Source organism: Neofelis nebulosa, chromosome 5 (genome assembly GCF_028018385.1).
Source record: "Neofelis nebulosa isolate mNeoNeb1 chromosome 5, mNeoNeb1.pri, whole genome shotgun sequence".
Taxonomy (NCBI): Eukaryota; Metazoa; Chordata; class Mammalia; order Carnivora; family Felidae; genus Neofelis; species Neofelis nebulosa.
In genome coordinates, this window is record NC_080786.1 from 145,174,398 (window position 1) to 145,246,486 (window position 72,089).

General features: G+C 37.5%; 2 protein-coding genes across 2 annotated transcripts; one reads left to right on the forward strand and one right to left on the reverse strand.

Annotated features, from left to right (window-relative positions):
* Positions 1–14,486: 14,486 nt before the first annotated feature.
* Positions 14,487–15,822, reverse strand: LOC131511486 (keratin-associated protein 6-3-like). Its single transcript, XM_058729134.1, has 4 exons — positions 15,751–15,822; positions 15,535–15,636; positions 14,940–15,132; positions 14,487–14,879 (listed from the first exon to the last, which is right to left on the reverse strand). The coding sequence occupies exons 3-4, from the start codon at positions 15,108–15,110 to the stop codon at positions 14,805–14,807; spliced, it is 246 nt and encodes an 81-aa protein (XP_058585117.1). The 5' UTR covers positions 15,111–15,132; positions 15,535–15,636; positions 15,751–15,822; the 3' UTR covers positions 14,487–14,804.
* A 12,926-nt stretch (positions 15,823–28,748) lies between these two features.
* On the forward strand, positions 28,749–29,383 carry LOC131511487 (keratin-associated protein 21-1-like). The gene has a single exon (XM_058729135.1). It carries the CDS (start codon positions 28,786–28,788, stop codon positions 29,065–29,067), a length of 282 nt encoding a protein of 93 aa, XP_058585118.1. The 5' UTR covers positions 28,749–28,785; the 3' UTR covers positions 29,068–29,383.
* The last annotated feature ends 42,706 nt before the right edge of the window (positions 29,384–72,089 follow it).

A 72,089-nucleotide genomic window follows, 5' to 3' on the forward strand; every position in this document is an offset into this window, starting at 1 on the left:
TGATCTATTATCTAGAGTTTCTAACAATTTAAAACAAAAACAAAGAGCCTCAATGTTGTGTTATTCATACATGATTAAATATAAGCAACCTTAACAATTCCATTTGAAAAAATATCCAAATTCATTTTTCACTGAATGTAATCTTATTTTACAAATGCACAGCATATACTATACACGTGTGTTTATATATATATAATATATATATATATATTATATATTATATATATATTCCTGTATGTGTGAAAGAAAGAGAGACAGTTTGCTCACCCTTTGGCAATGTATAGTTGATAATATGGATGTGTTAGCCCTGATCGCTGTATTCAACCAGCACTTTGGCAAAATGTGTTTTCATGGGCTGATCCAAAGGCTACTGTAATATACCTTGGTCTTATCAAAGCCTCATCTTCAGTATCTCCAGTGTTTGGCTAAAATCATTGGTAAAAACTGTGCCCCCTTACTTAATGCTTCATTCAATTTCATTGTTTCTTGATACTCAGCAGTTGAATTTGTGGTTCTGGGCAACTGTAACTGTTTTCCTCTAAATTATATAGGATGCCTGTTTCTTGTCACTCACCGACAAAATATATTCTCAAACTCAATCTATGCATGGTGGTTACACAGGTAGCTATTCTGCCTGCGATTCCAACGTGGGCATAGAGTGAACACAGAATTTAAGTCTGCTTCCCTATATTTTTCACAGAGGTTGATATTTGCCTGCCTTCAAGCCAATGACCTTTTATTATTCATAACAAAGCAGTAATTCAGGTAGACCAAATTCACGAAACACAACTTTGACCCAACTATAGGCTGGAAAGTGCAGCCTTGAGTCTTCTAGTTTGGTTCGTGTTCAGCAAAGATGTTCATAATAACACTTCTTCATTTACCCCATTTATTATTAATGTTAATGATGATGTCAATAATGGTAAAGTATAACATAACAATATCTTCCAAACATTTAATGACTATGTTAGAATTTGGGGCCTTTACAACTAATTTAAGATTCATACAAAATTACTTCCTGAATGGCTATTAAAGTATGAAGTTGGAAAAACTCTTAACCAGCAACAAAATGCATGTTTCCTGAAGGCATCCAGAGGATGTCTGTTTATCCTCCATCAATTGAAAACAGACTACACATAATTGTACCACTCTGACATCTACAAACATTGACAGGCAGTGAAACTAGAGGGAGAAACACTAAGGTAAGTCCCTTTCTAATAAGTTTGGCTTTGGTCCTGCCATAGTGGGCAGAAGTCGTAAAAGGCAGGTCAACAGAGGGCCCTGTCTTAAAGCAGTTGAAAAGGTCAGAGTGGAAGCCATGTGGAAGCTATGGCTTTTGACTCAATCCCACACACTTAAAAAGTGGCCATCGGATATCAGGCCCTCTTCAGATATATTACACGCTTAAAAAAATTCAAGTCTTTCTGAAATTGTCCCAAGGGCACAAAACAGATGAAGAAACATTCATTCAAAAAAATCAACATAATCTAGGTTTAGTGAGAGTCTTGATCTACGTAAGCTACAATCTGTTCCTTCTGTTTCTTCTCCTCCAGGTTAATATGGCAGAAGGTCAACACTGGGCAGAGGAGGCCATAAAAATAGTACCCCCTCTTTGTTGTCAAAGGCTACAGTATCTCTCCTGTGTAGACAGGCCATTAGTATATCTCATGATCTCTTGTTCTATGTTGCAATGACTAAGTTGCAAGTGAACTTGGCCAAGAGGTAGGTGGTTCCCTTCATCTACCCATTCCTACCTGCAGTGCCAAGCTCTACCCATCACCCAACAAGCTAACAGCCATAAGTCCCTATCTTGCTTTCCATCACACCATTCATAGGAAGGAGGTTTCATGACAGGACGGGTACATCAAACCTAAAAACCTAGAGGCTACTGCCCAAGCCCAGTGACTACTAGTAATGCAGATGTGTCTCTATGAGAGAATAAGCAAACAACTGTTTCTATCTCCAGTTCTGGAGTAGTTGCTCAGATATTTTGCACAGAGCAGGAGGCAAGCCATAAAAACAAAGAGCTCTGGGGTGCCTGGGTGGCTCAGTTAGTTAAGTGTCCAACTTTGGCTCAGGTCATGATCTCACAGTTGGTGGGTTTGAGCTCCACGTCGGGCTCTGTGTGGACAGCTCAGAGCCTGGATCCTGCTTCGGATTCTGTGTCTCTGTCTCTCTCTGTCCTCTCCCCCGCTCACGTTCTGTCTCTCTCTCTCTCTCTCTCTCAAAAATAAATTTAAAAATGTTAAAAATAAATAAAAATAAATGAAAAATAAAACAGAGAGCTCTGAACACTTCTTCAAATGAATTAGTTTATTTAGAATAGTGTGTAGGAAATTCAAACTTAAGGGTATGCTTCAAACAATAGAGATTTTGATGATAAGCAATTAAGAGGAAGTTTGTTGCTCTAAGACAACAAGCTAAACCATCAGCTGGCTAGTTTACCAGAGAGAACCAGGAGGAAAGATGGCTAAGAGCCCTCCTGGGTGCAGGGCAAACCTTAAAGACTAGCCTAAAAAACAAACAAACAAGCAAACAAACAAACAACAAAACAAAAACAAAAATTATATATTCTCACTGCTGGGTGAATTCTATATATGAAAAACTCTTTTGACTGATTGTGTTCTTCAGATCATCTGTCTCTTGGGTTATTTTCTGCATACTAGTTCTATCAGTTTGTCAGAAGGGGAGTTGAAAATATCCAAGTGTAATTGTAAATTTCTCTATTTCTATTTTCAACTGGATCACATTTTATTCATATGTTTTGAGACTGTTGTTTGGTGTATACTTAGAATTATTATTTTTCCTGGTGGATTAATCCTCATAAAATATGTAATAGTTCTCTTTGTCTCTGGTAATTTTCTTTGATGTGAGGTCTATTTTATCTGGTCTTAATGTGGCCACTCCTGCTTTAGTTTGTTAACAATTATAGAGCCTAACTTTTTCCATCCTTTTACTTTCAGCCTACCTATGTCAATGAATTTGAAGTCAGTTTCTTATGAACAGAATATAGGTAGGTCATGTTGGATTTTTTTAATGCACTTTTCCAATCTCTGTCTTTTGGCTGTTGTATTTAGACCATGTGCATTCAATGAAATTGTTGATATGTTAGCAATTAAGTCTGCCACTTTATTATTTGTTTTCTATTTGTTTCTTCTAATTCTTGTTACTCTGATTATTTTTCTTGCCTTCTATGTTATTTTTTTTAACATTTTATAGCATTACATCTTAATTTTTTTGTTTTTTTTTAATTTAAATTTTAGTTAGTTAATATACAGTTACATATTGGTTGCAGGAGTAGAATTCAGTGTTGCATACAACACCCAGTGCTCATCACAAGTGCCCTACTTCGTACCCATCATCCATCTAGCCCATCAACCACTGACCTACCTCCATCAACCCATAATTTGTTCTCTATCGTTAAAAGTCTCTTGTGGTTTATTTCTATCTCTCCTCTTTCCCATCCCTTCCCATATGTTCATCTGTTTTGTTTCTTAAATTCCACATATTAATGAAATCATATGGTATTTTTCTTTCTCTAATTGACTTATTTTTCTTATTATAATACATTCTAGCTCCATCCATGTCATTACAAATGACAAGATTTCATTCTTTTTGATGGATGAGTAATATTCCATTATATATGTATATAATGTGGGATGTAGTATATACATACTATATCTTCTTTAACCATTCATCAGTCGATGGACATTTGGGCTCTCTCTATAGTTTGGCTATTGTTGATAAACTACTATAGACATTAAGGTGGATGTACTTCTTTGAATCTGTATTTTTGTATCCTTTGGATAATGCCTAATAGTGCAATTGCTGGATCAGAGGGTAGTTCTATTTTTAGTTTCTTGAGGAACTTCCATACTGTTCTCCAGAGTGGGTGCACCCCTTGTCATTCCCACCAACAGAGCAAGAGGGTTCTCCTTTCTCCTCATCCTCACCATCACCTGTTGTTTCTTGTGTTGTTAATTTTAGCCATTCTGACAGGTGTGAAGTAGCATCTCATTGTGGTTTTGATTTGTATTTTCCTGATGATGAGTGATGTTGAGCATCTTTTCATGTCTGTTAGCCACTGGATGTCTTATTTGGAAAGGTGTCTGTTCATGTTTTCTTCCCATTTTGTAACTGGGTTATTTGTTTTTTGAGAGTTGAGTTTGATAAGTTCTTTATAGATTTTGGATACTAATCTTTTATCAGGTATGCCATTTGCAAATATCATCTCCCATTCCATCGGCTATCTTTTAGTTTTATTGCTTGGTTCCTTCACTGTTCAGAATCTTTTTATCTTGATGTCAACATGATGTTATCATATTTACTTTTTATTTTCCTTGCCTTCAGCAATGTGTCTAGTAAGAAGTTGCTCCAGCCAAGGTCAAAGAAGTTGCCGCCTCTAGGATTTTGATGATTTCCTGTTTCATATTTAGATCTTTCATCCATTTTGAATTTATTTTTATGTATGCTATAGAAAGTGGTCCAGTTGCATTGTTCTGCTTGTCACCATCCAATTTTCCTAACACCATTTGTTAAAGAGACTGTTTTTCCCCCATTGGATATTCTTTACTGCTTTGTCAAAGATTAGTCACCATATATTTGTGGGTCCATTTCTGGGTTTTCTATTCTGTTTCATTGATCCATGTGTCTGTTTTTGTGCCAGTACAGTATTGTCTTGATGACTACAGTTTTCTAATGTAGCTTTAAATCCAGAATTGTGATGCCTCCAGTTTTGTTTTTCTTTTTCAGGATTGCTTTGGCTATTCAGGGTCTTTGGTGGTTCCATACAAATTTTAGGATTGTTTGTTCTAGCTCTGTGAAAATGCTGGTGGTATTTTGATAGGGATTACAATGAATTTGTAGATTGTTTTGGATAGTATAGACATTTTAACAGTGTTTGTTCTTCCAATCCATGAACGTGGAATGTTTTTCCATTTCTTTTTGTCCTCTTCCATTTCTTTCATAAGTGCTCTATAGTTTTCAGAGTATAGATCTTTTACCTCTTTAGTTAGGTGTATTCCTAGGTATCTTACTGTTTTAAGTGCAGTTGTATCTGTATTCCTTGATTTGTTTTTCCCTGCTTCATTCCTGGTATATACAAATCCAACAGGGGTGCCTGAGTGGCTCAGTCAATTAAGCTTCTGACTTTGGCTCAGGTCTTCTTTAATTTCTTGGTTAACTCATTCATTCTTTAATAGGATGTTCTTTAACTTCCATGTATTTGAGGGCTTTCCAAATTTTGTCTTGCGGTTCACTTCAAGTTTCATAGCATTGTGATCTGAAAATATGCATGGTATGACCTCAATCTTTTTGTACTTGTTGAGGGCTGATTTATGACCCAGTATGTGATCTATTCTGGAGAATGTTCTAGTGCACTCAAAAGGAAAGTGTATTCTGCTTCCTTAGAATGAAAAGTTCTGAATATATGTTGAGTCCATCTGGTCCACCGTGTCATTCAAAGCCATTGCTTCCTTGTTGATTTTCTGCTTAGATGATCTGTCCATTGTTGTAATGGGGTGTCAAAGTCCCCTACTATTATTCTATTATTATCAATAAGTTTCTCTATGTTTGTGATTAATTGTATCATGTATTTGGGTGCTTTCAAGTTGGGAGCATAAATATTTACAACTGTTAGATCTTCTTTGTCACAGACCATAAGTCTGGAGTTCTTTCTTGTCCAGCTAGAGAGCAGATGCAGAAATGAAAATGAGGAAGGCTAATGTCTGGGAGAAGACAAGGATCCCAAACAGGGATTTTGTCTTCATGTTCATTGATCTCTCAAGATCTTCTACACATGGTGAATGTGAAGAAAACAATCAGATAGTAATCATTAACTTGTGTGTGTAAGAAGCAAAGGTCTGGGGTGGGGGGCAAGTGGAGTTTGAAGTTGTGATCAAAGTATACAGGTGCCAGATGGAAAGTAGTCTCTTGCAGATAATATACCAGCTACTCTTGACTCCAACATAATACCTCACTAACTAACTCTGGGAAATTTTGCCCTGTGGAAACGGCTTCCCACCCTAAGCTTTTTTCTACTTAACTTTGGGTGCTTTTCCCTGTGGTGGTGGCTTTCTGCCCAAAGCTTTTTTTAACCCATTTATGTACGTATAAGGAATTCTTGAACCAATTTCCCCAAACTTCTTGATGGATAGATCCTTTAATTATGATGTAATGCCTTTCTTCATCTCTTGTTACAGTCTTTGTTTTAAAATATAATTTGTCTGATATAAGTATGGCTACTCCAGCTTTCTTTTTATGTCCTAGGTCTAAAATGAGTCTCTTGTAGGCCACATATAGATGGATATTGTTTTGGGGTTTTTTTTTCAAACATTCCAATACTCTGTGTTTTTGACTGGAGCGTTCACAGTTGACTATTGAAAAATATGAATTTAGTGCCATTGTGTTACCTGTAGAGTTCGTGTTTCTGATGATGTTCTCTGATCCTTTCTAGTCTTTGTTGCTTTTGGTGTTTCGTTTTGTTTTCCTCCACTTATAGAGTCCCCCTTAAAATTTCCCATAGGGCTGGTTTAGTGGTAGCAAGCGCCTTTAGTTTTTGTTTGTCTGGGAAACTCTTTGTCTCTCCTTCTATTTTGAATGACAGCCTTGTTGTAGAGAGTATTCTTGGCTGCATATTTTTATCCACTCAACACATTGAATATATTGTGGAACTCCATTCTGGCCTTTCAAGTTTCTGTGGACAGATCTGCTGCAAACCTGATCTGTCTTCTCTTGTAGGTTAAGGACTTTGCTTCATTTGCTGCTTTCAGGATTCTTTCCTTGTTTGTGTATTTTGGGAATTTGAATTTTTTTTAACGTTTATTTATTTATTTATTTTTACGTTTATTTATTTTTGAGACAGAGAGAGGCAGAGCATGAACGGGGGAGGGGCTGAGAGAGAGGGAGACACAGAATCGGAAGCAGGTTCCAGGCTCCGAGCCATCAGCCCAGAGCCCGACGCGGGGCTCGAACTCACGGACCGCGAGATCGTGACCTGAGTTGAAGTCGGACGCTTAACCGACTGAGCCACCCAGGCGCCCCTAATGTTTATTTATTTTTGAGAGAGGTAGAGACAGAGAGAGAGAGACAGCACATGAATGGGGGAGGGGCAGACAAAGAGGGAGCCACAGAATCCAAAGCAGTTCCAGGCTCTGGGCTATCAGCACAGAGCCCGGCATGGGGCTCAAACCCACAAGCTGTGAGATCATGACCTGAGCTGAAGTCAGATGCTGAACCCACTAAGCCACCCAAAAGCCCCAGTATTTTGTGAATTTGACTATGATATGCCTTGGTGATGGCCAGCTTGGGTTGAATTTGATGAGAGTGCTCTGTGTTTCTTGGATTTTGATGTCTGTGTCCTTCCTCAGATTAGGAAAGTTTCCAGCTATAATTTTGTCACATAAACATTCTGCTCTTTTTCTCTTGCTTCATCTTTTGGGACTCCTATGCTATGAATGTTACTACATTTTGGGGTGCCTGGGTGGCTCAGCTGGTTAAGCGGCCAACTTCAGCTCAGGTCATGATATTGTGGTTCATGAGTTTGAACCCCACATCAGGTTCTGTGCTGACATGTTGGAGCCTGGAGCCTGCTTCAGATTCTGTGTCCCTCTCTCTCTGCCCCTCCCCCACTCATACTCTGTCTCTCTGTCTCTCTCTTTCTCTCAAAAATAAACATTTTTTTAAAAAAAGAAGGTTATTACATTTTAATAAATTGCTGATTTCCATAAGTCTGCTTTAGTGAGCCCTGACCTTTGTTTCCCTCTTCTTTTCAGCTTCATTATTTCCCATAATTCTATATTCTATATTGCTAATCTGTTCCTTTGCCTTGTCCATCCTTGTTTTTATCACCTCTATTTGTGTTTGCATCTTGGTTATAGCATTGTTAACTTCAACCTGACTAGATTTTTGTTCTTTTTTTCTCTGCAGAAAGAGATTCTTTTGTGTCTTCTACACTTTTTTTTCAAGCCCAGATAATATCCTTACAATCATTCTTTTAAATTCTAGTTAAGACATCTTACTTATATCTTCACTGATTAAAAGCCTCGCTGCCAATTCTTCCTGTTCTGTAGTTTGAGGTGAATTCCTCTGTCTTGTCATTTTGGATGAAGAAACACAATAATAATGATAATAATAATAAAATGAAATAAAAATTTTTAAATTTTAAAAAATCAAATAAAGGAAGCTTGATCCTATGCATATTTTGGTCTGATTTTTAAGAGAAGCTTGATAGAAAAAAGAGAAAAGAGACAAAAAGAAAAAAATAAAAATTAAAAAACTAAAAAGCAAAAAAAAATAGTAAAATAAAATAAAACAATTTGCTATTTCTCCATCCAATAAACAAAAGAAAAGAAAAACAACAGCAACAGCATAAAAACAAAAGCAACAACAACAAAATGAATAAACATAAATAACCAAATGAAATTAAATTCAGTTTCCCCTAGAGCCGAAATTTTGTAGGACTCTATGGTCAGTGGACTAAGCAGGTGGAAGGGATTTGTGCTGGTCTTCTGGGGGAGGGGCCTGCTGCTCTGATTCTCAGGCCAACTTCCCCTACTGGAGATGTGCCTGGAGGGCACAGCACAGTAATGGCTCCATTCTCCACTTGGTGGCACTGTTTAGTTCACTGGGGTCTATCAGTGTTGATGGGCTAATGTTAAAATGGCTTCATCTGGTCTTCAAAGCAGGGAGTTTGTGCCTTCACAGATGCACAGTCCCCCTTCCTTTATCCCCCACTTCCATCAGCTCCCCACCTTCCCCCTGTCTGTGTCCAAGCTGTCTGCCCACCAGGTGGTACCTCTCTCCAGAAGTTTATCTTAAGTGCAGCGGTGTTTCAAAACCCACACTTCAGCGACCCCTGAGGTTCGGATCCACAACATCTTCTGGGGGACCGTCTCACCGTGCTGTGGCTGGTGTCAGCTTGTCCCAGGAAACAGTCATGCCACTGCATAGCCACAGCAGCTTAGAGTTTATGATAAATCACTGCACACACCGGCACCAGGATTTGCTGCCCTCAGCTAGACTCTTTCTTTCTATACTGGTGAATGTGAGTCTACGGTCATACCACCCTGAATGCGCCAGATCCCATCTATACTGGTGAACGTGGCAGCTTAATGAAGTCCAGTGGGTCTTTTGCCCACAGAGGCAACTGCATCACCTCTACCAAATGCACTCCAAGCAGGGTACCTGCTTCTCCCCAATCCACCCAGGGTATCCTCAGACCACACTGCCCACTCCCTGGGCTCTGCCCTGCTTTCTCTCCAGAGCACCACCAGAGGCTGACCTCTGAAACTTCAGACTCTGTGCTCTGCTGTTTATAAAAATCTAGTGGTACTAAAACCTGTTCCTTTTTTCTCTGTCAATGGTTTTAGGGAACAGTTTTCTTGTGTAGTCTCCTATGTACGTCTCCCAGCTGCTTTCAGAGGGAATGCTTTCTTATGCAAACTTGATGAACTGCTCTCCCTCTCCCTCTGTCTTTCTCCTCTTGGTAAGAACGACACTGTCTCCTCTCCAGCACTATGGCTCTTCTCCTCCAGTTCACCTCTCCACACTAGGTACCTGCCTGCACAGTTTTATCCCTTAAATTATGCAGCCTATTCTGTTAATCCTTAGATCAATTTCCTAGGTGTTCAAAATGGTTTGATGTTGATCTAGCTGTGTTTGAGTGAGGAGACAAACCCAGGGTCTCCTTACTACTGTGTCATCTTAACTCCCCTCTCCTCTCATCTTAATTTATGGTATTTTTGAATGTATATATTTGCATAGTTTTTTTTTTTTTAATGCTTCCTCTGGGTATTACTGTATGCACATGCAACTTATAACAGTGTACTGGTATATCAATATTTATGGGCACAAGTGAAGTGTTGGGCATTTCCTTTGATTAGATTCCCTCATCATGTCTACTTTTAATATTATTGCCTTCTTCTAGTGTTATAATTTTTATTTCCATCACCAAATATGATTTCTAAAAGTCATGAGGAAGAGATTAGTCTATTGGATATACTCATATTTCTGTTTTTTCCATTGTGCCTGCTTGATGGTTCAAGATCCCCTCCTTTAGCATTTCCTTTTTGTTTGAAGAACTTTTTGAAGTCAATCTTTAAATGTAGGTTTACTAATGACAAATTATTTCTTTTCTCCTGAGGATGTTTTTATTTCCCCTTCATTTTTTAAAAATGTTTACTTATTTATTTTCAGAGAGAGAGAGAAAGAGAGTACAAGCAGGGCAGGGGCAGAGAGAGGAGAGAATCCCGGGTGGACTCTGTGTTGGCAGCCCAGAACCAGCTGAGCCAAAATCAAGAGTGGGATGCTTCAGTTCATGGGTTTCAGCCCCACGTCAGGCTCTGTGCTGACAGCTCAGAGTCTGGATCCTGCTTCAGATTCTGCGTCTCCCTCTCTCTGCCCCTCCCCCTCCTTCTCTCTCAAAAAGAAAAAAATAAACATTAAAAAAAGAGTGGGACGCTTAACCAACTGAGCCACCCAGGGACCCTACCCGTTATTCTTGAAAATAGTTTTGCAAGATGTAAAATACATTGATGACAGTTCTTTTTTTTTTCAGCATTTGAAAAATACTATGCTGTTTTTTATTACTCCATCATTTCAGATGACAAATCAACTGTTATTCAAATTGCTGTTATTTAGATAATGTGTTGTGTGTCTGGTGATTTTCAAGATTTTTTTCTTTGTCTTTACTTTTCAAAATTGTAATTTTGATGCATTTTGGTATTAATTTATTTTGCTTGATCTAAAAATTCTCATTGACAGGTCCTAATTGGAAACAGAGAACATTAATATAAAATTATTAATTATAAATATAAGCTATTAAAATAGTATATTTTAATGATAAAGAAAGCTTACTCAAGGCTTTTAGGCAATCAAATAATTTACATAGAATAAATAATTAGGCTATTAGTCAGAATTTTCAAAAGCTGCATTCAAAAAGAGACAGAAGAGAATCATCTAAAGACTAATAAAAACAAGCATTAACTAAAGACTTTATATCTAAGGAAGCTGCTATTCATATAACAATGTATTAGAACAACAGTTTTCAGCATAGAAGAAATTAGGAAATTCTTCACCCACAAGCCTATACTGAGTAGCAAAACATTGAAGACATATAGATATATGTCTGTGTGTGTATATACATGTCTGTGTGTATACATATATACATATGTGTGACTATGTGCGTGTGCAGTGATATATATTCAGTGTAACATACAGCCAAATCAAAACAAAGACTAGACTTGAGGATTATAATATATTAATTAATAATATATAATTTATATATTAATTATACATAATTATATTAATAATATATAAATATGTTATATAAATGTGTTGTGATGACAACGTAGTAATAATCCAACTAAAAGACAAGGGAGTAGCAGAAGAGGTAAAGAGGAAAATAAATTAAGCTGATGTTGTATAGACAACAGGGCAAGTTACGAATATGAATATAACTAGTATATATATGTGTCAGATAATAAAAGGTTGAATAAGCAAAAAGGAAACTAAGCACATTAAAATTGTTACGGATACAAAGAGACCCAAATAAACACTAGAAAAACCACAGCCATCCAAATACCATTTTTATAATTTATTAAAGTATATTGAATTATGAAACATATCCGTCATATCAACACATATGAATTGGCTTCATTTATCTATTAAAGAAAACATTTTAAATTTGGCTCATGAAACAAAACACGCATATATGTGCTGTACATATACATCTAAAACAAAATATTCAGGAATACAAAAATAAAGACATAGACGAAGGTATCTGGGCAAAATGTCACAAGAAAATATAACAATCCTGATATCAACCAAATAGAATTCAGGCCAAAAAGCATGAACTGCGACAAAGAGGGGAGCTTTCTCATGCAAATACGAAACCAATCACAGGAAATATCTTACACTTCTCAAGATGCATATGAAGCTACAGATATATGATGCCAAGACATAGATAGTAACATATTAGTAATAGGTGACTTTAAAGCAGCACGTTCAGAACAAGACAAATAAAGTGGAAAAATTAGGTAAAAAAAAGCGAAGGCTTAATGTTATCAAGAAGGTAGCTTTTATGGTTACGTATTAACCTTTATATACTAGTAACAGACATGAATCATCTTCTCAAGCTCCCACAAAACATCCACAAAAATTTATTGTGTATTTACAGAAAGCATTAATAAGTTTTGTAAAGTAGAAATACTAGAAAAAAATACTGTCTGATGTCAGACAATAAAACTAATAATTGTTAACAAAACCAAAGAACAGAAAGCCCTTTAAAAATAAAATCAAGCTGTAAAAAAAAAAATAAATAAAAAAAAAATAAAAAAATACCCGTTTACTTGGAAAATATAAAGCCTTCTGTCAAAAAATTCTTGGGTGAGAGAGGTCATACAAGTGAAATTACAGATTTTAAAATAATTAAAATGATGAAAATGGTCCATAACAGGGCCTATGAGAAATATTTAAAGCAGTGTTTTAAAAAGATTATAGCATGAAGACTTTCATCAGTAAAAATGAAATAAAGTAAATTCATATTTCATACTATGCTTTAAAACACTTATAAAGGAAACTTTAAAAAGCAAAAAAAGCACAAAGGTAGAAATAATAAATAGAAACGTAGACATTAATGAGGTAGGGAATCACAAAAAAAGGTGATTTATAATGAGCCAAAATGCTGTTATTTGAGAGAATTCACAGACCTTGTTAATTTGATGAAGAAAAAAAAGAGAGACAGAAACCATATAAAAAAATAAATAACATGAAGGAACATTAAAACAGAAGAAATTTTAAACATCATATGAGGCAGGCTCTATGTATATAATAAATTTGAAAACCTAGATGAAATAGATCATCTCTTAGGAAAATACAGATTACTAAAATGGATGCCATTAGATTTAGAAATCAAAAGCAGACCAATTTCTTTAGAATAAAGAAAATCATTAACAAAATACTTCACAAAATAGCCAAGACACAGACGATTTCTCAGAAGTCTACCAAATTCAAGGATGAGATGATCCTATTATCTAAGTTGTTGAAGAACACTGAAAATGAAGGACAACTTGTTAATTCCTATTATAAAGGATGAATAATATTGAGTCTGTGGTACACAGACTCTCCTCATGCCCCCTTGATTCCTGCCTCCTGATGAAAATGCCCTGGGATGACCTCCTCCCTGTGAGTGTGAGGGAGACCTGTGACTTGCTTTGTAACCAATAAAATATGGCAAATTTAATAGTTATGTGTAAGGGATTATGTTACATGAGATTATGGCATTCATCCATAATGCTGGAGTCTTTCTTCTTCCTTGCTGGCTTTGAGAAAACAAGCAACCGTGTTGGAAATTTACTTGGCAAGGAACCATGGGCAGCCTTTTCCAGCTGAAGGTGACTGCCAGCGGAGGGTTTGCAAGGGACCCTGGCCAACAGCCAGCAAGAAAATGAGCCTTTCATTCCTACAACTCCAATGAACTGAGATCTGCCAACAATAACATGAGTCTGGAAATGAATCCATCCCAGCTAAGCCTCAGATGTGACCACAGTCCTATCCAACATCTGGAATTGGAATCTCATGAGACCCTGAAGCTTCTCAGCCTACATGTGAAACAGAGATTTTATCTAAATATTATGGCCCACCATGCATTCCAAATAGTTTTACAATTTATTACCAGCTTGGGATGTAATAGATCGTTAAACTATTCCTTAGGTTATGTCTCTCATACCTTTAAAATGGATACCTTTAGGGATGCCTGGGTGGCTCAGTCAGTTAAACCTCCACCATGACTCCGGTCATGATCTCACAGTTCACAAGTTCACAAAATAAATAAACATTAAAAAATAATAAAATAAAATAAAATAAAATGGATGACTTTAAAAAATGTGTGCCTATTTAAAAAAAAATTTTTAATGTTTATTTTTGAGAGAGAGAGAGAGTGCAAGCAGGGGAGGGGCAGAGAGAGAGGGAGACACAGAATCGGAAGCAGGCTCTAGCTCTGAGCTATCGGCGAGCCTGATGCGGGGCCCGCACTTAAACTGTGAGATCATGACCTGAGCCAAAGTTGGAGGCTTAACCGAGAGAACCACCCAGGCATCCCTTGAAATAGTACCTTTGAGATGGAAGATTAAAAGTAGAGAAGCATACAGCAACAATGTTCATTTGATATATGGAACACGAATATAAAAGTTTGGGGAAATTAATTTTTTCTTTATTATGTACTATATGCCAGGCAATGCTTAACCTAATGTGTAAGTAGTACTTGATTTACTGTTACCTGTTACCCAGCATAAGAGATAGCATTCCCTCAGTAGCAGAGGAGGAGGAAACTGAACCTTACAAAAACTTTTCTCAGACGACCGACCTAAAGATAATAAAAAATACCTCCCAAAGAAAGCAGTTGTTAGCTTTCTTGAAAACGGAAAACAAAACAAAACAAAAATTGTAAGTAATACTGGGCATTAAATGACCAACATCAAAACCAGGACTGCCATTTGGATTGAACAAGTTTATTAGGTCAACACAGAAACGAACTCCAGCATGGACATCATCAAGGCAGTCGCTGTGACACCATCATCTTGATGAAGGCGGAACTGTGGGGTCACAGGTGAATTTCACCATCTTCCACTCCACCAGGTAAATCCAGGGAATCCGTAGGTTAGGCTGTAGGCAGCAACAGACCTACTAGACTTTCATCCTGCAGGATATCGTCACCCAAGAGAAAGGCTCAGAACGTGTGGGGCTCAGAATTGGTGAATCCCACGTCCAGGTGTAGAGGGTGAGAGTCCCCCATGGTGCCCTCATTACTAGTAGCCGCAGCCAGAGCCACAGCCATGGAGAGAGTGGGAGCGATATCCATAGCCACAGCCATAGCAGGAGCCGTAGCCACAGCCCAGTCTGCGGAAGCCACAGCCATACCAGGAGCCATAGCCACAGCCCAGGCCTCCATGGCCGCAGCCTCCATAGCCGCAGCCTCCATAGCCACAGCCTCCGTAGCCACAGCCTCCATAGCCGCAGCCTCCATAGCCACAGCCTCCATAGCCACAGCCTCCATAGCCACAGCCTCCATAGCCGCAGCCTCCATAAGAGTTTCCGTAGTAGCTTCCACACATGGTGTTGGCTGTTGAGGTTGTGCTTGGCTAGAGAAGGAGAGAAGTGTCACTTCGGTGTGGACGATTCCCCTGCAGAGGGCCTTTTATATGCCCTCAGTGTGAGTGGGACCCACCACACAAGTCAGGCCACTGGATAATTTGCAAGACCTCTCTGAGTAATTTGTTCACTCCTGGTTTTAGGGTAAGGCTTCAGGGGTAATGAAGACATTTGCTGTTGTTGTGCCACAACCTGAATCATTTGTGAATCATTAATAAGAATCAATTGTCTCATCTTCAAAACCTTACTTACACAAGACCTTCAAATTAGCAATTTGTAACCAGCCTTTATGATAAGAAACAACATTTGTAGTAGACATTCTGGGCTCCAAACAACCAATTTTTTTACCATTTTTTGGCTGACATCCAACAGGCCATAATAATCTACCTTCATTTGAGATTCTCCATCTCTTCTGTTCCAAACTCGGTTTGTTTGGTTTTTTTTTTTCTCTTTAGGGATTTTCCCTATTTTCACATGAGTGATGGTTTACTAGGAAAAGCCAAAAGGTATCACTCAATTTCATGAGACCATCGACAAAAAGCCAACAGTTTGAAATTCTGGACCACCAGTCCCGGGAAGACCGGGCTTTTCATTTTCACTTACATTAATATTTCCTTTTAGGATTCTATTTTTAAAACATCATTTTTTTTCACGGTTTCAAATTTATGTCCACATCTATAGCCAGAAAACAGAAATGAGATTTTATTTAATTTATAAAATTGCATTTTCATGAAAGAGTTTTCTTTAAAATCCAACACATTTGTAACGTTTGTGTTTTGACTCAAAGGTGAATATAGGCATTTCTTTCTTTAAAATAACAATACTGGCAGAGATATCGTTCACGGTGCTAATAGCGTTTCAACAACAAGCAATGAAGTCTTGGTAAAATATCTTGGATTATGAGAAACGTTAATAGGTTTCTAATGCCCAGTGCTTTTTAATGCAATGAGGCTCTGAGCTTACTGCAATAATTAAGAGAAATAGCCCTCTGAACTTGTGTTCTTAGTAAGATTAATTCATAAGAGTCAGTAGAGCATAATAGATAAGAATGAAACGTCTGAAATCACCTCTCTGGGTTCAAATCTTACCTCTATCACTTATAGCTTTGTGACTTTAACAGTAGGCTCCGCTTGTATGTGGGATGGTAACAGTAACACCTACCCCACAAGACAATTTTGAAGAGTCAAATTAGCTAGTGTGTGTCAAGCACTTACAACACTGTCTGGCACGTAGTAGGTACTAGAATATCCTTTGCTCTTATTATCATTTATTTCATCCCCAAACTGTTTTCCTGGCTATAAGCTTTAGTGGAGAGCGGATGAGTTGAACAAGAGCGGTCAGACATACTTAAGTCCTCTTGTACGGGTCTTGGGTCATTGCAAAGGAAAGAGAAACCCCTACATTAAGGCTCTGCATCTAAAAGGGGCACCTGGGTGGTTCAGTCGGTTAAGCGTCCGACTTCAGCTCCAGTAATGATCTCATGGTCCATCGGTTTGAGCCCCACATCAGGCTTTGTGCTGACACCTCAGAGCCTGGACCCTGGTTTGGATTCTGTGTCTCCCTCTCTCTCTGCCCCTTCTCTACTCAAGCTCTGTATCTCTCTCTCTCTATCTCTCTCAAAAGTAGGTAAACATTGAAAAAAATTTTAATAAAATAAAATAAAAGTAGAGAAAGGCACACTCTGATTTTCCTGAGAAGGAGCAAGTCCCATGAGTGACCCAAGAAACACAACACCAGCAGGTAGAGAATACACTTGGTGCCTACCGGATGGATTTGAGTGCAGGCTCATTATTTTCCCTCGCACAGCGCAAACCTTTTCTGGCTGTAAAGCCACAAAGATGTAGCGCTGGATGGCAGGTAATGGATCGACCAGAGGAGTTTTTTGGTTAATGGCAATGGAAACTGGCAACCTGCATTATGCAGACACAGATGTCAGCGCAGGACAGATGAAGGCATTCCCTTTCAATCAAAAGCATACCTCCGCACAACAAAGTCAACTCAAGAGGGGCAGGAGAAGTGAAGGCTTTAATTCAAGTGAGCTTTCATTCTGAAGACTAGAATGTCATTGAATTTTGTTGTTGGCCTGGAAGGGACAAGACATGTTGTGCCGTCAGGTGGAAATGGCAATCCAAGATAGAATTTGGTAAAATATGAAAATAAAACATAGGTGTACACTTGTAAAGATTGATCTTATAAAAATGTCACCCGGGTTATGCATTTCAAATAAAATGAATTGTTTTAGCTGAAAAGACGTATTGGGCAATATTATATATCTCATACTTTAAATAAAATTTACCCCTTAGCACTTGTGTTTTTCCAAAGCTAAACTGAGTAGCTTTTTCATCTGCAATGGGCAGATGAACTTGAGGTTATTATTGATAAGCCCGAAACGATTGGAATCAATTGAAGTCTGCACGGTTTTTGTGATTTCGTAGAACTCCATTATGGAATTTAAATTTGAGCCCTCAGTGAGAGAGGGCTTTAAAACCAAGTCAGATATCTGTCATTCAATGCACATGATCTGACCGAAAACCTTGACACAACAGCAGAGCAATTTGGGTTCTGAAGGCTTCACGCTGCCTAACGAAATGAGAGTTTTGCAGTTGGTGTTGTTCGTAGGTAATGCAAAATAATTTGCAATACGCGCAACTTTGCCTGTGACTTGCCTCGCCTCCTACAGAGGAAATATAAAACACCTCACGGAAATAGTGGTATTCGAACTCAGGGAAGTATCTTCCTCTTCTACGCCATCCTCCCTGACACCATGACCTACGACAACAACTGCTATGGGGGCTATGGCCGTGGCTACGGCTGTGGCTGTCACGGGTACGGTGGCTACGGATATGGCTGCTGCAGCCCATCCTGCTATGGTAGATATTGGTCATATGGATTGTACTGAAAAATTCTAGAACCCCTGGACTCACAAGACGTGTCCTGCGAAACATGGATTCCACTTCTGGTCGTATTCATCCCATGCTATCTCTTCAAAGTAGCAAAATCCTCAATCCAGGCTATGGTGAAAGAAAGGTGTCGTCTTTCTCTGGCTCCATCATGCAAGCTCATGCAGAGTATCTTTTAAAATGCAACAAAAGTTTTCTTCTTGATCTCTAAGTACGTCTTTCAGTAAATTGAATCTTTTTTGCAAAGATGCTGTCACATTTATTTATTTTCACTATTATTGCCCATGGGTGATTACAAGATAAAAATGTGTGTGTGGTTACTATTCCAGGTTGACACTACTTTTCTCCATCTGTTTTTTTTTTTCTATCTTTTTTTTTGTCCCTTTAAATATTTTCCATTCTATTTAAAGCTGAGCCTCCATGTGACACGGTTGATTGCTTCCCCCTCAATAAATTTGGCTTCTCTTTAATTTGCAGGCCAAATAGTCCAAAACACACCTGAAGTCTGGTAGCTGCACGAGGCTGGCCGGCTGCCCTGGTTTCCCCAGGACACAGAGGAACACACCCACGCGTTAAGTGGTGCTTCTGTGAGTTTTCCAGGCGTCTGCTTTCTAGTGGCTTCATCACAAGAAAGCTTCTCAGGTGCCTGATGTCATTTGTATAGAACTCATGCCCAGCCTGAAAGTGGACCTAGGGAGTGTTGGACCAGCCCTGAGAACCTGGCTGTCTTTAGTAAATTTCTTTATGTGAGATCATTTCGATTACGAAGTCCATTTCATATACCCACCCGGTCTCTCATTCGTTCAATACTCTGTGTTTAAAGGATGCCAGGCATGCCGCTGTGTTGGAAAGAGAGCATTTTGTAGATGGTCATTTGAGATTGTTTCTGTTGTCATGTTACTGAATTTTATATGGATGTACCATCGATTACACATTGATATCTATGTAATATTAAAATATGGAAGTGGAATATTCTAGTGTTTTAAAATTTTTCCCAAATGAAGAATTGAAGTGTGTTTTCACCCTATGTATATAAAAATAAAGATTCTCAACATTAATTTGTAAAAACAAACTGCTGAAATTAAGAAGGATATAGATTAGCCAAATTTCAAGAATAAAGTATATAACTAAATAATAGGATCCAGGTTGATTTAAAAAATGATTTGGTGAACATAACAAATATTACCTTTTTTCCAATAATTAAAATAAGCTGAATTTAGAGCCAAAACTTCAAATCTATGTATTATAAAATCTTAAAAATTTTTCTAACATGTTAAGGCAGAACCTATAAAAATGTGAGTTCTTACTGTTATAAATAATTTTGTGTGTTTCTTCAAGATTATTTATTTATTTTGAGAGAGGGAAGGCACATGGGCAAGCAGGAGAGGGGCAGAGAGAGAAGGAGAGGGAGAATCCCAAGCAGGCTCATGCTCTCAGTGTGAAGCTGGACACGGGTCTCAAACTCACAAACCACGAAATCATGAACTGAGCTGAAATCAAGGGTTGACTGCTTAACCTTATGAACCACCCAGGTGCCCCAATTTTGTATGTTTTAATATTCAATGATTATTTAATAGTAATTAATGCGTGTAACAAATTGAAAATAAATTCTTATCTTCAAATGTTGGATGCAGCCTCCAAATATTTACTGGTATAGTTTTCTTTTTTTTAAGTTTGAAGAACACTGGGGTGTCTGGGTGGCTCAGTCTGTTAAGTGTCTGACTTCAGTTCAGGTCATGACCTCACGGTACGTGGGTTCAAGCCCTGTGCCAGGCTTTGTGCTGACAGCTCGGAGCCTGGGGCCTGTTTTGGATTCTGTGTCTACCCCTTTCTCTCTGCTCCTCCCTGACTCGTGCTCTGTCTCTCTGTCTCAAAAATAAATAAATGTTAATTTTTTTCTAAGTTTGAAGATCACTGCTCTAGACCAGGGCTTATCAGACTGTGGTCTGTTGCCATTTGTGGGACCCAGAGACCCTTTCAAGGGGTTCGTAAGCCCCCAAAGTATTTTCATAATATATGTATTTACCTATTCCACTCTAATAATAACCCCATGAATATGCCCTAGAGTTTTCCAGATATATGCTTTGCATGACTCACTGCCACAATAGACTGAATGACGAAGCAGATATGAGAAACCCATGGCCCATGTTTCTTCTGCCACTACTTCAAGAAAATCTTCCGGGAAAAATCCAAGAACAACTTTAAAGCCAATGTGAGTATATGGGAATGCAAAAGGTGAAATGAGGGAGGAGAACCAGCACATAGGTTTGGATTGCTGAATAAATGCTTCATTGCATAGTATAATGGTGTAGTCCTATAGAAAGTTACGGTTAACAAATAAGCTGAACTCTCAAGAGGAAAAAATGCAGCTTTGTATTCACTCTTTAATGGAAATATAGTCAGTTCATCGTCAGTAAGTAGTAGAAAATATTATTTGGTGTGAGGAATTGTTTGCCTGAAGGAAAGGAATTATAGAACTTAAAAGATATTTTACTTCAGCTAACCATAGTTTTATCACTTCCTCTCTCAGATAGTCTCTAAATTCCTTGACTGTATATGTAGATACGCAATAGAAATTATTATTGTAAGAAAACAAAACAAAAACAAAGCAAAAAAACAAGGAAAATTGAGTCCAGGCGCTTGAATATCAACAACATTTCAAGGAACCTAAGTACAGACTTTAATAACAAAACGTGAGTGAGAAGATCTCTAAAATACAAAAAGAATCTAAAGACCTGTGACATGATTATTGTATTCCAAAAGAAATAGTTAGTATTTTCTATAAGGACATCTTCTGACTTATTGAAACAAGTGTTTCGTGAAGTTTTATTATTCCAACCTTGCCTGAAGTATGAGGCCACGCTGCCTCATACACCACAGAAGGTGTATAAAATGCCACACGGAGATGGTGACATTCAAACTGAGGAAAATAATTCCCTGCTCCTCAGTGGAAACTTCTATTCCTGACACCATGCACTGTAACCACCACCATGATGGCAGCCTGGGCTATGGCTCTGACTCGGCCATAGGATGGATGTGGGCATGGTGGCTGCTGCCCATCTGGCTGTGGCAGACAGTGACCCCATGAATTCTACTGAGGAATATCCAAGCAGCTCAGCCTACAGTACTCCTTCACCTGTGATTTCCTGACTCAGCTCCCATGGTTTTTCCCAAGAGTAATTCTCTTCTCTATACAGTTGTGACAAGCTCATCCATGATAATCTGAAAAGCACAAAGTTCAGATCTGATGTCCTTCTCAGTTGATGAAGATGGCCAGGACCGTGTCGAAAATTATAGATAAGTCCTACCTTTGAGACTGTGTTACCAAAGTAACTTTGGTACTGTGTTTTCTGGTTTTGATCAATATATTTCATCATGGAAAAGTTTAAGTTAACTTTTGGATGAACTTGTTTTTTTCATTTTTGGTATTATTTCACTTAGATCGATTTGCAGGTCTCTGGGGAACTGTCGTTGGACGTCGCCTTTGTTGTTATTCTGAGATGATCATTTTCAAAAAGGTAAGGATATGGCCATCATTCCTTTATGACAACATCAATATAAAAACTTTGCTTTCATATACACCGATAAGCAGCACTACTATTCATATATAAACAAGTTAAATGTCACTTCACATAATAATAGCACCATTTTCTATTAACCTGGGCTACAGGTGTCTGTCTTTGGCTGTTTTTTTTATAACCCCACAGTTCGGTTGTATCATTCAGATATGTGCCTTTGGGTACCTATAAGCGGTTCATTCTGCCTTTCATACTCCTCCCTCTTCTTCTGAGCTCAACAGCAAAAGACTACAATACATAGCTGCAAACTGGTAGGTCTCTTCCATTTTAGAGATCTATCGGAAAAAGCCACTTGGCTCCCTTCTTAATAAACAGGGTTTTAACAGGCTGGATCATCGCCTTTCATTTGCATTCGGGGTATTAAGCTTCTTATTCCAACTTCTAATTGGAAGGAAACAAAACGTCTTAATTTTTTTTAAAGTTTATTTATTTTGAGAGAGGCAGAGACAGCATGAGTGGGGGAGGGGCAGAGAGTGAGGGAAAGAGAGAGAATCCCAAGAAGGCTGCTCACTGCTGGAGGTCAGCCTCAATCCCACAAACCATGAGATCATGACCTGAACAAAAACCAAGAGTCGGACACTTCACCTACTGAGCCACCCAAGGGTCCCTCTTTTCTTAATTATTCTAGCTTTCTTCCTCAAGCAAATGAGCCAAAGAAATCTCCATAAGACACCAATGAGGAGTAATGTTTCTGAACATCCAGACAGTATTCTCAGCTATCAACACACGTGGCTGAAAGCACTCTAGACATTTCAGAAACATTTCAACATACATTTCAGGAAGTATGTATACTTTATATTATATCACATTATATTTTAAGAAGTCCTCTTCCTTTGTCTCAGCAACTGAAACAACTCAACGAATTCGCCTCCGAATTTTTCTCTGGGACAGTAGATGTTTCTCAAAGGCTCTATATAACTGACACACACTCAAGTAATGAATAATGAAGAAGATATTACTTCACATAATATCACTGCTAAAGGATTGGAGCCTGGCAGTGAGAAGAGTTGCTGGAACATAGTGGTGCCTAATAAATACTTTTAATAAAGAAATTAACGACAGCGAATAGTGTTGGAAAATGTCTCCCTGGAATTTTATATTCTACTTGAGCAAAAAATGGGAATGTAAGGATATAAGCTATCTCTGGGGTCTTAGTGTACTAATAATGTTATTTCTCCCAGAAAGTATTGATTGTGCCTTTATGTGCTCCCTGTGCATCACTCAGAATGGAACATAGTTTTATCTTAAGAGGGACATTCTCAGTCCCTCACCCAACTCTATTATGACTGAGGGACTGAGGACAATGAGAATGACAGATCATTCTTAATACTTAAATTTGTTTAGTGTTTACTTATTTTTGAAAAAGAGACAGACAGAATGCGAGCAGGGGAGGGGCAGAGAGAGAGGGAGACACAGAATCCGAAGCAGGCTCCAGGTTCCGAGCTGTCAGCACAGAGCCCAACGTGGAACTTGAACTCATGAACCACGATATCATGACCTGAGCCGAAGTCGGATGCTTAACCAACTGAGCCACCCAGGCGCCCAGATCACTCTCGATACTTAGATAAAGTCAAAACTGCCTTTTAAAAATAGAATAAGATAACTTTTATTAACTCAGTCATGTTTATGCTGCTTTTCAGGAGAGATTCCACTTGAAGATCATCGCATATAGCTCGGTTTCAGTCAACATCACTGTGTCTTCCTTTTTTCAAACCAATTTCTTTTGCTTCCTTCATCTAGTTTCTGGCCAATGTCAGTAAGAAGCACTTCAAATGCTACATTTAAATGTTCATCTTAAAGTCTAACCTGGCTCAAAGCCTCTCCTAAGAGAGAACCTAGCTGTTTCATGAGTGAGAAATGTTCTCTGTCTGCATCATATACACCTGTCCAGTTGCCTTCAGAACAGAATTCAAAACTCACGCAAGTAATGATGTGTTCCCGATGCTGACACGCAGCTGCTTTGTGAGGATACTTCACTCCAGATACCCTCCCTCCCCCGCTGGGCAACTGTAAGATCAGTGGAACCAACAGATTCAGAAGGTGAATGGTAGAGAAGTCTCCAAATCTCTACTCGGACTGACAAGAGGGGACCACTGCATTGAAACGAATGTGACGCACTATGACAGAGAAAAGCAAAAACTCCTTCTGTTCTGCCCATTCTCTGTAGAAAGATCAACTTTCTTTTTCTTTTTCAACAGTTTGTGGTATAATTGATATGCAAAAAAACCTTCACAGATTTAAAGTATATGTTGTAATGGGTTTCAGCATATTATTACACAGTCACAATCAAGATAATAAATACATCTATCACCTCCAAAAGTTTCCTTCTCTCTTTTGGGTTTTTTTTTTTTGTTATTGAAGTAAAAACACTTAAGATCTACACTCTTGTCAAAATTTTAAGTGCACAATATGAACTGTAGTCACAAAGCTGTACAGCAGGTCTCTCGAACTTATTTATGTTGCATAATTGAAACTTAATACACTTTGAACAGCAACTTCCTGTTTGCCTCTCCCCACAAACCTTGTGTACCACCATGTATACTCCATTTCAATGGGTGTGACTATCTTATAAGATGCCTCACCTAAGAATCATGCACTACTCCCTTCTGTGACTGACTTACTTCACTTATCAGAATGTCCTCCAGGTTCATCGACGTTGTCACAAATGACAGAATTAAAAAAAAACAAAACAAAACATACTTTTTAAAAATTGAATAATATTCTGTTATATGTATTACCATATTTTTTAAACCAATAACATTCTAAGATTTACCACATTTTTTGATCCATTCATCCATCGATAGACATTTAGGTTGTTTCCATATCTTGGTTATTGTGAGTAATGCTGTGATGAACATGTAAATACAGATATCTCTTTGAGATCCTGATTCCAATTATTTTGGATATATACCTGGATATATGCCCAGAAATGGAACTGCTGGATCATATGGTAGTTCTGTTTTTCAGTTTTTGAAGAATTGCCATACTTTTTTTATTCCTATAGTGGCTGCACCATTTCACATTCCCACCAAGAGTTTACAAAGATTCCAATTGTTCCACATCCTTTTAATACATGATATGAAAAACAACTGCGTGAGTCTAGGTTTCACCTTTTTTTTTTAACATTTCACTTTATAACAAAATTGTAAAATTTCCCAGAAATAATAAAAAGTAACATAATTACATATAAAAATACAGGTTCCTTTACAGTGGGACTTGGATAAACATTGTGTCAGTCTATTCATTAAGAAGCATAGAAGGAATATTTTCCTTGGGGAGAGGAATCATACAAAAATAAGATAAAATACACAGGCATTCTGATGGGATTTCTACTTTAGTTAGAATCTGCCCATGAAACTATAAACCCAAGTAAGGAATCAGCATTCTCTAGAAATCCCATAAAACCTGATCAAAGAATTTTCACTAATTTGATGCAGATTTGAAAATATATCAATTATTAATTATTAGAGTCATATGGTTTGATGGGGAGAATTCTGACCTGAAAGAAAAAAAGATCTAGCCTATGAGAGTCTGTTTGCCTAAAAGAAAAACCACGAGCCTAAGGAATTTTTCTAATGTAAATTAGTGTGAATTATGAGTCCAACACTTACCGCGGTTTGCTCTAGCCATCACTGAAGGTACATAAAAGCCCTGGAAGACGGTGGCATTCGGATTGAGGACACTGGTTCCCACCATCAACGGAACCTTCAATTGCTGGCACCTTGTGCTGCTCCTACAGTAACTACTGTGGCGGCCTTGGCTGTGGTTCTGGCTGTGGCTGTGGCTCTGTCTCCGGTGGGTATGGACACAGCTGCTGCCGCCCATCTTATTGTGGCAGATACTGGTCCTGTGGATTTTACCGAGAAATTTCTAGAGATACTCCAGGACTCCTCTTCCTGTGTTTCCTGAATCCACTTTCTGAGTTCTCTCTTTATGAAAGAGTAATTCTCTCATTCTAGAATACTTGGGAAGGAGAGAAGAGTTGAAATTCTATGTCCTTCATCTCCATTGAATAAAATCATCTGGAATGTCCTGCTCTAGAAAAGAAATTTTCTCCTGTTATTGGATTACAATTGCTGCTCGGCTTACATTTTAGTTCAACGTTCTTCAAGTGAGACAAAATTTCTTTCCATTTTCTTTTTTTTTTTTAACACTTATTTATTTTTGAGACAGAGAGAGACAGAGCATGAACGGGGAGGGTCAGAGAGAGGGAGACCCAGAATCTGAAACAGGCTCCAGGCTCTGAGCTGTCAGCACAAAGCCCGACGCGGGGCTCGAACTCAGGGACCGCGAGATCATGACCTGAGCCGAAGTCGGCCGCTTAACCGACTGAGCCACCCAGGCGCCCCTTTACTTCCATTTTCAATAAAATCTGTATTGAAAATACTTTTTTATATTACTTTTGTTATATCTGTTGCATGCACATATGTGTATTTTTGTGACAGAAACATCGTCTTTCTTAATATGCTAAAAAATTAAAGCCTAAAACTAAATTATTTCTAAATGAAATTTGTTTTTGATAAATCTATAATCACTGCAACTACCTGATTATATTTAAACATTAGCCCATATGCTAAGTTTTTAATTAACAGATAAAATCCCACAATGACACTCCTATTTTCAATAACCGTATTCTATGTGACCCTGTCTTTGGCTATTTCCTTATATCCCACATTTGCAAATTTTGAACTGTGCTTCTTGGATTTTCCACTTCATAGCCTTTAAATGACCCTCCATATCCCACATCTAATAGTAGCACACAAAGTAGATATGCACAGTATTTTTGTCTTTGAGAATTTCTAGAAAGTGCCACTCCATTACCACATCAGCCCATCAAGCATAAGATATTAAATCAGTGCTTTCATGGAACAGTGATTTTGAATTTCATATTTCCAACTTCTGTTTTGAGGATATCAAAATTTATTTTTATATTAAATACAAATTTCCACCAGACCCTATTAGAAAAAAAAATAGAATAATGGAATTTTAACATCAGTGTGTTGAAAACTTATTTTAACATTCTGTATCATTTTGATTTTTGTTTGAAATTACAAATTTCACAAATTTTCACCACTTTATCGATATGAAATATCTACATGTTGTTTGTGCATATATTATTCCTTAAGAACAACATAGATGGCCAAGCAACTTTTTGAGAATTTCAAATTTATATTAATTAATTTTTAAAACGGGATCATACGATGAAATAAGGACATTTATGATTTGCTATAGAGTATTAGAAGTCATTTTTCTCAGTATGTAAAATATTTTGATGTATCCATCTTGTATAATAGAATTTTCTCAGCTTTATAAAAATACCACAGCCTATGTTATGAGAGGAAAATCAAATAACACTAAGTAAACAATACCACTGATAGAATCCACATGGTTCCAGCACCTAAGACAGGGCCTGGAGGTATTACAGATTTGAGTTTTGTTTCTGTCTCTGGTTTTTATTTGTTTGTTTCATGAATAAATAAAAAATAAATGAATGAACGAATAAAGCTGATAAATCTTTGTCAATGTTTTATGGGATTTTTAAAATGCTTTCAAATTAAGAGTCTACTACTTGGCAATGAAAAAGAATGAAATCCTGCCATTTGCAACAATGTGGATGGAACTGGAGGGTATTATGCTAAGTGAAATAAGACAGAGAAAGACAGATATCATATGTTTTCACTCATAAGTGGAACCTGAGAAACTTAACAGAAGACCATGGAGGAAGGGAAGAGGAAAAAATAGTTACAAACAGAGAGGGAGGAAGGCAAACCATAAGAGACTCTTTTTTTTTTTTAATTTTTTTTTCAACGTTTTTTATTTATTTTTGGGACAGAGAGAGACAGAGCATGAACGGGGGAGGGGCAGAGAGAGAGGGAGACACAGAATCGGAAGCAGGCTCCAGGCTCCGAGCCATCAGCCCAGAGCCTGACGCGGGGCTCGAACTCACGGACCGCGAGATCGTGACCTGGCTGAAGTCGGACGCTTAACCGACTGCGCCACCCAGGTGCCCCATAAGAGACTCTTAAATACAGAGAACAAACTAAGGGTTGATTGGGGGGGTGTAGCAGGGGAGACGGGAAAATGGGCGATGGGCATTGAGGAGGGCATTTGTTGGAATGAGCACTGGGCATTGTATGTAAGCAAAGAATCACGGGAATCTGCCCCCCACAACCAAGAGCGCACTGTATACATTGTGTGTTAGCCAACTTGACAATAAATTATATTTAAAAAAAAATTGAGTCTACTTTAAAAATTAACAGCATGTGAAAATGCATGGCTGTTCAGATGTGTACACATTTATCTCCCTCCAGAGCCTCAACGCCCAAATGATTCTCTTTTGTCCAATTGATATTCAAATTTTTGTCACATTGGGCTCACAGGGGAAGACGACTATAGTAGCAGGTGCAAAGTAGAGGGCTTGTACCTATGGCCAGGACTACCTGGAACCTCATTTTGTGATCAGGGTACACACTGAAGTACTTGTAAGAAAAATACTACTTGTCTTAGATTTGTTTAAAAATACTCAGCACAAATAACAATAACCACAAAGAGTATACAAGGAGAGAAGACTGATGGTGGAATACTGACAGATATTAGATCCTGAGGATATGTTTATAAAGCTCCAAAATACAGCTCAAGATACTTTTATGCCCACATGAAACTTACTTATTAAAATGAATAATAAACATGAAAAGCTTACCTGACTCTGCTGAGGAAGCTCTATTTTTAAGAAGGTTATTTTCCACATTATGGAAGACCCTCACGTAAAATATTAGAAGTAACGACAGAATTTTAAAAATCAACATTTTAGAACCTTGTCAATGACTCACCTCGATAAAAATTCTTTCAAATATTTTAACCTAAATAAATAAAAGGTGAGCAAGGGTCTTAAAAAGAGAATAAGAAAAACACATCAAAGGCACAGGATTTGATTGCAGGGAAGCTGACTCAACAGCAAAGCCATTCCGCTCGCACAAGGGCCTCACCTTGCCTAATGAGGCAAGGACTCAGGAAGTGTAGTAATGTAAATTAGTAGGAAATATGTGATCAACAAGTCCCGCCCACTGAAGATACATATAAAAAGGACCTGTGTAGACAGTGATGTTCAAACTGACAGAAACGGATTCCCTGCTCCAACAATATCCTCCACTCCTGAAACCATGTCCTACTACGGCAACTACTATGGAGGTCTAGGTTATGGCTATGGTGGCCTGGGCTGTGGCTATGGCGGCTATGGCTATGGCGGCTGTGGCTATGGCGGCTATGGCTATGGCGGCTGTGGCTATGGCGGCTGTGGCTATGGCGGCTATGGATGTGGCTTCGGTGGCCTGGGCTGTGGCTATGGTGGCTATGGATGTGGCTACAATGGCGTGGGCTATGCCTGTGGAGGCTACGGGTATGGCTCCAACCGCCCATCTTGCTGCAGAAGATGTTTCTACTGAGAAGCTTCCAGAGAAACTCAACTTTTTATTCTCCTCCAGCTTCCTGAATCTGCCTCCATGATTCTTCCTATGAATAATTCCATTTTCTCCTCTGAATGTCAACATCATCCTAAGACATCTAAAAAGACAAAATAAAATAGGTTGGATTCTGCAAAACTTATCTGAACTCATTGAAATCACATGGAATGTTTTGTAGTTTTTAAAAGCTTTTCCTTTGATATTGTATTGCCTATCAAATTTCCCTCATTTTTGATCAACAATGATATGTGAGAAAAGTATATAGTAATTTTAATAAACATTTATCTCATTGAAAATACTTGTTGCATTTATGTGTGTGTGTGTGTGTGTGTGTGTGTGTTGAAATAATTCGATTTAATATTGCTTTGGGAAGATTAATGTTTTCAACTGGCTTTGCAACTTGCTACATGTTAATGCTATAAATGGGGGGGGGGGGAAGGTCATATGAGGAGTCATAATCACTATTATAGAAGTAATATAATCCATTTCCTTAAAAGTGACTGGCATATAGGGAATGCTCAATAAATATTCCCTAAGTGATGGAATATCACTGGCTTTAAGGATGGGACATAGCAAACCATGTAATTTCTAACAAATTCTATTACGTTTTGACTGGGAATGTGAGAGAAATTGGAGCTACGCCCATGTATACACATGCCCATTACCAGGCTCTTATTGTCCAGATGATGACATTGCGTATGATGGGAATGCCTTAGGGAATCTGCATGCAGCAGCTGAGAACCACAGGAACTCGAGCAACCATGTTCTTGTGCCCAATCCTCCTAGAGCTCTGATAGACATGATGTACTATTGATCATTTTGTTCAGCCAAGATACTGCCAAGCTGAATTATCTTTAAATAAAATAGATTGCCGTTCCACTTATTGGACTCATTTCTTGTGTTTCCTCACCCAGCTTTTCCTATTCATGTCAGAAATGCCAACCTCATTCCTGACTATTGGGGAAAAAATAATTCACATTCAGCATGCCCATTTCGATCAGCCAGAATCAATGGGATGACTTATAATTTACAGAAAAGTTTTACTTTTATGTTGTATTAGCATCATGCTTCTTCACATCACCCATGGGAGAGATCAAGTTCATGTTTAATAATGACCTATGGCTGTAAATATTGCTGCATTGCATTTACATTAAAATGTCCCATCATGTTTGCTTTTCTCGGTTTATATATGTGCGTACGCATGTGAGAGAAAGGAATAGAGAGAGAGAGAGAAATGAGAGACAAACAGAGCAAAGAAGGCAGAAACAGAGAGGAGAGAACAGACTGTCTTTGGCTGTCTCTGAAGTTTTGATGTGTCTACAAATTCAGGGATCTGAACATGAGCTCTTCTTATCGAAGGACATATGTCATCCAGGCTTCCATGGGATTCGGCAGCTACTACCACATCTGATCAGACTATGAAATTACTCATGCCAGATAAATGATACTTTTGCCTACCGAAGCAGTTCTTCTTCCTATCACTACATTTAACAACCCCTGCCTTTGTCTCTTTCCTGATACCCCGAGTCTTAGCCGAATTACTTAAAACTGTGCTTCAAGAAAGAGATCATTTGCTCCCCACACCATACAGGCTTCTGGTTATATTCTACATGTTATCCATAAAATAGTTCATGAAAAATTCCATGCTTGGTGGCTGCCGACTGCCTGATGTTTGATAGATCCTTCAAGAGGGACCCTCTCACTGCTCACCAGCTCACCACCACAGTTTTCCACGCACTGAGTCCCCACCATCTCCCTTTATACTACTCCCTCTCTTCATTCAGCTCGGCATTTACAATGTCCAAAATGAACGAATACTTCTTTTTTCTTAAGAAGCCTCATGACATCGGGAAATGGTGAAGAGACAACAGAGGTTTATGGAATACGATATCGGTCAGGCAAAGATCATTTTGATTAAATGGATTTTCTACTTTATTTTCAAAAATTGCTACATTTTGCTCAAAAAAAAAAAAAACCCCACCAAAAACGTGCGGCCATCATTGCATTTGAAAAGTGAATCCTACCAATGAAATTCTGCTTGACTAACAGGTGCCACGCGTTATTTTGATACCGGAAAATCTACCTTAATGCTGTGAAGAGATGTGCATTAAGCATAACGCCAAACACATGTTTCACCCAACGAAGAAAAGTAATGATTCCAGAAGAAACTGAACTTATTTTATTTGTTTTTCTTCACAATACTGGAAGTTTCTCTCATGTCTTTTTACCACTTCTGGCATCTCATGCTGTGAATGAGATCAGTGATATGAGGAGACACAGGAACAATAAAAGCTGTCACATGACACAATGTCTTAAAAACGGCCGGCCCATGGTTAGTAACAGATAAGTAACAATTGAATGGTTGAAAGGGGCTGAAAAACCTGTGTGATTTTTTTTTCTCTAAAGTTGTATAGAATCTAAACCAGAAGCCCGAGGGAAAGCTGTGTTCTTCATCCCATCTGTACACCCATCACTACTCTCAGTGTTGGAAGCAGTGTTTGTGGGGTCAGAGAAAAATTGGGCTCGACAACGATAAAGTCAGGAAGCTTCTTAACAAAATCTCCCGATAGCTTTACATACAGTGAAGATATAAAAGTTATATTAATCTTGTTGTCAAAACTCACTTGGGTATGCAGGTAGCTTTTCAAAAGTTTGCATTAGGACCCCTGGCTTTTACCAAGAAATTTAGACTTGCACCTGTTTTCTCTAACCAAAAGAAATCCAAAAGGGGTTCTCGCTTTTGTCAAAAAGGGCAAAAAGTGAAAATAGCATTCAGTGTTGGCTTTGCAGGAAGTCATTATAGAAACAGCGAGCACCCCAAGCTGTGAGAGTGGCGCCCCCCCCACACACACCCTGCCTGCTCCCTTCCCAAGAACTATGCATCGTAGCATCACCCTCAGAGGCCTGAATTGTGTTTGTGAGCATCGTGCTTCCTCCTGATTTATTTTGTGCATCTGTTAGCAAGATGTGTCCTAAAGTATCACCAAAGCCTTACAAGGTTCTTCTTTTTTTAGTCTGGGAATGCTCAATTTTTTTTTTTCATATAAATTAACAGTAACTGTTTCTTCACTTTATGCCATTCCACTCTAGGAAAGGTTTCATAGGAACATTGTTCTATTTTCAGATAGTGGGAGAAACCTGTACTCTTAAATAGATCTAAATTTCTTTTCTGTAAAGCATATTTAAATTAAAATTATATTTTAATTCTCATTAAAATGTTGAAATAAAGAAAGAAAATAAAGGAAAAAAAAAAAAAAAGCCTGGAGCCTAGTGTCTGCTGTGTGGTCAGTTAGTCTTTCCATTGGGGATTTCTATCTCCACCAACTCTTCATCAATCAGCCAAAAACTGAGGGAATGAAGAATGAATGCAAAACTCTTTTCACCTCTCATACTTCCCACACATCATTTAGGACACATCACTACTGCAAATCCAGGGCATTCTGTAAGAGCAAAAATGAGCCCTGTTAGAAAAAAACATTAGCTTAGGATGGAGTACCAAGCTTAACCTTCATGTGGTTTGCAGGTACATCTACAGCACCTCCATATGTGATGACACAAGGAAGCATAAAGCATAGACAGTTTCTGCCCATAAATGGTCATACATTTTCCGGAAAGATCAAGGCAGCACGTACTCAAGGGTAGGTTGATAAATAAATGCCAAATATGTCCATATGTGATAGTACTTGCCAGCATATTGCCAGTAATGTAACCAAAGAGTAGCCATATTGAGTTGGAAGGAAGTGTTTTTTGTAAGAGTAGATTGGATATTTTATAAGGGTAGAATGAATATATATTCTACCATCCTTTATGTGAAAGATTCAGGAAGCGTGTTCCTCCAGACAAGGCTCGTTTTAAAATTCTTAAAGAGGAATGGAATGAAAACCAAACAATGGGATGCCTATTTTCAGGTTTTGCATCATACCACATAATCAGGCCACATTTATGCAACTAAATAAATATACAGTGAAACATAGCCTTGAAAATAGAATAGAGTTTCATTTTAAAGGCCCATAAATTCATGGTGGAGTCCTGACATAAGGGTAAAATTATCTGTTATGAGGGCCATGTTTTGCCAACAAATCAAAATATTCATGATGTTGTAGGAAGCAAATTAGTGAGATGTTGGCCACTCTGCTGCCTGTGGTTTTCTCCACCACCACTGAGGGTGTATAAAAGGCCCTTGGCAGATGGAGGCACTCATATTAAAGACACCTACCTCCTGCTCCTCAACTGAACCTTCCACTCCTGACACCATGTGTTACTACGGCAACTATTATGGTGGCCTGGGCTGTGGCTATGGTGGTCTGGGCTGTGGCTATGGCCGTGGCTATGGTGGCTATGGTTATGGCTGCTGCCGCCCGTTGTGCTACGGAAGATACTGGTCCCATGGCTTCTACTGAGGAATTTTTCGTCTATTGGCTACATCACTCTATTTTACTTGCATTCTTTTCATGTTTCCCTGACATGAAAAATTTTAAAATGTCTTCAAAAATACTGACTCTGTATTAAACTATCTGAGATAAATAAAGGAAATTCAGCATGCCTGTTTTGATTCATCATTATCAATTAGATTCTATCACAGTTTATAGGAAAGGATTTCCTTTGATGTGATATTACCTTTATAATGTGATATAAAATTTAATTGTTGGGTTATCAATTTTACTTGAAAGCATGTATTTTTTTTATTTTTTAACGTTTATTTTTGAGAGAGAGAGAGAGAGAGTGAACGGTGGAGGGGCAGAGAGAGAAGGAGACACAGAATGCAAAGCAGTCTCCAGACTCTCAGCTGTCAGCTCAGAGCCCAATGTGGGGCTCGAAATCACAAACCGTGAGATCATGACCTGAGCTGAAGTCAGACACTTAACTGACCGAGCCATCCAGGTGCCCCTTTAAAACATGTATGCTTAAATAAACTTTATTTCGTTGCAAATATTGCTTTGTTACATTTATACTAAATTATCTCCATCAGTTTAGCTTGTATGTTTGTGTGTTTGTGTATGATTATTCACATGTGTATAAGGTGGGGGTGGGAGTATGGTGAAACAGAGCAAGAGAGAGCCACAGTTCTCTTTTGTGGTCATTATGTGACTGATATTGAAGAGTAAAAATATCAATTCTTTCCAACAGCATTCATATGAAGTCTGTTTTTTATGTAAATCTCGATAATCTCTTTTATCATCTCTGTTGGCTTATGTCCTTATCTAAGCCTTAAAAATAACTAGTTTTTACAAGAGTTGTATTTCACATCAGGACATTAAAACATGTATGTATCTGTATGTTTTGTGGTTTTGGTAACACCTATGGTTGGATTATATCAGCAAAAGCTCTACTTCTGCTAAATGTTTTTCAATTTTTTTAAAAAAACATTTCGCCTAAAGAATGAGTATCAAATTTAAAATATCAGCACTAATAATAAATCCTGCTAGTCATATTACCAACATTGTGTCTGAAAAATACTTCAAAATACACCAATTTATTCTAAGTATGTGGAAAAACTAGATATGTATGGCAAAATAGGCTTATGAAAACCATGAAATATTTTCTCAGTTTCAAATTAATATGAGCTTATTTCATTTTTTACCTAGGGGTCTGGCCTTTATCAAATGTATACCTTATACGTATTAAATTTCCCCAGAATCAAATTTATCTTACACCCTTGAGGCAGTTGTTTTACTAGGGAAACTCAAACTGAAAACATTAAGTACAATGAAGAGCTTATTTAAAAATAAACAAATAAAATAAATGATTCACTCATATGTGGAATTTAAGAAACAAAACAAGTGAGCAAAGGATAAAAGAGACAGAGAGAGAGAGATGCAAACCGAGAAACAGACTCTTTAGACAACAAACTGGTGGTTACCAGAGGGGAGGTGGGTGGAGGGATTGAGGAAACAGGTGATGGGGACTAAGGAGGGCACTTGCTGTGATGAGTACCAGGTGTGGTATGGAAGTCTGACTCACTATATTGTACACCTGAAACTAATATTACACGGTATGTTGGCTAACTGGAATTTTAATACAAACTAAAGTAAAAACTAAACTAAACAAAAATAAAATAAAATAAATAAAATAAAGCAAAATAAAATAAAATAAAATAAAATAAATAAAACAAAACAAAATAAAACAAAATAAAATAAAATACATCTAGGCACGACCCCAGAGCTAAAAATTAAATGTAAAGCTAAAATCAGAGCAGCTAGAGAAAACTAATATTACCTACAAAGAGTAACCGTAAGTAAACTTCTCAACAGAAGCAAAGGAAGCCAAAGGAAAACACAGTAACATTTTAAGGAAGAATAGGTTGCAGATAACTATCAACCTAGAATCTCATATCATCAAATGTTTCTTCCAAAAATAAAAATAAAAGTTTCTGAACGATAAAATAGTGAGACAATTTATTTTTCTCAAGTATTAATTGTAAGTAACAGTAGAGTTGCTTAGGCAGAAAGAAAGAGATCCTGACCGAAATGTGGACATTCACAAAAGCATGAAATGAATACAAAAAATACATGTGAACATTCATTGTGCACAAATAATGATAATGTCTCTGGAGGTTTCAATATATAGACAAGGAGATATGTTACACATATTCCATAGAAGATTGGCTTATAAAAATTGTTAGCTCTAAGGCTCTAGACTTATTAAGAAAGAAGTAAACTATTGCAATAGTTGGTAGTAATTCATTGATGCTGCAAACAAGATGAAGATACAGAGTGTAGTAATAATGGACAAACTGCAAGGGCAAAGGTAGAACTTTGGAAAACTATTTGGTAGCAGCATCTGTAACTCAGCAATTCTGATTCTGAGTATATACCTAATTGGTATGTCTATTTTGATAGATTAATCAGAAGTAGGCAAACTTTTTCTGTAAATAGTAAAATATTTTAGATTTTGTAGGCCATATGGTCTGTGTCTCCACTTCTCAGTTCTGTCACTATAGCATGAAAACAGCCACAGACCATACATAAATGAATGGATATTTTCCAGTAAAACAAATGGTGGGCAGGAATTTATGGATCCCTCGGTTAAATCATTCTTCAGCAGAATATGTTCTCTTCCCTCTTAGTTTTAGGGCAGGAGTATGCATCCCTTCCCCTTTGGGTACAGCAGCCAATGTCATTTGGTCTGGGTCTACTGTGGACAGAGTGTATTTCTCTGATTACTGCCTTTGGGCTTCACCATGTTATTTGCATTGACCAGAGGGATGCTGCCATATAGCCCTGGAGCGTGCATGTCTGAGCTTTCCCTGTTGTACTCTAGCCTTTTCCCCGGGGGAGGATGCCTCCAGTAGCTGCCAGTCCAAGGAAGATACATGAAGAAGGCTCAAAGCCAACCCACAACTTGAACCAAATCTACATTATATTGGCTGAACCCCAGCAGATGCACAAACACATAAGCGAGGCATAAATGTTAATGTCATATGACACTGAGATTTGAGGGCTTTTAAATGCAACATCATTATGGGAACAACTAGCATATCTTAGATACACACATAAATGTACCAAGAGACATGAACAAGATTGTCTGTGGCAACACTATTTGTAAAATCTTGTTAAAAGGTTGAAGCAAGACAAGTGACCGTTAAGAGTATGAATAAAGAAATTGTGCTATATTTGTACATTGAAATTTTATACAGCACTAAGAATTAACACAAAAAAACAAAAAGCATGACTCTAACAACAAAAAATACAGATTGAAAGAAGCCAAATAAAATAATCCTCTTTGTGTGATTCCATTTGTGTAAGGTTCAAAAGTTGGCCACAAATCCATAGTTTTGGATATCAGGAATGGTTACACTTAAAGGCTTGTTCTAAATGGAAATGGACATACGGGGAGTCATCTGGGATATTAGTGATATGTGATTTTTGGATGTAAGTACTGATTAAGCAGCTATGTGCACTTTGAAAATTCATCAAGTTCTACCTTTTTGATTTATTCATAGTATGGATGTTATACAATATACATGAATAAGGTTTTTTTATTAAAAATCATAAAAATATGTTAAGTCAGTCCAGTGAAAGTACTCTGTAGAAAACATGATCTAGTAGACAAGACATATTTTCATCTGAGAACAGATGAAGAAAGTTGGCCGACTTTCAGCATCAAGTAATTTCCCTTTCAAGGTATTCACTCATCCAGCAAATACAATATAAAACTTTAGACTATATAATAGAATTGTGTACATTTAAGGACTCCTGAAATCCACAGTTGAGTAGAACTGATATCCAAAACAAAAAACCACAAATATAGAGGAATGTTCGTGTGCTCTATATCATCCCAAGTAATTTGGTAATATTTATCAACTAGCCAAATCCAGAGTAAGCAAAGTCTTTGAAAAATAAACAACCACATCTTTAAAAAAAAGTAATAGACTGATTTGATCAGTTTTAGATGTACAAAAAAGCTGTGCAGAAAGTACAGAAAGTTCCCATATGTACCCTTACCCTTTTGTCATGAGTGTCTTCCATTATTAATTCTTTTTTTTGCATTAGTGGGATACATTTGTCAGAACTGATGAGTCAATATTGACACATTATTATTAACTAAAGACCATAGTTTAGTGTACATTGTGTTTTATATTCAGTGGGTGTAGATAAATGTGTAATAACCTGCACCCACCATTACAGTATCGAGTAGCTTCACCCTCCTAAAAATCTCCAGTGCTTCACATTTTCATCCCTCTCTCATTCCCCCATTATGCTGGCAACCGCTGATCTTTTCATTGGCTCTGTCATATTTTGCCCTTGTCATATTGTTGGAATCATTCTGTATGTAGCTTATGCAGATTGTCTTTCACTTAGCAATACACATTTAAGGTGGCTCCATGTTTTCCAGTGGTTTGACAGGTCATTTCATTTTTTCACTGAATAATATCCATTGCATGGATGTACCACAGTTTGCTTATCCATTTACCTACTGAAGGACGCCTTAGTTGCTTGCATATTTTGACAATTATGAATAAAGTTGAAATAAACAACTGTCCACAGGGTTTTGTGTGGACACGAGTTTCAATTTACTTGAATAAATGGCAAGGTGCACAGTTACTGGGTAGCATGGTGAGACATCTGTTTAGTTTCGTAAGAAGATGCCAAACTGTCTTCCAAAGTGACTGTAACATTTTGCATTCCCACTAGCAATGAATGAGAGTTCCTGTTGCTCCACATTCTTGCCAACATTTGGTGGTGTCAGTGTTTTGGATTTTAGTCACTCTAAAAGGTGTATAACAGTATCTCAGTGTTTTAATTTGCAATTCTCTAATGACATGTGATGCTGAACATCCTTTTGTGTGCTTCTCTGTCATCTGTCTATCTTCTTTGTGAAGTGTCTGGTCAGGTCCTTTGCCCATTTTTAATTGAATGACTTGTTTTCTTTTGCTGAAAAAAAAAATGCCTCTTCTAAAAGCCACATGATTTGACAACAGGAATTCTAACGTTGTAGCAAAGTAATCTTACTTATGAAGGCTTCATTTTACCTTACGGATTAAGAGACTTTAAAATTTTTCTGAAGAAAATTAGTGTGAAATATGCAGTGAACGCTGCCTGTGGTTCTCTCCACCCACTACTGAGGGCGTATAAAAGGTTGAGGCAGATGTTTACATTCAACCTGAGGCACTGTTTGTTTCACAACTGAACCATCCACTCCTTATACTGTGTGCTTCCACAGCAAGTACTAATGTGGCATGGGTTATGGCTATGGCCACTTGGGCTGTGACTATAATGGACATGGATATAGCTTCTGCCACCCATCTTATTGTGGAAGATTCTGGTCCTGTGGATTCTACTGAGGAACTTCTAGAGCCACTTAGGTTTTTGAACTCCTCCTCCTGTAAATGACTAGGTTTTTATAACTCTTCACATAGAACTCCATTCTCTCTTCAAATAGTGGCCGACCCAATCTCAGCCTACAGGGATGGTGGGAGGGAGGAGTAAGGTTCAAATGTGGCATTTTTCACCTTGGTTGATTAAAATCATTTGAAACATGTTAGGATTTATGGAACTTTTTTCCTCTTAATTTATACTTCCATTTTAGTTCAGTGCACAGCTTATTCCAATAGCTTTCATAGGAAGAAAAAGTTTACCTTCATTTTAAAATCAACATCTTCATTGCCAATATTCCTTTATTTTCTTTCTTAATACAATTTATTGTCAAATTGGTTTCCATACAACACCCAGTGCTCATCCCAACAAGTGCCCTCCTCCCTGTCCATCACCCACTTTCCCCTCTCCCCCACCCCCATCTACTCTTAGTTTCCTTTATCATCATTTACCCGTCTTTGTCTCCATTAGAATTTGGTGATTAGGGCTGAATAAACTGTGTTATTTGCATTTCCAAAGTGATGAAATGTCAGAAAGATATGACTCTCATTTCTTCCTAGGCATCACTAATGTAAATTGTGCATTCAGGTATATCTACAGCCACTTACTATCATCATCACCTTGATCACACTAAGACCTTATCTTTATAAGCTAAAATTGTAACTAACAATTATTTTAATTACTTAATAATACTATCTATAATGGTAACCTAATTTTCCATGATTCTATTATGATGTCTCTGTTCTTAGCCTTTTCCTGACACTACACATTTGGATTGAACCATTTATTGCTGTGCTTTTGTATACACTTCCTATTTTGGTTTGACCAAGCCTAGTCTTTTTCCACTGAGGCTACATTTCCTATAGATCCAACTTCTGGAAACAATTTCATTTGATGCGATGTAAGTGAAATGCATCTTTTGGTCATTAAACAGCATTCATTTTTTATTTCATTTATATTGTATTTCAAAATTTCACACAAAATTATGAATATGTCAAAATAACTTCATTCCATAAATATCCAAGATAGATATTTATCTAATGGTCTTTTGTAATTGTCATGTTCTCATGGTATGACTGTAGAAAAAGATTATATAAAGAGATGAAAGGGTAAATCTTATCACTCAGCACGTAGAAAAATGGTCACCAAGTATATATACACCAAGCATTGTATAAAGTAGTCACTTTATAAACATTTATTAAATGGGGGCGCCTGGGTGGCTCAGTTGGTTGAGCATCCGACTTTGGCTCAGGTCATGATCTCACGGTTTGGAGTTCAAGCCCCATGTCGGGCTTTGCACTGACAGCTCAGAGTCTGCTTCCGATTCTCTGTCTCCCTCTCTCTCTCTGCCCCTTCCCCACTCACACTCCCTCTCTCTCAAAAATAAATAACCATTAAATTTTTTTAATAAAAAATATTAAATATTAAAGGGATGCATTAAAGATGGTAACAATTATGCAAAATTAATCATTCTGTTTCCACACTGTCACTTAAAAACATACGACGGATAAGATCTATTTATTTTTATCAATCTCCAGAATCCTAATTTTTTTATATTATGACATTTTTGTCAATTTATACATTCTCTGCAGAATGTGACATCGAAAAACTGGAGAGCTTCTCAACAGTGGGATCCGTGTTGCTGCTACAGTTTGTCACTCATCAAACCAGCACTGAGATGGTTATGTATACAGATATAATAAGTAAAAACCAGATTACTTGCAGTGACCACAATATCAACAGGGCCCACTGGGTAGTTGGGCTTATATCCCCCACTCAGAGGCAACGAGGCAGAGTGCAATTAAGCACCCCATTTTCACCAGAAGGTGTCAGCAAGACAGAGGTGGATACTAAACATTTACTCCACCCATCTGCATTGTGAGTGAGCAGTTCACATTAGCCAGAATGGTTTCAGTGACCCAAGAGGAAGCTAAATAAACACACACGTCCAACCCTTGCTACCTCACAAGAGAACAACTTGCTTCAGAGAGAGAGAGAGAGAGAGAGAGAGAGAGAGATGGAATAGGATTCAAGTCTTATGCTATCCCAAATATTCAGAACATAATTTAAAAATTATTCACTATACTAAGAAACAGAAAAATCACAATTTGAATGAGAAAAGAGAACAGATGCCAACATCAGCATCAGTCAGATACTGGGATGATCCAACAAGGATTTGTTCACAGTACTGATAAGAATTTTAATACAACCATCATAAAGTTGCTTCAAGAAGCAAATTAAAAATGCTCTTGAAATGAAAAAAAAAGTAGAAAATCTAAGCAAAAAGACATTCTAAAAAGAGCCAAATGAAAATTATAGAACTGAAAAATGCAATAACCAAAATAAAACTCACTGAGTTGAACAGTAAAGTGGAAATGACAAACTATAGAATCAATAAACTTGAGGGAAGAACAATAGAATTTACTTAATCTGAATACGGAGAAAATAGTCCAAAGAAACAAATAAACAGAGCCTCCTGGACTTGTGGGATAATAATAAAAAAGCTACTACTAGTATCATCAGAGTCCCAGAAGATAAGAAAGAGAGTAAAACTAAAAAAGAATTTTAACATATCATTATTTCTCAATGTGAAGACACATTGGAAAAAACCACTTTAAATGAAAGCAAATTTCTTATCTGAAACCATGGAGGCTAAAAGGAAATGACACAAAAATTTTCCAATACTAAAAGAAAAAAGAATCAACTGTCAAATTTACATCTGGCAGAAATATCCTTCTGGCATTCACAATGGAAGGATAGCGAAGACAATTTGTCATTAGCACCTACCTTTAATGATCAGCTAAAGAAAACTCTCCAAAACAGACACGATAACAATAGAAGGTTTGGAACTATAGAAATCAAAGAAAGTTACTAGAATGGGTAAAATTGTGTTAACTGTATTAAACTATTCTTCTTCTCATTATTTTCTTAAGTCGCATTTGATGGTTGAAGCAAAATCTGATGTGGTATCAATAAATGTAGGGGAAATGCTTAAGATAAGTATATTTTAAAAGTAGGGAAGAAACAACAGGTGTTGGTGAAGATGTGGAGAAAGGGGAACCCTCCTGCACTGTTGGTGGGAATGCAAACTGGTGCAGCCACTCTGGAGAACAGTATAGAGTTTCCTCAAAAAACTAAGAATAAAACTACCCCACGATCCAGCAATTGTACTATTAAGTATTTACCCCAAGGATACAAAAATACAGATTCAAAGATACATGCACCCCAATTTTTATAGCAGCATTATCAACAGTAGCCAAACTATGAAACTATGGAAAGAGTCCAAATGTCCATTGACTGATGACATATGACATATACATGTATATATATATATATATATATATATATACACACACACATATATATACACACATATATATCCATATATATATTCATATATATTCATGATATATATATATATATTCATATATATTCAGCCAACAAAAAAAATGAAATCTTGCCATTTGCAAGGACGTGGATGGAGCTAGAATGTATTATGCTAAATGAAATAAGTCAATCAGAGAAAGACAAATACCATATGATTTCATTCATGTGGAATTTAAGAAACAAAACAGGTGAACTTATGGGAAGGGGGGGGGGGAAGAGAAGAGAGGAAAACAAACCACAAGAGACTCTTAATGATAGAGAACAGAGTTGGTGGAGGGAGGTGGGTGGGAGATAGCTAGATGGGTGACAGGTATTAAGGAGGGCACCTGTGATGAGCACTGGGTGTTTTATGTAAGTGATGAATCACTGAATTCTCCTTCTGAAACCTATATTGTATTGTATGTTAATTAATTTAAATTTAAAAAAATATACAAAACATTTTTTTAAAAGTAGGGAAGACAAAGACACCTAAATGGGAATAAGATTACTACATTTCACTTAAAGTCATAAAATGTTGATATAAGTAGACTCAGATAAGTAATAAAGGTAATAGTGTGAAGCCTAAAGCAACCCTAAGAAAAATATAAAACATAGATACATTCAAAAATGGTGCAAGGAAATCAAGGTGGAATCAAGAAAAAGTTCAAGTAACCCACAAGAAAGTAAAGAGAAAGAGAAGACCAATAAACACAGAAAACAAATAGAAAACAAGTAATCAAAGTTCAGACATGATATGTTAGCATATCAATAATTGCTTTAAATATAAATGGCTTAAATACACCAACTAGAAGACAGAGATAAGCAGAGTAGAAGAAAAAATGATCAAACCATACGCTCTCTACAAAAGCTCAATTAAAAAGTGACATAGGTAGTTGCAAGTAAAATGTTGGGGAATGATATACCTTGCAAATATTAATCACATTTTGATCTGTCTATACTTAAAAGCACAATCTTCAGTCACAGAATTAAGTTTAGCTTTCCAAAGAGATTTTTACCAGTTTATAATTCCCATCTGCAGTATATGAATCTTTATCGTATGCATATATGTGTACTTGAGAATTATGTTTTCTTGATGTTGGTTTGGTCTTTTATTTTCATCCACTGGTCAAGTTTACTAATCATGTTGTCTAGGCCATCAATATTCTTCCTTATTTTTATTTCTGTTTCTTTCTTCTCTCCATTATGAAGACACACCTTTTATTTTATGCCATTATGATAAGAAAGGTATTTTGCTTAATATTGAAGCTATGTTATTTAAGTCATATTAAATAAAAGTTGTTATGCCTTCCTTAAGGATTGGCCCCTTTATGGTTATGAAATTCACTTCTCTTGTTCTAGAAATTCTTACTGCATTAATGTTTGATGTTATATAGCTACACTAGCTTTCTTTTGCCTAGTGTTTGCAAGGTAAAAGTTTGTTTATACTTTCAAATATCCTGTAACATGATGCTAGAGATGTGTCTATTTTAAGTAACATGTAGTTAGGTATTATATTTTTTTTCCAGGTTTACAATCTACATTTTCATTGAAATAGTCTATTTACATTATTCATGTATCTGGGTTTTAATTTACTATTCTATTTGTGTATGTTTGTTCTACTGGATTTATGTTCCATTTCCTGTTTTCTTGCCTTCTTGAAACTGGTCAGATATATTATACACTATTTTTCCTCCATTTCTTGATGATTATCTACTCTTTTACTATTCTTGCAGTGATTTACTAGAGAATAAAACATGTATTTTTACTAATTACACTCTCATATAAATTGGCATTCTTTACTACTTGTCATATAGTAGTGGAACCTCAAAACACATTAACTAAATTATATTATCTTTCATCTTTTATATTATGGTTTTCAAGCCTATTGGTTCTACATGTTTTATGTCCCCTCAGAGACAATGATGATGGTGACAATGATGACGATCTGGGCATATAATAGTCATGTATCTTGGCTTTCATATTCATTCATTCCCTGCTCCTCACTCATTTATTTCTGTATTTCCAACTGAAACAATTTTCTTTCTGCTGAAAATTTTCCCTTTAGTATTTCTTTTAGTATTTCACAGGCTTTCAACAAATTCCTTCAGTGTTTGTTTCTCTGAGTATACAATTATTTCTTTTTAACTTCTAAGTATTTTCACCGGTATATATTTTATCAGAGACTTAAATATGCCTTTCTTTTAGAAAAAAATAAAAGACATGTACTTTGCTGCACAATAAAAAAATGTAGGATTAATTTACACAATTTTGCATATTACTTCCTGTTAATATTATGTGTATATCAAGGCATTGTTAAGAATCAGGTCTTGGGAAAAAGAAAACAGAAAATATTCTGGGTAATTTAAGACAAGAAAAGAATCATGTTGTCTAGGCCATCTCAAGTAAGAGAAGTAGTAGGGTACTCAAGCAATGGAAATTGGGGAGGAAAAAAAGGTCAAGAAATGTCTCCCCTACCGCTCAGCTCAGACTTTCTGTTTTGTTTCAGTGAGTCAAGAAAGTGCAAGAACCACAGACGATTCTCGATAGTAGCCAGTATTTCATGTAAAACATCACATATTCCAAAAATCATATATTATTCCACTGCTGTTCTTCAATAATGTAGTTTTCTCCTCTCTTTAACCAATCTTGATCAGTCTTGAACAAAAGCCTGTCATTGGAATAGTTTATTTTGAAGTCCTTTTAGCAAGAGACTCTGAGAAATGTAGCTTCCTGCCCTCTGATAAATGGAAGATGATAGAAAGTAGAGAATAGTTTGGGGTGCTCTCAGAAACAAATAGTACTGTGGGGTTCAATTAGGCATATAATGTGTTCCTCTAGTGTTCCAGAATGTGTGTCCTATTTAGAATCCTGATTTTAGACAAAAGTTTTGCCCCATAATAATATAAAAATGTATAAGGACATACATAGGTTCCACCCATAAGGATCTTCAATTCTACTTCTAGCAGATTAGCTAACACGTTATAAGGAAAATGAATATATAAATAAATTGTTAATTGCTCAGTTGAATTGATAAACTCACATAGACACAAAAGTGATACAAATCTAAATGTGAATGGAAAGATCTATTAATATGGATTTATGAAACAAAGTGCCTATGAAAGAATGAACAGGCAGTGCCATAAGTAGTCACTAGGAATGCATAGCCACAAAAGTGTTTGCATTAAAAATTCTTTTTAAAGCAAAGATTATCCATTTTGTGATTTCATTAACTTATCCCATCCACAAATCCACACTTACACATAAAGGTATTTATAATTCTACATTACACATTTCATAGATAAAAATATTCCCAAAAATGTGATGTAGGAGCTTCCCATGAAAATGACAGGATTTCAACAAAAATAGAATAAGGGCTTTCCAAACAAAGAATTGCTTATCAATTAAACTGATTTGACTGTGAGAATCCTGACATAGTTGCAAATTATTTGTATTTATGGGGACTTCTCTTCCCAACAAACAATAGATTCAAGAAATTTTCAGTGCAAATTAGTCTGAAATAGGAGGCCCAAATTTCCATTGGTTTGCCTTACCTTCTTCTGAGAATATATATAAAAAAGCCCATTTGTAGATGGTGACTTTTGAACTCAGAAAACTGATTCTTATCTTCACAACTAAACCTACCACTCCAGTCATAATGTGCTACCACAGCAACTACTCCGGTGGCCTAGGCTGTGGCTCTGGCTATGGCTCCAGTGGGTATGGATATGCCTGCCATCTTGCTGTGGCAGATACTGGTCCTATGGATTCTGCTGCAAAACTGCAAGATCCACTCACACTACTGGTCTCTTCTACCTGTGTTTTCTGACTTTTTCATTAAAGATTTTTTAAAATATAATTTACTGTCAAATTGGTTTCCATACAACACCCAGAGTTCATCCCAACAAGTGCCCTCCTCCCTGCCCATCTCCCACTTTCCCCTCTCCCCCACCCGCCATCTACCCTTAGTTTGTTCTCAGTCCTTAAGAGTCTCTTATGGTTTGCCTCCTTCCCTCTCTGTAACTTTTTTTTCCCCTCTTCCCCTCCTCCATGGTCTTCTGTTAAGTTTCTCCAGATCCATATATGAGTGAAAACATATGGTATCTGTCACTAAAGATTTTTTATCCTCTCTTCTAGAGTGAAACTTCATCCTAGGCTACCTGAAACAAAACAAATAAAATAGAGAAAATCTTGAACCAATGTGTTTCAACTTAATTAGCCAAAATCCCTTGGACCATCTCACAATGTATAGTAGCTCTTATCTTTGATATCACATTATCATTATACTTCGGTTGTTTACTATAACATCTCTATGTCATGTTTCAAAATATTCTACATCTTATTGTAAATAATGCCTTTTTGCATTTCTTCTCATTTCCATCTTATGTGTGTATGCCATGTATACCCATGTTCAATTATGAGTATGAAAGAAGGAGAAAGAAATCATTGCACAGGGTTTTTCCTGCAAGGATGATGTGACCAAAAGGCAAGAACAGATCAACTGTTTCTTTCTGTACTCATTTAAATCTATGCACTGTGCATTTGGGTGATCTGAAGCCATTATATATATTATTATAATGCCATTATATATATATATATATATATATATATATATATATATATAAGCCATTATCTATATAATATAAGCCATATTATAAGCTATTATATATATATATATATATATATATATACACATATATACACACACACACACACACACACACATACATATGCCATTATATCTGATATATAATAGCATCCACATCCTAGCAGGCTGAAGTCTGAGCCCCATACTTTGTGCGTGGGGTGTGCTTGTGTGCAGAGTAATTAACAACTTGATTCCCATGAGTACCCTTTTTTTTTTTTTTTTGGTTGCTTCTGGTCAGTACCAAGTGGGTAGCATCTGTGGGCTGACACTGGTTTCTTCTACCTACACTTTCAGTTTTTCTTCTTTGGGTCATTGGCACAAGTCCAGATCACATTCCACATGGCTCCTCCTTGTCCAGATGCAATTTAACAACCACTTTTATCATAAGCAATGATGCTTGCAATGTCGTTGACATTTATCACCTCATCGAGGTACCAGGAGAGTAAGACTAGCTGGTCGAACATAAGATTAAATTCTGATGTAGCAGGGGTAAGGGTTTGGTTCATTATTCCTCTTATACAGCTCAATAGTAAACAGAGTTGAGCCAGTACGTCACAAAGAAAGGATACCTAGAAATGGCTGATAATATGTGAGAAAATGTTCAGCTGCATTTGGTATCAGCAAAATGCAAAACGAAATCACTACATGCCCACAAGAAAGGCTAAAGGAAAAGACAGGAAGTGTGACCTGCTGATGGGAATGTAGAGCAACAGCCTGTGGAATTATCAGATGACATGACCACTCTGGAACACCATCTGGAAGCGTATACCCAACAACTGAACAGTTTTATACTCCTAAAAACTGCAATTCCAATTCTAGTTATGCCCCCAACAAACTGCATCGGTGGCAGAACAGATTGCTCTTCATCAACTTTTCACTCCTTCCTGACCTCCACGAGGGGTGTATATTCCCTTTTTCCATTGTTTTTGGCTTAGCTATGGAACTTGTGTGACCTCAGAGTGGCACAGGGTGCACACCGACAAAGGGCGTATCCCCACTCCCTGACTTTCTCTCCACATGGGATTATTGGGTATATGAGCAGGGGTTCGAAATCTGCCTCCGTCACTCGGGCTGGACCACTTGCACTTCTGTTTTCTGTGGTGAGAAGAAGATGAATCCATGAGATGCCGGTTCAAGTTGAAGGAGAGTAACATGGGCCTAACTCTCTGCTTTGTGCCAAGACCCGCCTAGTTCAACCAGACCATAGGTAACAAGTAGACAAGTAATGGTGAAGTATATGTTTACTCTTACATAAAACTTTGTTCTCTGTCCATTTGTTATGCAATATTATTGTGGCAATATCTGACTGAGACATACCTGTTTACCAAGACATATTTACAGGACTATTCATGAAGCAATATTCATCACGATTAAAATTGGAAGCAAGCCAACGCCCCACCAGCAATAAATGGGTAAACAAATTGTGGTATATGGTACCAGAGAATACGGTTCAGCAATGAAAATGAACAATTTCTACACAAAGTGTGTGACTCTCAAAATCACAATGGTGAACAAATGAAACCAGATAAAAACGATACATAGAGTATGAGTCCACTTATGCAAAGTGTAATGATGGTAAAAGATCCATGGTTTCAAAAGGTAGGATCAGATAATTTCTCCTTCATGTGCCCACACACTCAGTGTGTACAATTTGAATTGTCAGATAGCATATCTACCTTAAAATGAAGTTTTTGTTAGCAAAAACAAACATCTGGAACATGACTTTCGTGTTTCATGTGATCCCTCTTAACTTGGACAAGTTTATGCTACCTAATTTAGAATTAAGGAAGATGTTGAAAATAAGACAGAAATCACTTTTTTAAGTATATGACATATTTCTGGCAATCTTGATGCAATAACAAAATAATAGTTTTGTATTATGAATTAAGAGGCTCAAAAATTCTTATGTAAATCGGTCCACCTCAACCTGTGGTTTTCCCACTACAGAGGGGGTCTGGACAGGTGGTGATATTCAATTTAATGAAATGGACGTCCTACTCTTCAGTTGAACCTGGCCCTCACAACACCATGTGCTAGTTGAGAAAGTTCTCAGGTGGCCTGGCCTGTGACTGTGGTTGGTAAGGATACCATGCCACCACCCATGTTATGTGGCAGATCCTGGTCCTACGGATTCTCCTGAGAAACTTTCAGAGCAATTCAGCCCATTGGACGTATCCTCTTAATTTCCTCGCTCTGCCTCCAGAAATTCTAACCTCTTTTCAGACATGGAAAATTCATCCTAATTTCCTGAGTACGAGGTTGGGGAAATCAGGTACAATTTTGTCTTCTTAATTGACAAAAATCATACGGGTTTCTTCCAGTTAATAGGAAATATTTCCTTTTAATGTAGTATTAATCATTTTACTTCTGTGTAAGGTTTAATTCAGTCTTTCTCATGTGCAAAAAGTTTCGACTTCATTTTTAAATAAACTCTCTTTGACAACACAGCTTTTTTTTTCATTTATATTTCTTGTTTTCTGTTAGTTTTCTGCCCATGCAACATATGTATGTGTGATCTGTTTGATGTATATAAGTGAGGGAAGTGTCATCTTTATAAAGCAAACTTTTAAAAAATATCTTTCAGATAACTGAATATAGAAAAGACCTTGTACAAATATGATTCCAGATTGCTATATTCTAGACAGCATGTTCAGAATTGAACATGTATGTTATTCGGAAATATCTATGATACATGTATCAATATCTATTTATTCAAAATTATGATAAAACATGTTTTATAGTTTCAGAAATGTATTAAAAGAATTCTCTTCCATTTTTTTTCCAGAGATAGTTAATGTTACTCTAATGATCTCACAAAGTTGCAATGTCTTCACACAGTAAGTATGAAAATAGATGGTATTAGAAGCCAGAACTAAGTCCTATGATTTAGCACTTAGAAAATTGTCCAGCATACCTTTGGCACTATTTAAATATTTATTAAATGAATGAATTAATAAGGCATGCAAACTCATGGTATTTCCATACTATTTCATTAACAAGTACAGGACAAATTTAGACTACTTAAATATTTCCATTTATAAATATCCCCTATCTTAGTTTCAAAATTAAAATTTTGCAACTTAATAGTATTTTTTGTCTCCTCATAAAATCTCTGAGGTAAAGGCTGTCTGATAGGAGCGTGGTCTCCTCCAGAGAGGGAGGTTATGCTACTGTGAAAATCACTATTGTCCACCCACCTCTGCCGTGCCTATAAATTGACAGAGCAAATGACCAGAAAGCTGACCATTCAAATAGAAGGTTCTCCTTGGTGAGCACCTTTTGCAAATAATAATAAAAATAGGCCTGTTTAATTTCATATTCTTTTAACTAAATGTTTAGAGTGTAAAATCATGCTGAAAAATGCACAAATCATAAGTAAGCAACTGGATTATTTGTTACAAAATATCATCAACATTATCTCAATCCCAAGACAATCAATATCTTTCTTTCTAACATGGTAGATTAGTTGTGCCTGATTTAGAAATTTATACAACTAGAAGCACCATATGTGGTCCTGCTATTTTGTTCATTTTCATGTTCGTGAGATTCAAATATACAAATTCAGGCAGAAATTCTTTCCTCGTTTCTGTAGAGTGCTCCATTGTGTGACTATAACACAATTTATTCAGTTATGGGCAATTGTGTGGTTTTTTACTTTTTAATGATTACATTTCATCTGGCAAATATATGTGCGCATTTCTGTGGGGTAGGAAGTGAAATTGCATGCTTACCTTCAGTAGGTGAAATCAAATGCTTTTCCAAATAATTATTCCAGTTTACATCCTTCCTCCAAAGATGTTTCTAGTTCCTCCTCATCCTTGCTAAAGCTGGATATTTTCAAGCATTTTTATTTGAGACATTCTAAGGAGTGTCCCCTGGTTGTCATTCAAATACAGTTCTTTAATGAAGTACTTATCCAAGTCCTTTACCCACTTACCCCCTGAGTTGTTTCAAGCACACACACTGCAAGTATCTTCTCTAACTCTGTGGCTTGTTTTTCCTTCTTGTATTGTGATGAGCACACGTTCTTAAATCACTGCATTCCAACTTTTCCTGTCCTATTTAAGCAATATTTGTCGTTAATAATTATATCATAATTTTTAAATTTCACATTTAGAGATAAACCTAGCTGAAATAGATTTTTGTATATGGTGTAAGATACAGGCAAATTTTCCAGCATCATTTATTAAAAGATTATCTTGCCTCATTGCACTGAAGGGTACTTTTGGTATCTATCAGGTGACTCCATCTTGTTAATATTTCTTTTGTCCATTGATCTTTTTGTCCATCTTGTGTCAAATAGCACACAGTCTTAATTGCTGAACTTTAATAATAAATCTTGGTATCAGGTAGTGTGAGACTTCTAATTTTGCCCTTTTTCATCATTGTCTTGCCCCTTGGATTTCTATATAACTTGTGGTCACCTGGTCAATTTTTACCTAAAAAGCAGCAACAACTAAAATAATCTTTGGTATTTTGATGATTTTACATCAAGTTATAGATCAGTTTAGAAAAAACTGACATCATAAAATTGGAATTTTCCTCTACTTAAACTTGGTATATTCCTTGACTTATTTAGATCTTCTCCAATCCCTCTCATTAATGTTTTCTGGAATTTAGTTTATCAGTTAAATATATTTCACTATATTTATTCCTAGATATTTAATGTCTTTGTATGCTTTTCTAATTTATTATTATTTAATTTTATGGGTTTATTATTTGTTTCTCATTTTCATAAATAGAATTTCTTTTTATATATTGACCTTGTGTATAGAAACCTTGATATCTTCCCTTCTTAATTCTAATAGCCTATTTATATATTCCTTTTTATTTTTGTCATCTTTAAATCAGAATAATTTTACTTTTTTGTTTGCATAAATGACATTTTTTACTTGTTCTTGCCTAGTTGATCAGTCTGTAACTCCAGGGCAAGATCCTAAAGAGGTAGTATTTTCACTTATCCTCATTTTACCTATCGTCCCAGGAGGAACTCTTCAAATATTTCACCATTCAGTATGAAGTTTGCTGTCAACAGTTTATATACACCTTTTCAGAATAAGAATCTTATCTAAAACATCATTATTATAAATCTATCTTGAGTTTTATTATATGCTTTCTGTGCATCTGTTGAAATAGCCATGTGAATTTCTCTTTTATCCTATTATTTTTGTCAATCCTATTGACTTTTTTTTCCCACTGTCTTTTTTTATTTTAAAATAATTTTAAACTTACAGAGAAGGTGAAAAAACAATACTGTTTTATCCCTCAAACTATTTGAGAGTAATTTGCAAACACAATGCCCCATCACCCTACCTGGAATACTCCAGGTAAGCACGTGTTTCCCACAAACAAGGACAATCCCCCCGCCACTATGAAACAACCGTTAAAGGGAAGAAAGTGACAAGTGAGAATTGCTACCATCTAATATTTAGACCATGTTCTAATTTCATCAACCGTCCCATAAGGTCTTTTATATGAAAAGATTTAATTCAGGATCGTATGTTGCATTTAGTTACCATGTCTCATTCACCTCCTTTAATCTGGATAATTTCTCAGTCTTTCCTATATTTTCACAACCCTGACATTTTTGAGGATTACAGATCAGCTGTTTTGGGGAATGTCCCTCAATTTCAATTTGTTTTCATTCATGGCTAGATTTAGGTTTTGCCTCTTGGGTGGGAATATCACAGAAATGATGTTTTATTCTCCTTGTTACATATTATCGAAGAGTATGTGATTTTGATTTGTCCCATTCCTAGAAAAATGAACCTTAATTATTTGATTATGGTGGTGGCTTCTGGGTTTATCCGCCATAAGGTACTCCTTACTGCTATGTAATTAAGAAGTATTTTGTGGGTGTTTATAGCAGCACTCTCAACAATAGCCAAATTATGGAAAGAGCCTAAATGTCCATCAACTGATGAATGGATAAAGAAATTGTGGTTTATATACACAATGGAGTACTACGGGGCAATGAGAAAGAATGAAATATGGCCCTTTGTAGCAACGTGGATGGAACTGGAGAGTGTGATGCTAAGTGAAATAAGCCATACAGAGAAAGACAGATACCATATGGTTTCACTCTTATGTGGATCCTGAGAAACTTAACAGAAACCCATGGGGGAGGGAAAGGAAAAAAAAAAAAGAGGTTAGAGTGGGAAAGAGCCAAAGCATAAGAGACTCTTAAAAACTGAGAACAAACTGAGGGTTGATGGGGGGTGGGAGGGAGGGGAGGGTGGGTGATGGGTATCGAGGAGGGCACCTTTTGGGATGAGCACTGGGTGTTGTACGGAAACCAATTTGACAATAAATTTCATATATTGAAAAAAAAGGAGTATTTTGTGGGGAATTATTTTGAGGCTATGTAAATATCCCAATTCTCAGCAAGCTTTCACGCACAAGTCTTGGTACCTTTTGGTGTTTTTTAGCTGATAGTTTTTTAAAAAACTATCACTTGATGGTTAGCTATCACCTTGATGGTTATCAAATAGTGATTTCTCAAAGTCTATCATCATTTCTACAGTAATAACTGGCATTTCACTATACAGAAATGCCACTTTTTCCTCTCCTGCTTATTTATACATTTCTTTTATATCCATAAATACACATAATTTTATATTTTACTCAAAGGTTATAATATAATTAAGTCCTATTGTTATTGAATTATTGTTCAAACTATGGTGTATCTGGCCAATAGGAAACCCTTCAAGACTAACTTCTGTGTCCTTTTGACACGTCCTATATGTTCTTCTCCTTTTTTGATGACTTCTTTTGGCACAAAAAGATGATTCAATCTCATTTTTTCCTTTTCTGCCACAACACTACATCGACCAATTTTCCCATAGTGCTTTGGTTCCTTTTTCTTGACAAAACATTTTTAAAAGGGCACCTGGGTGACTCAGTCAGTTAAGCGTCTGAAACCTGATTCCAGCTCAAGTCATCATCTCACAGTCAGGAGACTGAGCCCCACGTCTGGCTCTGCACTGGATGTAGAGCCTCCTTAAAATTCTCTCTCTTCTTCTCTCTCCCCCCTCCCCCCTCCCCCCCTCCCCCCTCAAAACAATTACCATCTGGACAGTAGATCCGCTCCTTGTTATTGGGAGATGGTATTCCCAGTCCTCTCAATAGCCAAGCTAAGGAACATTTACATGTATATACATATGTATATATTTTATATGCAGATACATATCCACATCTGTATTGATGCATGTCTATCTGTATAAACATATTGAAAACCATGCATTCACACTGTCACCTGTGATTCCAGTACAGCATCACAATTCCATAATGTACATCCTAGTTTTTGGTCCACCATAGTTATTCACAGCAGCCATCAATGGTGACAGCCATTACCCTTAACATAGGTACTGATTTCATCACTGTTTCACTATGTAACCAATTTTCAATGCTGATGAAATCCCCTACCACGACATCTATGAAGACACCCTCTTCACCGTATATGTGCTCTAACAACCCACAGAAAACACTAATGTCTCTAATCCATGTGGGTGCCCAATTTATGCTGCTCAGTCTCTGACACCCGTGCAGGACTGGACAAGTTCTCTCCTCACCCAGATCAGACTCCAGCACCCCAAACTGGGCCTCTCTGCTGCCACCATTCTCCTCCATCGTGAGATGCCTTCCCAACCCAACTAGGGCTCCATGACCCTGCTGTGGACAGCTACCACTTCCAGTGTTCCTCTCCTGTGCTCACTCTCCTCAATTACTGCCATCCTGCGATGGGCTGTCCCCACCCCTGCCCTTCTCCCCCCCACAGCCTCCATGCTCCATTCAGGTCCCGTTCCACCACACTAGGACCTATGGATGACAGTGCACTCTGCTCAAGCTCCACAATCCTTTCCAGGCCCTCCGTTTTGTAAACACCCTGCTCCCACAGCTCATTTCTCCAGCCTTCTATATTGAGCTATATATTTAACTTTTCCTTGGTCTTCATAACTTCCTGAATTTCCATGTTTCTATCTGGGATCATTCTTTCTTCTGCAGGAGGAGAACTCTTTAGTACTTCTTAGTGTAGTGCTGCTGGCCACTTTTCTCTGTAAAGAAATCTCTGTATTAAATTTTGAAAAATACTTTCCCTGGAATTATAAGCTGGCAGGATTTTTGTCTCCACGATTAACATGAGAGGGGTTGATCTTTTAAAACCAAGGAGAAGGAATTTACTTTTTGACACAATAAAATTGCATGTTGCAATAATTCACATATATATTGTAGGTTATCTTCCTGAGTGATGCCTTGTACATATGCCTACACTGATAAGGTATATCTTTTTCAGGGTTTGCTTAAGGAAATGGAAACTACATTGTGTAGTTTAAGCATTTTTAGGAAAGAGTCAAGACCTTATGTAAATGAGATGTTACCTCTCTTCTAAGCATCACTGACACATAACTGACTGCCAGTCAGAACTAGTAGGGGGGCGATGATTTACCTCTCATATTGCCTCTCATGGGCAGCTGAAGAGGCAAGGGAAATCCTGGGTCCAGAGAGGGGAGAGTTAGAAAGATCTCATACCTGTACTTATACATGAAGGAGCCTTCATCAGTATCCTAATTTGGGGTTTTGGCAGCGGTACCACTAACATACAAGTTCACTAAGTTGGATATCCCCCCAAAAGATTTAGTTAATGGGAAATTAATAAATAAGTAAACAGCAAATTGCACTGTCCAATGGTAAAATCACCTAGACCAAGGTAAAAATACTGAATAATAACAACTGTCAAGGTGAAAGAAGAGGTGACATTAAAACAACAAAGGAATGTATAAACAGTCATTCTATTGCATACAATCACTGCAAACTTCTATCTAGGGGAAACAGTTGTTTGCTAAAAAGCAAAAAACAAGAAAAAAACAACAAAAACAAAACACTAAAGAGGTAATTCAGCAGTTTTGTGTCTTCATTAAGATCTCCAATTCATGAACCCATATACTCACATAGAGACATTCCTAACTCCTAATCACACGTTTCACCATGAGATGAAAAGTAAAATAATAAAAATAAGAATCATTAAGGACAGGACAAAAATGAGCTTCCCATGCAAATTTGTCCTAGACCTTAAACTAACAAAAACACAGTGAGTAGGCATTCCAAATCTAACAAAGGTTGTTTGTTAAAGGCATCTACTTTGATTGTGGGAATCTTGACACAATAGCAAAGGATTCTCAGCTATGAGGGCTTCTTTCAGAAAGTTTAACATGCAAATTAATGTAAAATATGAGGCTAACTCTTGCCTGTGGTTTACCACACTCACCAAGGAGGGTATATAAAAGGCCCAGGGCAGATGTTAGCACACACACTGAGAAAATCCGTGACCTGCTCCTCAACTGAACCTTCCATTCTCCACACCATGTGCTATTACAGCAACTACTATGGCGGCCTGGGCTGTGGCTACCATGGCCTGGGCTGTGGCTATGGCGGGTATGGATATGGCTGCTACCGCCCATTTTGCTGTGGCAGATACAGGTCCTATGGATTCTACTGAGAAACTTCTAGAGACATTCAGTCTGCAGAATTCTTCCTGTGCTTTCCAATTATCCTTCCAGTGTTCTTCTTATAAGTAATTTGTTTCTCTTTCCAAACAGTGAAAATTTTATCGGACTACTTCAACTTCAGCAGACTACAAATTCAGCATGCTTCAACTTGATTGACCAAAGTCACATGTAATAACCTCACAATCCAAAAAAAAGTTTATGCTTGAAATTGTATTCCTTCTCCCTTCATTTTAACTTAATAACTTTGATGTGGAAAAGTTTTTAAGCTGATGTTCCAATAAACTTTTTCGTTCTTTGCAAAATGTTCCCTGTTTATATCCAATCCTCTACCACGCATATGTGTGCATGTGGGTGTATATATTTCATTTAAGGACACCTGGGGGGGGGGGGCGACAGGGATCTTTACAGATATAATAGCCACACATTTAGAGAACCAGAACAGTAAAAATAATAATGCTATTTAAAACAGCCCCTGGGTGGCTCAGTCGGTTAAGCATCCGACTTCGGCTCAGGTCATGATCTCGCAGTCCATGAGATCGAGCCCCGCGTCGGGCTCTGTGCTGACAGCTCGGAGCCTGGAGCCTGTCTCAGATTCTGTGTCTCCCTCTCTCTCTGGCCCTCCCCGCTTCATGCTCTGTCTCTCTCTGTCTCAAAAGTAAATAAATATTAAAAAAAAATTTTTTTTAATAAATAAATAAAATGGTTTTACTTGTCAGGTAAGAAAGGAAATTGTTCAGCAGCAGTATGAAATGCACGGCTCACACAGGTTTTGTCCCTCATTCAACCATTTGATCAGTCCTAAAAGTAAGGACACATGGTTTATATAGGTTACTTGGCTTGGCAAAACCTCTTCAGTTAAAAATACATTGATGAATAAAATTACTTTTTAGTACCTGCTAAAAATATTAATAAGCCATCAGTATCCATATATAAAACAGACTACTTGGAGGCTGCTCTATATATACTCCTTTGTACCTAGACTTCACTCAATTTAACACCTCCTCTGTTGTTCTTTTTTCCTCACCAACGCCTCTTGTGCCCTCTAACTCCATGCTAAACAATTCCAAACATATAAACTGTTACCTTTTACCTTAAGAAAATCTTAAAGCAGAGTCTCATCTACCTGCTGGTTTAGACTCCCCATAAGTGAAATTTTCTATGTGCACAGAGCAGCTCTGTTTTCATCTGAAAGGTGAGGAAGAATAAAAGTAGTCCCATGCCTTGTGTATGCCCTCTGCGATGATCAGAAAACATCTGCAGCAAGCCCAGGCCAGCTACAGGAGAAAAGGTGACCCCAGAAAATGAGGCAGAATTGTGTTTAGAGGAGCCCCAATCCTGGAATTGAGACGTCAAAGGGATACATCTTCAGTACCACATCTGGGACAGTGGCATTTTACAGGATTGCGATACACAGAAGTAGAAGCCAAAGAGACAGAGACAGAGAAAGAGAGCGAGAAGGAGAGGTGTGTGTGTGTGTGTGTGTGTGTGTGTGTGTGTGTGAAAGAGAGAGAGAGAGAGAGAGAGAGAGAAGGGGATAGAGAGATGTAGAAGCAATGAAATGTTTACAATTGAATTTGAGTGAAGAGGACAGAAATTCTTTCTACTGGTCTTATACTTTTTTGTTTGAACTATTTCAACATAAATGACACCAAACACTTTAAAACAGAAGACAAAAGTTCTAATCACCAGTTTTGTCTAAAATGCTCCTATAAAAGGCTTTCATGTGACTCTTAGTCACTCCAATCATCTACATTTGATCTGGTTAAATTCTTCTCACCCTCATATATTAAGGTTTTAAATGATGTATTGCCTACAAAAACAGCACTATTTGATGGATACATCACCGTTGGCTGTTTCCTGATGCCACCGTGCTCCCTTGTGATGGCGATTTGTTTCTTCCATATCACCTTCTTCAGATTCTTCCTTTATCGTTGAGGGAAAAGAACAGAAAATCTACCTTGCCTCTTGGTTGTTTACTCAGTGTCTGTACCTAACAGTCTTGTGTGTGCACAAAGTCCCTGGCCACCCTCCCTGCACACCAGCTCAGCAACACGGATCATGGCTTTCTTCTTACACCACTGATTCTAGTATTTACGGTTCCAACTTTTCCTCTGAAGTCACAACTACCTGTTTCTCTGCTGACTTAGATTTCCCCACTCACACAAGGAACAATGGGAAAATGGAAATTTCATCTGAAAAAAATGCCATTCAAGTAGCAGAGATAAGAAGAAATAGAAAGTCTGAAAAGTCTGATACCTATGAAAGAAAATCAATCTGTATTTTAAACATTCGAGCAAAGAAGACTCCAGGACTAGATAGCTTCACTGGTGAATTATTTAAGCCACTTAAGAGAAGAATAAATACCAATTATACAGATGCTCCTCCATAGAATAGGAAAAAAGCAGCACTAACAAAATCAAAACCTAATAAGGATATTGTAAGAAAGGAACTATTTCTTGTGAGCGTAGCTATAAAAATCTGAAACAATATATCGTTTCAAAACCAAATCCCATGAGCTATATTCCAAGATTGCAAACTTCTCGATGAGTTTAATATATGAAAACTCAGTGCAATTCATCACATTAACAAAAAAGGAAAGAAAGTCATGTGACTATCTTAAGGGATTCAGGTAAAATATAAAATCCAATATGCATTCATGGACTTTTGAAATCTCAGTAAACTAGGACTACAAAAGATTTTCTTCAATTTGATAAATGGCATCTACATAAAATCAATAACTAATATATCATACTTAATGCTGAAATATGGCATAATTTCTACCTGAGGTTTGGAACAAGACAAGGATAATCACTGCCACAACTTAATTAAAGTTTATACCACTTCGTTAACAACTCTGTACCAGAGTTCAATGGCAATGCAGAAACATGAAAATAAATAAGTATATAAATGAAACAAAGACTGGAAGGGAAAAATGTAGACCTGCTCCTCTCTGCAAATGACATGATCACGTACGTTCCTAACACGTGGTTCAAGAATAAGAACATAGGCCAATGGAAAAAAAAAAAAAAAAGCTTCTATAAACAAACTCAAACATGCAGACTAACTAGATTTATACTACTAAGATACCATAGCAGGAGAGAAGATGAAAGGATTGATTTCACAATAAATAACTTTAGATTTATTTGATAATAATGTGTAAAAGAAAATCAATCTTGATTCATACCTTGCCTGAAAATAAGATGGGAGCATGTCGTGGTTAATTAAAAATAGGCAGTGAGGGGCGCCTGGGTGACTCAGTCAGTTCCACGGCCGATGGGTTCAAGCTGGGTGTCAGGCTCTGTGCTGACAGGTCAGAGCCTGAAACCTGCTTTGGATTCTGTGTCTCCCTCTCTCTATGCCCCTCCCCCACTCATGCTCTGTCTCTCTCCGTCTCTCAAAAATGAATAAACATTTAAAAAAATTAAAAATAGGCAGTGATTTCTTAAACAGGATATAAAGGTCACTAGCTATGAAAGAAAATATTAGTAAATTGGACCTGATCAAATTTAAAGATCTCCATTTTTAAGAGTGAAAAATCCACTGAGAGGGAGAAGATATTTACATGACATAGACATAAAAAAGGATTTGTGCAAAAATTAAAATACCTACTGATCGTAAGACAAAGACACAACACATCACAGAAGTGGTGAAGCATTTTACAGCAGACGGTAACAAAACTGACCAACTTCAGTAGACAAAAAAAATGCAAGTTATAACCACAACAAAAGAACACTGCATATCCATCAAAACGACTAAAATTAAAGAGACTGATAATACCAAGGAACTGTGAGAATGTTCTGCGACTGGAACTCAAAAGCATCACTGGTGGGCATGTAAATGCACAACCCCTATGAAAACTGGCCGCATCTAAAAATGCTAAGCATGTACACTCCCTCAAATCCAGCATTTCCAACCTAAAAAAACTGAAGACTTTTGTCCAATGCAGTTATCTTGTCCCTTCCATATATTCACAAGTCCCCATATGTAAACTCCAAATTCTTAAACGGCCTTTCCAGAAATTGAAGTTATTTTTAGAAAACAAGCCAACTGGGGCGCCTGGGTGGCTCAGTCGGTTGGGCATCTGACTTCGGCTCAGGTCATGGTCTCACGGTTGGTGGGTTGGAGCCCCCTGCATCGGGCTCTGTGCTGATGGCTCAGAGCCTGGAGCCTGTTTTGGATTCTTTGTCTCCCTCTCTCTCTGCCCCTCCCCCACTTGCTCTCTGTCTCCGTCTCAAAAATAAACAAACATTAAAAAAAATTTTTTTTTTAAATAAGCCAACATACCAAAACTTGGAGAAAGGACTGTATGTTCTATGTCACACCAAGTCACCAGGACACATCATTTGAAGTAAATAGGTATGAGTAAGCACGGGCAACAAAAATGCAGAGGAGGGGAATCTAAAAGCACGATTTCATCAAGGCTATTCTGACATAAAAGCAAAATAGGCTCGGTTATGAGGGGTCCTCACTTTGTCTAGTGGATCAAAAGATTCAAAAGGACCTCTAATGCCTCCTAATGGCTCTGCAGTCTCCTTCAACTCTCCCTCATGGGTGGAATTTGATCCAGAATCTTGTTTTGGGAAGCATGTTAGGCAACGTAGTCCCTGGGCATCCAGATCTGCTGTTACTTGGGAAGGGGGAAGGGAATAATGAACTGATAATCTCCCTTAAATTAATCACAGTTTTGTTTTTTTTTTAAGAGCAATTGCTTTTCAAAACAGAACAAAAATGTCTTATTAAATCATGTGACTTAATTAGGGGACGCTTGATACCATAGCAAAGCAAACCTCGCATCCGACGAACTCTCTTTTCCTAAGAAAACAAAAGAATCAGCAAATTTTTCTACTAAAGGTTATTCTAAACTATTAGCCCAGCAATGCCTGTGGTTTGCCCTACATACCACTGACTGTGCATAAAAGCTCTGAGCAGATGATAGCATTTAAGCTGGTAATGCTTTCTTGCTCCTCAACTGAACTTTCCGCTCCTAACCCCATGTGCTACTACAGCAACTATTAGAATAGTCTACGCTCTGGCTCTGGCTGTGGCTCTGGCGGGTATGGATACAACTGCTGCTGCCTATCTTGCTGGGGCAGATGCTAGTACTATGGGTTCTACTGAGAAACTTCTAGAGCTAGTCAGTCTATTGGTCTCATCCTGTTACTATTAGGGATTACCTTAGAATTTCTATTAGATCTTTAATGCAGCGTAAACTCATCTTAGGTTGCCAGGAAAAACCCATTTCAGAGTTGACATGACATCCTCATTCATCAAATTCATCTAGAATCCTTTAGTTTTATACGTTGAAAAGATGCCTTGGCTTTGATATTACATTCCCATCATACTCCCACAGGAATTCTGGTTTAAAGATACATATAAGAAAATAAGCTTGGTTTGTTTTTGAACAAACTATTTCACATCGCATGCAATGTTTTTCTCATGATTTTTGCATGTTTGTGTATGTATAACAGATGAAGGGGGGGAAACAGAGTAAGAGTGACAGAGCCACAGAAATAGACACACAGAGATGGTAATGATGAGAAAAAAAAACAAAACAAAACAAAACTACTGCCTTTGCTACTCTCCTGAGTTTTAGATTTTGCCCAAAATAAAAACAAGTCTCTATCCAGACTCAGTGTTAAAATTGGCAGTGATCAGAACAAACGTCCAAATGGTGGTCTACATACTGTGTATCTAAATACCCCAAATTTATAGACTAAATATGAGCCCAAAGCGTCAACCGGCAAGACATCATATGAGAATATGCCCTAGATATTATTCAACCATGCTAAACTTCATAATGATTCTCAAAGCAAGGTTCTAGCTTGAAATTTCAGACTCTGAGTTCTGCAACCAGAGTGTGGGTCTGTGGCTTACAATCTACTGCCTTTTTCTCCTGGGTCTGTCACTACTGGTGGGAATGCAAAATGGTACAGCCACTCCAGAAGAAAGTCTGGCAGTCTCTTATAAAGCTAAACACTCTCTCAGCACATGATAGAGAGATCACAGCATTTGCCATCTACAAAAGGAGGGGAAAACTTATGCCCACATAAAAACCTGCACATGGATGTTTATAGCAGCTTTATTCATAATTGCCTAAATTTAAAAACATCTGGGATGCCCTTCAGTAGGTGAATGGATAAATAAACTGCAGTACATCCAGAGAATGGGATATTAATCAGTGCTATAGATATAAACTATCAAGCCAAAAAAAAAAAAAAAAAAAAAAAAAAGACAGACATGGAGGAATCTTAAAGGCATATTATTAGTTTAAAAAAATCGATCTAAAAAGCTATATACTGTATGATTAGACAACAACTATATGATATTATGGAAAAGGTAAAATTAGGGACAGAGGATAGACAGTAGATAGATCAGTGGTTGCTAGAGTTTGGAAGCAAGAAAAGAATGAACAGGTAGAGCACAGAAGAATTATGCATTTGTCCAAATTCATAGAATGTACAATATCAAAAGTGAACCGTAATAAAAACTATGGATTTGAGGTATTTTCATGTGTCAATGTAGAGTCATCATTTATAACAAATGGACTACTTCCATGGGGGATATTGATAATGGGGGAGACTACACATGTATAGGAGCAGGCAGTATAGGAGAAATCTCTATGCCTTATCCCCAACTGAACTGTGAACCTAAAAGTGCCCTAAAAAATTGTCTTAATGAAAAATTTAAAGATAAATAAAAAAAAAAAGGGATCTTTTATAGCTTCTGTCTTTGCTGTCAACCCCATCATTTACTATAGCATGTCCGTAGATGTAACTTTTTTTCTTCCACATTTTTTTTGGTTTCTCCTTCATCAAAAGCTTGTCACCTGAAAGGTATCAGGAAGTCTACCATGACTGTGGCTATTTATCTGGTGCACCCTCCTGACATTCTTGTCCAAAACTATCCCTGAAAAAGTGTCTGTCTTACCTTCTCATTCCAACGCACCAAGATTCAGCAACCTGGACCATGGTCTTCTCTCTTGTCCTGACATTGGGTAGTTTCAACATGTTTTGTACATAAAATATTTTTTTTTCTTTTTTACTGACTCTAACATTCCCTTAAACCGGCAAACTGGAACAATGGGAAAATGAAATTTTAGTGATTTGCAAAAGATTGAAACATCTCATCCAAAATATATGTTTATAGGCAATGAGGTTTTTTTGGAATTACAAAACATGGATAGTTACAAAACGATCATCAAACAACTTACATAGCTAACTACCATTTTTTAAAGTACAGATTTCTATGGGCACCTGGGTGGCTCAGTCGGTTGGGTGTCCGACTTCGGCTCAGGTCATGATCTCACAGTTCATGAATTCCAGCCCTGCATAGGCTCTGTGTTGACAGCTCAGAGCCTGGAGTCTGCTTTGGATTCTGTGTCTTCCTCTCCTTCTCTGTCCCTCCTCCATTCATGCTCTCTCTCTCTCTCTCTCTATCTCTCTCCTTCAGAAACAAACATTAAAAAAAAATTTTAAGTGCAAATTTCTATTAATAATTGGGGAAAACTTCATTATGTATTTATAAAACACTGAGTATTTGTATGCTCAGAGAGCATATATATCTCAGAGAGCATTGTATATCTCAGAGAGATTCTTTGTATGTTTCTCTGTCACAGAAGTCATTAAATCAGACACTATTATATTTTTGAACTTGGGATGCTGAAACTTCTTGAAATGCCCTTGTACAATTACCTCATTCTTATCCTATGAATAAGAAAATAATGTCACCAAAAGTCACATAATTCACTGCTTTAAAGAGCATCAGATTGGAGGCCCCAATAAATATTTGTTGAATGGATAAATCAGTAATTAGTAATCCAATTAGAAGCCTGTGAGAAAGAAGTGTTATTGACATATACGCACACACATAAACCTACCACCAAGTGTCAATGCCCAAAGGTGATATAAATTGTATTTCTGGCGGTGTTAGAGATAATATGGGTGTAGCATCAGTAGAAAGTGGGGCTCAACAAGCTTGTCCTTCACATGACCTTCCTGTGGCTATGAATGAAGCAATGATGCAGGAACATGCCGATCGCTCTGAAGTGCAACCAAGAGACAAACCAGAGAAGGTTGGTATAAACAACTTCAAGATGGAAAAAATAAAATAATTCTTACTACATGTTAAAGCTGCTTTTATTAATTCATTTTCCTGTTTATACGTGACATAATCTTTGAGTGATATTGCATACACATTGCCTCATGTCTAGGTTTCTCCCCATTGGAAACAGCACTGGGCATCTCTCTTCTCACTGGACATCTCTCCCTTCCCTCATCAGTGCCGTAAAGAGCATAGCAACTTTTAGACATAAACATTCATGTTTTTTTTTAAGTTTATTTATTTATTTTGAGAGAGAGAGAGAGAGAGCACAAGTGGGGGAGAGGCAAAGAGAGAGGAGAGAGAGAATCCCATGCTGTCAGTGTAGGGCCTGAGATGGGCCTCAGACCCACGAACCTTGAGATCACGACCTGAGCCAAAACCAAGGGTCCGGCACTTAACCAGTTGAACCCCCTGGGCCCCCCAAACGTTCATTTTAATGAAAACCTTGGAGTTCCTCTGGGTGAAGATTTGGTCTTTCTAATAGGAAGAATTTCTCTGTGTGCATGAAGCACCTTCCACCCAAGGTGACGGTTGAGCAAGATCAAGATCTGGCCCTTGTTTTACATGGAACACTCTGTGTGGACAGGTCCTGCAACAAGGGACTAGGGGTAGGAGGCCACTAGCTAAACTGGGATTTTCAGTCTCAGTCCTCCACAGAATCTTCTCAAGGACAGTGGGGTTTTACACACTATAACAGGAAATTCAAGCACTTCCTCTGTTTCACTCCATAAGAAATTCTATTTCAGATGCAGTAAGCAAACCAACATATATTAAGAAAATCATATTTATATGTAAAGCCTAAATTTTATGTATAATAGAAAACTCATGCAAATATAGGCAATGTCAAACTTCCCAATAGTTCACAATATTGAACATGAATTAAGGAATGACTTTGCAACACTAGGGATATGCATTCGGCCTGTCAATCACAAATAATAACTAGGATTTTCTCGAGGAAAAAAAACAATTTTATTTTCTGCCAAGGAAAGAAAACAAGGAATTTGTAGACCTGTGGCTGGAGGTAACATACCCATTCTTTGTACCCATATAGCCTTTTATTCTTAACTGGATATCTGATTATGACAATGATTATTAGCAAAGTCAAACCTTTTGGAAACAGGTTTCCATGTTTTGTGTCATCACATGAAATTAATCCTATACTTAGAAGTAATTAAATTGAGAATTGACAATGGCTTTTGGAAATAGGATATGAATATTTTGTTAAAGAATGATATGAGTATGTGAATCATTACATGATAACAAAGAAATCTTTGCTATGGGGGCCTCCTTGGCTTCAGAAACAGGCACTGAATACGTTCTAAAGAAAGTTAATTTGAAATATGAGGTTAACATACTCCCTTTGGTTTTCCCAGCCACAGCTGAAGGTGTATAAAAGGCTCCTGGTGACATTCAGACTGAAAGTATCACTTCCTGCTCTTTAGCTGGACCTGCCCTTCCCGGGTCCTTGGGCTACAATGACAGCTACCTTCCTAGCCTGGGGTACAGCTATGGTGTCCTATGCTGTGGCTACTGATGTGGCTATGGTTACCCTGGCTATAGCGTTGCTGTGCATTAAATGTTTGTGTCTTCCCAAAATTCATATGTTGAAATCATAACTCCCAGTGTGACACCATTAGGAGGTAGGGCCCTTGGGAGGTGATTAGTGCCCTTATAAAAGAGACCCCAGGGAGCTCCTTCACCACTTTCCTCCACATGAGGACACAATGACAAGACAGCCAATTACAAACCAGGAAGCAGCTCTTCACCAGACACTGAATCCACCAACATCTTAATCTTGGACTTCACAGCCTTCAGAACTGTCAGAAAAAAATCTTTGGTGTTTAAGCTCCCAGTCTGGGGTACTTTGTCACAGCAGCCTGCACAGACTAAACAGGAAGATACGCATACGGCCTCTGCTACCCATCTTGCTGTGGCAGATACTGGTCCTGTGGGTTATAGTGAGGATCTTTCTGAGGAACTTAGCCTGAATTCCTCTTCCTTCGATTCACTGCTTCTGCTCTCAGGGTTCTTTATTTAGGTAAATCTGTTATGACTCTGTGGCAAATATATGCCAGGGTGCGTGGAAACATAAGTTAGATCTGGCATGCCTCAATCTCAATGGACCACAATTACCTGGACTATCCCACGTGTTAAAGACAGTTTCCTTTATTATTGGTAATATTGTTATCTTTTTGTTATAACCTTAACCCAACAGCTGTCATGTGACAAAGTGTAATGTTTCTCTTTTAATCAACTTTCCCGTTCATAGCACTGCTTGCGGTCATTTCCGTTAAGGTATCTCTATCACTTGTGTGTTTATTTGTGTCGTGAGTTTGAAGGGGTATGTGAAGTCACTTCATTACCTCCTGCTCGAATTCATAGAGCCATTGTAAAGTCTGTTCTTTTCTGGTTTCATGTGCATTCACAACTTCTGCTTCTCGCCACACTTTTGCAGGTTAAGCTTCACAGTCAGTAAAACTACAATCCTGTTTCCTCTCAAATATTCCAAAATGCCTCAGGCTATAGAATTTTTCCACCTCCCCAGAGCTGGGCAGCATCATTCAAGTTGTGCCATTGAATGATTCACGTGTGTATGGCTACTCCCCTTCAGTTAAAAGGCAAAGCATTTGAGGGGCTCCTGAGCGGCTCGGTAGGCTAAGCATGCAATTTAGGCTCAGCTCATGATCTCGCAATTCATAGGTTCAAGCCCCGTGTCGGGCTCTGTGCTGTCAGCTCAGAGCCTGGAGCCTGCTTCGGACTGTGTCTCCCTCTCTCTCTGCTTCAACCCTGCTCATGGTCTCTCTCTCTCTCTCTCTCTCTCTCTCTCTCTCTCTGTCTCAAAAATATAAACAATTAAAAAAATATTTTTAAAGCAAAACATTTGAAGCCTATCCCTCACCTTATGTCTAGATGCAGGGTGGACTGTCTGTCTTTCCTGTCTGTGAGAGTCTGTAAGAACAGACTTATGGTTACCATTTTGGAAACTAGGTCTAAGCAAACTGCTTTCTCAGTTTTATCAGTGGCAGCTAAATTTTGTGTTTCCAACTTCTCTTTCCAAGACATGACAATTTTATATTTTTCTCACTAATTTTGGCTCTCTCCCTAAATCTAGTACAGGAGCTTGAAATGCCAATGTCCCTGGGCTGTATTTGAAATACAGCTTCATAATCGCACATATGTTTTTGATTAATTTTCATAGACCATCAAAGTACATTGGGAATTGAAAACACATATCCAATTAGAAAGTGACAATTCAGCGATGTCTATTAAACTAGAAAATTGTTTGCCCTGAACTATGCAAATTTTCTTGAAAAAACACACTTCAGCATTTTCAATAAGAAAAGTTAAATTATCTCCTTAATTATTCTTTTGAGATTATGAGGACATTTGATCCTTGTCCTTGAACAATCAAATGTCCTTGCAAAATTTCCACAGGCCCATGCTAAGAGATGAACCAATTCCTTGAAAGACACAAATTACCAAAACTCACACAAAGAGAAATAGATAAATTTAACAGTCCTATATGTATTAAAGAAATTGAGTCAACAATTACTAATTTTTAATAAAAGAAAGCACCATACCCAGATGTTTTACTGGTAAATCCTAAAAAAGTTAAGAAAGAAATGACATCAATTGTCCATGACATATTCCAAAAAATGTAAGCAGAGGAAATACTTCCTAACTCGTTCTAAAATGCCAGCATTATCTTAATACCTAATCAGATAAAGATATTTTAAGGAAGGGAAATTTAAAAGCAATTTCTTTCATGCACATAGATGCAAAAATCTTTCCTAAAAGTTAGCACGTCAAATACAACAATGTGTGAAAAAGGCTACATATTATAAATTCCAATTATATAACATTCTGGAAAAGACAACTATACATATGGTAAAAAGATCAGTGGTTTCCAGGGGCTCATGTGGAGAGGAAGGAAGAGAATGGGCAAATCACAGGGGATTCACATAGTTTCATATGAAACTATTCTGTATGATATTGTATTGGCAAATACATAATACTGCACATTTGCTCAGACTCATATAAGTTTACAGCACAAACAGTGAATCCCAACTTATGCAAATTTTTTAAAAGTTTTTTAGAAGAACAGGGGATTCCAAAATGGAATACAGAATATTACAAAATCACATAACAGTACTATACATTTTTTTGTTTTTATTTTATTTTTGAGAGAGACAGAGTGTGAGCGGGGGAGGGGCAGAGAGAGGGAGACAGAATCTGAAGCAAGCTCCAGGTTCTGAGCTGTCAGCGCAGGGCCTGACGCAGGGTTTGAACTCAGGGACTGCAAGATCATGACCTGAGCCAAAGTCAGACACACTGAGCCACTCAGGTACCCCCTAACAGTATTATAAATACATGAAATATTCTCACTAAAGAGAGTAGGGAAAGCTGTTGCTGACTTAAGTAGCTTTGGAAATAAGTATGTAAGTGTGTAAGACCAAAGGCGAAAGACATTATACATTAGCTAATTAATCAATTCCACCTAAGCCAGTTGATAGACTCGGAGCACCTTGAATGAATGGAAGGCAGGGTTTGAGGAAGGTCCCTGCTATATTGCCAAAACATTGTATTGTAAGTCTTCTCTTTCAGCCTTCCTCAAAGGGACCCATTACAATTTACTAGTGACAGTAATAATTGACTAATGACAAGTAACAATTATAGTGACAGTGCGTTGGGGAAGGGAAAAAGCACCAGAATTTTCAGGGATTACCTGACTCTGGCTCTAGACTGACACTAACTCTTTAGAGTCCCAAAATACCATTATGGTCCAGTCAAATGATTAATGGCGCTTTGGCTTAGATCTCTCTCATAATGGGCTCCATGAATCCATGAATCCTCCCTGTGAGTATGTATTGTTAGCAAAGATATATTTATAACTGGCAGAATCTGCACACTGAGTCCCTGGAGTAAGGTCTATTATGGTAAAAAAGGAAAAAAAAAACAAAAACAAAAACACTGGAGCATCCTCTTCCTACCAAAATAGTAGATCAGAAACAATAGCTTATTTCTGGAAAGATTTAGTATATTAATGCTACCTGTAATGATTTCCCAAGGCTGATGTAACAAAGCACCATACATTCAGTAGCTTAAAGCAACAGAAATTTATCCTCTCATAGTTATGGACCGAAAATTCAAAATCAAAGTGTTGGAGGGGCCATGGTCTCTCTGAAGACTCTAGAGGCGAATCTTTTCTTGCCTCTTACCTAGCTTCTGATGGTTGCTGGAAATCCTTGGTGTTCCTTATCTCGGCATGCCATATCACTTGACATATCATTCCATATTCTGCCTCCATCATTTTATGACATCCACCGTTTATGACTGTGTCTATCTGTGTCTTCACGTGGCCTTCTTATAAGAACACCAGTGATCAGACTTAGGATCTGCTCTAATTCAGTATGACCTCATCTTAGCTACAAGGACTCTATTTCCAAATAAGGTCACATTCACAACTACTAGGGGTTAGGATTAAAACATATTCTGGGGAAAGACACAATTCAAACGACAACACTATCATTATCATTAAAGTTCTGAAAGTTTCAGCAGTCATGATTTCACATCTTTATTCAATTTGCCTCTGCAAAATGTAGATGGATTCAGAAGAATGAAAATGAGTAATTATAAACTTAATCCGGTGGTGACTTCAAATGTTAAGTTTTATTTCAGAAATCATTTCTTTGCTGAAGCAAATAAGCACATCCTCCAGAATATGGTTTGTACTTCTTGTGATCTGGCAGAGCTTTTTACCCTATCCCTGTAAATAAAGAACACCAGAATCAGTTTTCTTTCAGCAGGCAGGACCCTCAATGCTCTTGAACTGCCCCACTTCAGAAGTTTGCTAATTCTTCAGCCCTCAGGCACAAATTAGTCTGCAGAGACTTTGACTCTTCATCCCAAAGGACCTCACATTAATCCACCATATTGATAATATGATGGGGATCAGAGCCAGTAAACAGGAACTAGCAATTATTCTGAACTTCTTGATAAGACCCATGAGCGACAGAGGATGGGAAATAAATCCTACAAAAATTTAGGGGCCTGTCACCTTAGTGAAATTTCTGGGGGTCCAGTGATTTGGATGAACAACTTGTTACATTGTCACTAAGCAAGAAACACAATAGTTGGTGGTGTCTTTGGATTTTCATGGCAACATATTCCTCGTTTGGACATGCTACCTGTTATCCGTTAGGAACGTAATAAAATTGTTGCCCATTTTGAGTAAATTAAGAGAAAGCAAAAAGTCCAAAATGGTCACATACTGTTGTACATACTTCTCTGCTACTTGATCTTTTTGGAGTAGCAGATTCAATGATGTTCAAAGTGTCTATGGAGGGCCACCTGGGTGGCTCGGTCGGTTAAGCATCCAACTTCGGCTCAGGTCATGATCTCACGGTCCGTGGGTTCGAGCCCCGCGTCGGGCTCTGTGCTGACAGCTCAGAGCCTGGAGCCTGCTTCGCATTCTGTGTCTCCCTCTCTCTCTGACCCTCCCCCGTTCATGCTCTGTCTTTCTCTGTCTCAAAAATAAATAAACGTTAAAAAAATAAAATAAAATAAAATAAAATAAAATAAAATAAAATAAAGTGTCTATGGAAAATGATGGTATTCGGAGGCTTTTACAGGTCTGTATACATGAATCACAACACAGGATTTTAGGATCTGGGAGAAAATCTATGCTGTCTTCTGTGAATTTATACTCTCCTTTGAAGAAACAGCTTCTGGCCCACTACTGAGCTCTTGACCATGGGACACCAAGTTACCATGTAAATTCAAACTGCTCAGTGTGAACTCGGATTGTCTGGCTCTCTAATCCACAAATTTGAGTATACACAGCAAGTCTTCCATCATCAAGTGAAAGTACTATATAGGAGATTGGGCTTGAGGAAGTCTAGAAAGCCCAAATATAGAAGCCAGTGGATCAGATTCCATGGTTTCCACCCTGCTGAGTTGTCTCTCAACACCTACCTATGGATTTATGCCATTTTCCCAGTTGAAGAAAGAAAAAATTAGTTCCGGCTTACAAATGGTTCTGCCATGGGGCACTTGGGTGGCTCTGTCAGTTAAGTGTCCGACTTCGGCTCAGGTCATGATTTCACAGTTCGTGAGTTTAAGCCCCGCATCGGGCTCTGTGCTGACACCTCAGAGCCTGGAGCCTGCTTCAGATTCCGTCTCCCTCTCTCTGCTCCTCCCCCACTCATGCTCTATCTCTCTCTCCTTCAAAAATAAATAAGAAAAACATTTAAAAAAATTTTTTTTAATAAAAAAAAAATGGCTCTGCCAATATAGTGACATCACCTAATAAAAGTGGATGGTTGCAGTACAATAACCCAAATCAGACATGGCCCTAGAGGATAGTGGGGAAAGAAAATTCTCATTTTTTTTCAATCATAATACTTAACTCAATCTAGCTGTCAAAATTTAAGTCTATGTGCAGATGCATGGTACATACAGAGCCAATGTGTCTAAAGAAAAAAATTAATAGTAATGACCTCTGTCAGACTAAACCTCAAAAAGACCTACTCTATGTTTCTAGGACCTAGGAGTCAAACAAGATTGTCAGGG

Excerpts from the sequence above, each read along its gene's own strand:
- LOC131511486 (XM_058729134.1), bottom strand. The coding sequence starts at position 15,110 with ATGTGTGGAAGCTACTACGGAAACTCTTATGGAGGCTGCGGCTATGGA. Across the intron at positions 14,880-14,939 it reads GAGGCTGCGGCCATGGAGGC|GGCTCCTGCTATGGCTGTGG; the intron begins CTGGGCTGTGGC and ends GGCTGTGGCTAC.
- LOC131511487 (XM_058729135.1), top strand. The coding sequence starts at position 28,786 with ATGTCCTACTACGGCAACTACTATGGAGGTCTAGGTTATGGCTATGGT.